The sequence below is a fragment of the Platalea leucorodia genome (genome assembly GCF_965183815.1).
Source record: "Platalea leucorodia genome assembly, chromosome: 1".
Lineage (NCBI taxonomy): Eukaryota > Metazoa > Chordata > Aves > Pelecaniformes > Threskiornithidae > Platalea > Platalea leucorodia.
The window spans coordinates 121,767,417-121,838,391 of NC_138823.1; the positions used below are offsets into that span (position 1 = coordinate 121,767,417).

The 70,975-nt window shown below is 44.5% G+C and overlaps 3 protein-coding genes across 3 annotated transcripts; 2 read left to right on the forward strand and 1 right to left on the reverse strand.

Annotated features, from left to right (window-relative positions):
• Positions 1 to 1,391: 1,391 nt before the first annotated feature.
• METTL6 (methyltransferase 6, tRNA N3-cytidine) lies at positions 1,392 to 10,314 on the reverse strand. The gene is made up of 6 exons (XM_082309290.1): positions 10,222 to 10,314; positions 8,211 to 8,594; positions 7,416 to 7,550; positions 5,975 to 6,145; positions 4,461 to 4,602; positions 1,392 to 1,786 (listed from the first exon to the last, which is right to left on the reverse strand). The coding sequence occupies exons 2-6, from the start codon at positions 8,490 to 8,492 to the stop codon at positions 1,638 to 1,640; spliced, it is 879 nt and encodes a 292-aa protein (XP_082165416.1). The 5' UTR covers positions 8,493 to 8,594; positions 10,222 to 10,314; the 3' UTR covers positions 1,392 to 1,637.
• EAF1 (ELL associated factor 1) lies at positions 10,277 to 31,034 on the forward strand. Its single transcript, XM_082309303.1, has 6 exons — positions 10,277 to 10,455; positions 14,072 to 14,166; positions 17,457 to 17,593; positions 20,202 to 20,368; positions 27,054 to 27,284; positions 29,381 to 31,034. The coding sequence occupies exons 1-6, from the start codon at positions 10,353 to 10,355 to the stop codon at positions 29,425 to 29,427; spliced, it is 780 nt and encodes a 259-aa protein (XP_082165429.1). The 5' UTR covers positions 10,277 to 10,352; the 3' UTR covers positions 29,428 to 31,034.
• Positions 31,035 to 43,658: 12,624 nt separating this feature from the next.
• MTURN (maturin, neural progenitor differentiation regulator homolog) lies at positions 43,659 to 56,238 on the forward strand (the record flags this gene model as incomplete). The annotated part of the gene is made up of 3 exons (XM_082307963.1): positions 43,659 to 43,820; positions 49,720 to 49,842; positions 56,128 to 56,238. The coding sequence occupies 3 exons, from the start codon at positions 43,659 to 43,661 to the stop codon at positions 56,236 to 56,238; spliced, it is 396 nt and encodes a 131-aa protein (XP_082164089.1).
• Positions 56,239 to 70,975: the final 14,737 nt, after the last annotated feature.

Consider the following 70,975-nt stretch of genomic DNA (forward strand, 5'->3'; position numbering starts at 1 on the left):
GTGCCCTGATGCAAAGCAATGATCTGCTGCAAATTTATTTATAAATGTATCAATTGAATAAGACCTCTGGCGGCTCCAATGTGCTCAAAAAATTCTGACTGGTTAGCTTTGTAACATTAGGTTTTATGCTGGAAAAGTTATTACTTCTTTCCCTCCATGCACACACAGCCAGTGTTAAGTGCTGAAAAAAAAAAATCATTATCACATCTTATGGCTAGTTTGTCATAAACAGAGGCAAATACTCACCTCTGGTCCACATCAGATGTGTATGACTGGGTCACCTAGCAACATACACATCCAGTGGAATGACAGCCTGAGTCAGTCAACCACATACTAATATATACTGCAAGAGATGAAATCCCTACTCAGAATATAGGGCCACCCTCAAATAAAGCCACAGGTTGCGCAAGGCCTTGCCCAGTCCATTTCCAAGTATTTCCAAGGACTGAGGTTCCACAACTTCTCTGGACTCTGTCCCAGTGTCTGACCTCCCCTTACACATAAAAAATAAAAAAATCCTAGTATCTCGTTGGAATTTCCCTTGTTGCACCTTGTGTACATTACACAAGGTCAGTACAGCCCATTGCACAAGTCACCAGATACTTCTGAAGCTCAGAGCAGCTGTTCAAAATGCAAGTTAAAGATCCAGGCGTGTTTTTGAGATTGTATCATCCAAGAACAAAGAAGACGTTCTGCATTGCAAAGCGCCAGGGCTGTTGAAGGGAAAGGATGAAGTTCCTTCAAGCAGTCAAGTCTGTGGCTGGCTATAAGCCACAGCATTAATACAGTGGCTTTTGGTGATAGGAACAGCAAAGACCAACACCTTTCCTGAGAGTGATGGAAAAGAATTAAAACCTCTGCTCAGGAAAGAAGCAGCTGACTACACTTGATATAAAAGAAAGTACTTCTGACTCACTGATTTCAGTTCCAAATGGGAAACTGGCTTGCAAAACCTCAACTATTTCTGCTCATCAAACAAAGAATGCCTGAAATTAATTAGGGATAAAGACAACCCGATCCTCAAACAACTTTCTTCAAGCATGAAATCATATAAATTAGGATCTTATTTAGAATATAAACATTTTTTTACATGTCTAAATGCTGAGCACATTAAAAATATACCATTATTAAAATACCAAAGCAGCTTACGTTATACCACTCACTGAGTGTGTTTCATTCCTGTATCTGAGAAATTACACTCAGAAGTCCTACAAGTACTGAAAGCAGATGAAATACTGTAACTTTAACAGGCCACCAAAACCGTAAGTGATAGGAAACACAGGATACTTATTTAAAAATAGTTTTTTAATAAAAATGGAAATAACAATGATGATAATAACTAATGAAAACTAGTGCTTAAAATTAACCGTATTTAGTGTGCTTTACCTGACCCTCCAACAATGCTGCACAGGATTTACTTCAGAAGCATACAGATACTCAACAGGTTGCCTGCATCACTAAATCATCTTAAATTTGAATTAGAAATAGCATTCATATTTCATATCTGAGGATGAAAACCAACAAGAGGTACTTGATGCAGTCATTTCTGGTTTACCAGAAAGATGAGCACACACAAGGAAAAACTATGTGCTAGCTTCCATTTCAAACAAGCAATGTTGTTGCTAATCAGCAAGAACTTATGTCTTACTGAAAGGTTTTTTAAATTTGCTTTGAAGAAAAACTCTTGGAACGCGCAAGTCTTCTTTCCTGTTCACAGTTTCTCGCTGCACATATTCATTGACCACTTGCTCATATCCCTCAGCCTTGAAAAGCTGAGACAAGAACTCTGGAAGAGAATTAAAAAAACTAAGATAAAATATTATGTTTAAGCTATTTTTAAAACACTAGTCAGCATTTATATAAGCATATGTTCTTATGTGTTACAGCATGAAAATCACACAGGCCTTCAGATTTCAAGCAGTTCTACGCAGGCAGGCTGCTGAATAAAAATCAATACAGTTCTCCTTTAGAAACATCAGCCTAAGCAAAACAGCTTGCAAAACTGGGGCTTAAGCTAGTTACTCAGTTTAGTTTCCACAACTTGCCACATCTCTTTTTATTGAGCTTTGTCATTCTCCTTGTAACTGACTCCAGTGCGTTTTCACTTTGTGCAGATGACCTTTGCTAGCTGAATACATCACTTATTTCAAATATTTCAAAGGTAATTCAGCCTTGCAGGCACATCTCTGCTCGAGGAAGAATACCACCCTATGTTACTAGACATTCACATGCCATTGCTCAACAGAAAAATGGACAAAATGCCAAAGTGGATATGGTGGTACCAAGCCTCCACTAAGTCAAACGGCAAGTATTTTCTATAAACAAAAGAATCTTACTCAAAGCATATCTCCCTTAGGGAAGGCAGAAGTACCTCACAAACAGGGTGACCTATGCAGCAGAGAGGGCTGCTCATGCTATTCACTTGTCATGTTAATTAAAAATCATCACTTTTCCTTTCCTGCACCTTGTTTCATTTACTCAGGGGGTAATTTCACAATAAATTTAAGCCATTCTAAACTTGTGGTACTTGATAGAAAACAAAGACATGCCATTTTTTCACTGCTCAGGGGGATCAGCTCAATGAAACAGCTGATTGTGTGGGTGCAGGAACCCCAGCACTAGAAGAGGGGGTGTGTTGGGGAAGGAAGGTGAGACTACCCCCTTTGGTGGTAGTGCAGGCTTATATCAACTTAAGCCCATCATGAAGCCACATGCACTGGTTGTAAACATAGTATGTTCATGTAAAACGGGGGACCCACATCAATGAAATATAAATAAACAGCACTTAATTGTGGACCTATTAATGTCTCATTGTGAGGAAGTTGCACATATTTCATAACACAAAACTACAACCATGCCTTCCTCCACAAATTTAATATTATTTCAAACAGCAGAAGAATGTTTTTTTTTTCCCATGGAAGAAGCTCAGTGTTGTTATCTGAGGCCAGACACATTATAAATAAGCATCATTCAAATCATCCCATGCAGCAATTACTTGGGGTACTAGTGTAGTGCTAAACAAATGAAAAATAGCATGTGTTGCAAACTGTGCGGAAATGATGGGAGTCACGTTTCTAGCAACAAAAGAATTCTCAAGCATTAAGCAATATTTATACCAAAATCAGTGAGATGAATGAGATCATAATGATTAAAAATGGGAGCAGAGGTGGTCCATGAGACAGTCACAGACCAGCCCAAGGCAAAACACTTGCTAGCATGAGCAATATAAGATAAATTCTCTCTTTTCTCCTTCCTTCCTCTTCCTCCCCCCTATCACAATTCTTCCCCTAAAGCAAACATGCATACTAGCAAGGAATTTCTCATTCAGAAACCATTCTAACACACAATAAAAATGGAATTTAAAATTCCACACTTTTATTTGTTCCCTTTAGCATCCATTCTCTTTGTAAGAGCTAATTGTTTAAACAGAACTAAAAATCACTCAATAAATAACAGTTCTAGAAATGCTTCAATGAAGCTGTAGCACAGCCTGCCTTATCTTAGATTTCACCATTGTCCTATAAAGAATAGAGAGCGCTCAGACAAGATTAATGGTTTTTATATATCAGAAGCAATTAGGCAATACATTATGTCATAAAATATGAATAACATTTACTTGGCTCCAAATCGGTCTCTTCAGTGGCTGTATTTTTCTTTAGACTAAGAACAAAGAGCCCCACAGAAATAAACACACAGTTCTTATTATACAATGCCCTGTAATTGATAAGGGGAAGTAATGGTTCACTAAAGTTTAGCATGAGAAATTGGGAGTTCGGAGACAAGCTATAATCCCAACTCACTGTGAGAGTCTAAGCAAATTCCTTCATGTCTCCGCACTTTAATTTCTCCACCAGTAAACTGCAATAATTAACTTCCTTCCTAAAGCATTACGAGCACTAAACGAAAAACTGTTTAAATACTGTATCACATGGAAATGCTTTTTGCATCATCTTTACTGAAAAACAGAAGAGTGACCACAGCTAGTCAGTGCTATCCCAGCATGATCTGTGCACAAGCTTCTCAGTGCTCTAGTCATCGTTCTGCTTTAGAAGTCATTGACTTCTTCGGTAGACCTCATCTTGCACACCAGGAATAGCCTTGCCAAAAGAGTGATGCCAAGACAACCACTTAGTTGCTTCATGAAGATGATCAATTCTTGATCTTTGAACATTGGTCTTTTTTCCTCAGATAACAAATCTGAATTAAATTCAGCAAATTCAGAAACTGCTGCTCTTGGCACATTATAGCACGCAGAAGCAGCTTGTAAACAAGAAAGTGATCCAGAAAGTCCTGCCAGTCTAAATACTCCCTTCCTCCCAAAAAGGATGGCAAATGAAGTACACCACAATTTAACAGTTCATCTGTGTAAAACAAAAATTCCATGGGCAGGTTGGCAATTCCCTGAAGCAAGTTTAAACAGAAGAGTCACAGAAAAGAAAGCACTCTACAGTATGTCTTACCTTGAGTAAAAAAATACGATCTTGTCCCATCTTGTCTAACATAAAAGTTTTCTCCAAGTTTGCTGCCAGATTTAAACCTGAGCATTGCATGATCATACAGTCCATAGTCTCTGAACAAGACACACTTGCCTGGTTTTAATACCTGTCACACAACACATATGTGCTTTAATAAAGTAAATGGATTTAGCCATGTATATATATATTTATTTGTATACACATACAGACACATACACGTAGAACTAAGACAAGGTATCCTACCACATTCAATACAGAAGTGATATATGTATTGAATTCATTCCCTGTCCAACAAAAAAGTTGTATATAAACTGGATTGTCCGCTCTTAAAAATGCTTCCCCATGAACAGTAGACTGCAAATAGTTTCAAGATACCTGTTTGGGCGCTAATCAGCTAAATAAGCTTTTTACAACACTTTCCAAATACAGAGGAAAGAAGAAAATATACAGTTTAACAACAAAAATTAAGTCCTAACAGGGCATTTTCTTTGTTGGGTAGTATAGAGTCTAGCACCTGTTTTTGCTTAATAATTAAGAATAAAATTTAGAATACCATGACATTTCTTTTTTCACGTGAGAAAGAAAAATGTTGCAATATAATAAGAAATAAAAAAAGAACAATTTCAGGAAAACAGGTTGTGGGTTTGGGGTTTTAATTGCTCTTTGGTAAAGAAATCAAGCCATAAAGAGTTTAAAATTTAGAAATAGATGGTCATTGGCCATGCTGACTTTAGACATTTGATGCATGCAACTTCCCTACCTCATTAAATACCAGTTGTGTTTGTTACATGAGAAAGGAGTACTTGTCACTTGCAAATTTGTGCAGAAACCTACAAGCCGAGTTAAATGAGCCAGGCATCTCCAGAGAGAAAACAGTAATTAGCCTTTTCATGTGCATGAGCTAAGAACCATTCCTGACTTTGGAAAACAGCTGGAGACATACCAAAAAAATCTAACATTCCCTTTTCAAACTACTGATGATAAAACAAACAGAATATATGATAATATGTATAATATAAGGGAGATGAGTCTCTCTAGATTAATGTTGATCTCTGAACACCCTACTTCTAAATCACCACAGATCAAGCGTGTTTAGCAATAACAATAACATCCTAACTGCAAGTCACTGTATGTTCTAGAAGTCAGTGCTGGTTCACTGTCATTCACACCTTATTGACACAGACATTTCTGCAATCCATAAACATTATTTGTAGCATACAAACGAGGAGCCCAAGTCACAGGTTCAAAATACCTTTTTGTGATGTTGATGGCATGCATTAGGCCAGAACCCAAACAACTTCACAATACCAAGAGAGAAAAAAAAAACATTGTAAAACATATTTTAGTCTTGTTTACTAGGTGAACTAACTAAATACATCCATGGAATGTAGTATTAAAGATCACCATTACAAGAGGGGTTATTTTCTCAGAAAAAAAATGTACTTTCAAGCTAAAAAGAAGGAAAGTACTTTAAAGGCTGTAAAATCAGCTGGTTTTACCTTGTAAATGTTCTTCAAGACAAGATGCATTTTGTCAGGATGAATGGCAGAAAGCACAAATATAAGTGTGACAACATCGACAGAATCTGCTGGTATATTTTCTAGAAGGTCATCTTTGGTAAGATCACACTGGAACACTTTACATCTTTCAGTACTGTATAAGGCATTTTTCTAGGGAAATGAAAAGAGTATGCTTTCACTGAAAATTACCAACATTTGTTACTGCAAAAAAGTAAAAAACTTGTGAAACTAATCAGTAGAGTGACACAAAACATGGCGGCAAAAGAACATTAACTTCCAACAGGTGACTGATGCAATCAGAAATTCTTTGCTGCATACAACAACAGTGAAACTACAACCACTAGAATAGTCTGTTCTCAGGAATTTCAGAAGGAATGTGCATAAGACAGTTCAGAAAACATACCACTTCTGCTTTACCGCTGCTTCTACTCTTTAAAAATACAGAAATATTATTAAAAGAAATTCTGTATTACAGGGTGATCAAAGTACAGCTCTTGAGCTACAAGTAGACTGTGAACAGTTCGGGTTCATGTCACATAACCTGCAGCTAGGCTGTTCTAGCCCAGAGTTTTGCTGGGTAAAAGGAAAGCTGGTCTTGGCGAGAAAGAAATTCAGCAAGAGTTGTGGAGGCAGACACCACTAAGTCATCCAAAACCCAGGGCAGACACTCAGCCCACCCTCATCTTGCAGCACAGCTGTGGCAGCCCAGGGAGCTGCTGTCCTCTCCTGTTTGCTACACATATTTCTTCCCATCTTTCCCATGAGGTATGCGGTATGTGTGTTGTGGTTCTTGGTCACAAATGTCCCACAAGAGAATGCTTTCAAATAACAGATATATAGAAACTCACCTGTGATTACAAACTTAATAAATCACCAGACTTTTAAAGCCCAAAGCCCCCACCATCCTTGCTGGAAGACTTACTTAACTTTGGACTGCAGTACCACCTACCTATGAATAAGTATAAACATACCTATTTCTAATCAGGCTACAAATTTGCCTAACAATAACTTTCATAGCCCTATTTTCAAGATTCTCCTTAGGACTCCCTCTGCCCCACAAATATCAAGGGCAAGCTTCCATCCCAAACAAATTTTACTTCTACTGCACAGTCAGCAGAGACATAGTAGTGCTCCCAAAAAACCACAGCCTTCACAAATCATTCAAGTAATCAAGTACACATCAAGTAATATCCATATATTACCATAATGCTACAACTTGACACTGAAAAACTAGGTCTTGAGCAATGATTCGGCTTCTTGCATAGGAGGTCCACTGAAATGGATCAGTCTCCATTTTTCGGCAAAAGCTATTCTACCCTTCTTACAAAAAGGAAGGCAAGAGAAGTCTGTCATTCCAGTCATTTGTCATTTCAGAAGCTTCTAAAGACACTCTAAAAGAAGTTCCAAATATCACACTAACCTTCACATACTCCACAGCTCTAGGAGAGAAATCACAGGCATATGCAAAAATATTCAGATCTTCTTCTAAGAGTGGAAACAAGCAGTTCCCAACCCCACAGCCTGCTTCCAGAATGGTCAATTTCTGATCTGCAAACTGAGGAGGAAGAAATCCAAGATAAAGCACATCATTTTTGTTTTCCTCATGGTATGAGCAGAGATATTGTTCAATCAGCATTTTAAAAGCTATAATAAATTTTAATTACCATTGATTCAGAAACCAAAGTAGCCATCCATTGGATAATCTGCCACTACAAAACAGAAATCTTGATTTCTGCAAAATTACAAATCTTCTTAGAATATATTAATATTTCTTTAGTCATCTACCCCTTAAGTAATCAACAGATTGCTGTACCATTTCTGTCTTGTCTTTCATTCAGCTATAATGAACAACAGATGCATCTGGCTATTCCTCTTAACGATGTTTTGCAATTAGCCTGTAATTCTGGATGCTTTTCTTTAAAGGAGTGTTCTGAAGTGCACCAACTTGCATCTGAAAATGTCACATCAGAGACACAAGCTGTCTATTTAGAACACAAAACAAATATTCCAGATTTCGTTCTTAGTATCCAGTAAGGGTCAATTATAAACTGAAACCAAACTGATGCATCTGATACCTGAGGAGGTATCTTTGATATTAAGAGAAACTACACAGGGCACTGCAAACTTAACATGTGACAGCTAATGACCCTAATGGCTTTGTTATAAGCATTATAAAATTATTTGGAAACAATCAGAGGAAGTGTATAGATCTCACCTCCCGACATGCTTTTAACTCTTGAAACTCTCTGGTTGTCCAATGTCTGTCTTTGAAGAAGTTGGTGCTGTTTCTTTTGTAAAATAGATCCCAGTTCTTTTGTGCCTCTTTCTCCAGTTTTAGTTGTTTGAACTCGGACACCAAAACCTGATCTTTTGCCAGTCTCTCGGCTTCTTCTGGGCTAAGGATTCTTGCACTATGGCCTTTTTTTTGGAAAACACCATCTTCAGTAGATGTTGTTATTATATCTAAGCAATCGGCTGATGTGTTTTCTTGGAACATCCTAGATTCTTTCACACAAATATGAGTGCCAAAGACCCAAGGGTAATTTTTTTTCTTTAGTGGATGTTTCCATCACTTAACTTGGGTGAAATAACCGAGGATCTAGAAGCAGAAGAAAAAATGAGAGAGTTACAGTATGCACTTACTGCGATTTTACGGTGAGCTGTCCTACCTGATGGACTGCAAATGCCACCAGATTTCTCTTAATTTCAGAAATCCTCCATCCAAGCTAACAACTGCATATGACATCACACTGCTGTCAAAGAGATACTTAACAGTCTCCTGGTCTTCCCTCTGCATCCTAGAAAGCTAACTTACAAGAGAAAGATGGTGCAGCTCTAAACTTATTTTCACTAAAACCAACTTTAAAAGGAAAGCAAGGGCTTTGTTTCTTGTTAACCCCAGTTAGAACACCTCAGAAAAATCGTAAGTGAAAAATAGGTGACATTTAAAAGTCCCATTAAAGTTGATGAAACAAACTGTATTCATGTGAGCATTTCTCCTTCCTGCTCTCACCTCTGGGAGAAAACACTGGTGAAAACATGAGCATTTATAACACCACGTCACTCGAACAAGAGAGCAAAACCAGTACTGTGGCCAAAATGCCCATAGCTGGCCTGTGTCAGCATTCCTTCCACTACCTCCTCCTGAGGATCCACGCTGGTTTTAACAATCACAAGTTGTTTTACTTTCAGAAGTTAACAAAAATGGAGCAATGAAAAGAGTTCTGCATAGGCTGGGAAGGGATCCAAATCTTTTCCCTGATGTTAAACTAGTTCTGACCTCTGCCTTGCCACAAACATCCAGATCCTGGAAGATGGCACATGTCAGTTAAATCCTGCATGGCTCAATAGCTCCCAGGGAAGCCCAGGCAGCCAAAACGTGCCACTTGTACACCAGTGCCCAGAACCAGGCATTAGTGTCATTTCACCAAAATGGAGATGAGAAAAACCCAACAATGCCCACCCTAAAGCAAAAAAAAGAGTAATACTTCACTTACATATTTTACCTTACATGATACAAATATGAACGTAAATTACAAACGTGTGCAAATGAAATAAAGAACTGTGAAAATTTTGTCCAGCTTCACAGGAGACAGGTGACACTCTCTTTTTCCTTCCAAAACAACAGAAAAGGTTACAAAGAAGAGGCTCCCTTGAAAGAAAGTCTCCTCAAGAAAAGCGTATCCTCAACAAAGAGCTTAATCAGCAAAAATTCTACTATGTGCCTGGCACGCTACAAAAAGATCAACGTTTATATTTCTTCATAGGATAAGCTAGGGGGTAAAAAAAAAAAAATCCAAGCTAGTCCTTTCAGTGACCCATTTGTGCTCAGAAAACGCTGTGGTGGCAAGCTAGCACGATGATAAACACGGTTTTAACAGCCTATGTTTAGGCTAAAGAGCCTTTTAAAAGGTGTTTAATCCAGCCCCAAGACCGCAAACAGGTAATACCTCTGTGCAAGCCCCCGGCCCTCCCACAGGGAAACCGGCTTCCCGCCAACAGCTGCTCCCTCAGAGGGGCCGGGGCCGGGGCCGGGGCCGGGGCCGCCACCGCCGCGCTGAACGACCCGGAGGGAAGGCCCCTCCTGCCCTGCCCTGCCCTCCCGAGGGCGGGGAGCGGCCGGCTCCCACCTCTCCTCTGAGGGACGCCCCTCCGGGGACCCGCTGCCCCTCCGCGGGGACAGCAGCCCTTGCTCGGCCCAGCGCCCCCGCCTCGCCTCGTCGTACCCGCCGCCGCCGGCCCCGGAGCACTTTCCCGGCTGCACTCGGCCCCCGGAAGGGCGCCGGGCGGCAGCGCACGGAGGAGAGGAAGGGACCGGCCGGGCCGGGCGGGGAGGGGACGGGACGGGAGCGGGGCCATGAACGGCTCGGCGAACTCGCTGCTGGACAAGGAGGAGCACCCGCTGCAGCTGGGCGAGAGCTTCGAGCGGCGGCCCAAGGCCTCCTTCCACACCATCCGCTGTGAGCGCCACCCCCTCTCCCTCCCGGCGGGCCCCGCCGCGGCCGCCCCTTCTTCCCCCCCTCTCCTCCCGCTCCCCGCGTCCCGTCCCCCTGCCGCCTGCCCCGGCGGCGCTTCTCCTTCTGCCGCACCCACCCCTCCCGCCGGCGAGCCCCCTGTCCTCCGACCCTTTCCCGCCGGGCGGCCCCGGGGCGGGGGGCAGTACCTGCCCGGCGCCCCGCCATCCTCACCACGGTTTCTTCCCGGGGTCCCGCCGGGGCGCCTTACTCGTTAAGGGCCGTCCTCTCCCCGCCGGCCTGCGGCGGCCTCCGGCCCGCCACGACGAAGCTTTCCTGTCGCCCTGGCCGCCCCTGCTCCTCACCGCCACCCCAGGGCTTCGCCCCCCGCTCGGCGCGCGTCTCCCCCCTGTCCCGCCCCCCCCCAGCGCCCACCTTCCCTCCCACGAGTGTTTTCCCCACAGAGATGAGCACCCCCGGCGGGCAGCCTGAGGGGAGAAGGGGAAGGTGGATGCCGGCCGAGAGCGCTGGCAGGGAGGAGGTTTGAGCGAGGCAGGCCGGGGAGGGCGAACGACTTAGGAAGTTTTTCATAAAGCCTGTGTGAATCGCTTAGGAGCACAAAGCGATCCCCTCCGTGAGGGGGTGGCTTACCATTTCATTTTATTTCATTTTATTTCATTTTATTTCATTTTATTTTTATGGCAGTTGCAGGACAGGTCACCGCAGGCTGCGGCCTGGCGGGAGTGCCTGGAGAGGAGCGCAGCTGATCGGCAGCCCAAGTGCCCTTAGTTTGATTTTTACCTGGTTATTTTTGCGATGAGGCAACGTGTAACCCAGCAGCCCCGTCCCTGGCTGTGCCGCCTCCAGCCAGCAGTCATAAGTCACTTCCCAGGAAAGCCGGCAGAAATGACTCGAACGCATACAGTACTACCTCATAAGTGTAAGACAAAACCTGAGGTAGGGTCTCGAGCAGTTACGAAGTTTTTGAATAGTTGGAAGAATATGTGGGGTTTTTTTAAAGACACTAGATATTATTCCAACTGCTCTATTCTAGCATTAGGTACATTTAATTTCATATTAGAAAATTGTTTTGAAGAGGAGCTCATTGTATCTCTGTATTTGAATTCTGTGGGCAAGAAATTGCTTTTTCATCCCTTAAATGAGTCCAGGATTTAAAATGAGTAGTAAATCACCAACAGTAAATGAAAGTCATACTAAACTTATATTTCAGTAGCTTTGTATTAAGGTGGGGAATTTATACAATTAACAGTAGGATTTTTTTGTTTTATAATGCATAATCGTCATCCAGTCTCATGGCCCATATTCATACACTACAACTAAGTAATTTTGGTGATATTAGTCACCCGAGTGTGACTTGAAAGAACAGCTTTCTAGATTGAGCTGTTACTCAAGCAGATGGGCAATGATTGAGGCAAAGATATTTTGCTCAATAGTAAACTCTGTCTAGTGGATTAACACTTAAATTTTGTGCGTTTCATCCCTCTGGTTATGCATAATTCCACCATGCTAAAAAATACCATACCATATGTTTGGTACATTTAACTGCTTATACATAACACTGAGCAGTTTTATCCAGCACTAACATGCTAGCAAATCTCCATTTATAAATCAAAATTTTAAAATAGCCCAACTATCAAATGAATGAGGTTGTTGTCTGATAGCATATAAATTAAACCCAAGCTCTATCCAGATAGAAATACACTGGGTTTCTAGAATTCAAAGTGCTTCAGTAATCAATTTCTTAAGGGATTGCGAAGCCAAAGCTCTTCAGACTACAACTGGAAGAACGCAGTTTTATTTCAAAAGAGCTTTCTGTGTCCTGTATTTTCCATCCGTGACTTTCAAGTGAGATCTCTTCATTTCCTGGTTATAAATTTTTTTCCTAACTGTTGATCTGGAATGATTTATCTGGGATCCGAGCATTATTTTGTTCCCGTAATCCTCTTCACACAAACTACAATAAGAGGATTTTGTAGGCTAAATTTGTTTTGGCCTTCTTAAAATACTTCATTCCTTTCTCTAATGTTTATGAAATTCTGTACTGAAAAACTGGATTATCCCTGGAAAACACATCTTAAAAACATTTGACTTGGAAAAAGGACTGTGGCTACATTTGGAGGGACATATGTGCACTCCATCTACAGCAAGATTAGCCAAGCACGTACACCTAGTAAGCTAACCAAATGAAAACAACTTGTTCAGTGTTTGTTTAGAGTAACTATATTTTGCTGATACCTAAGAAAGAAGTGTGATAGTGATAGTCCTTTTAATTTAGTGACTGCGCTGTTGAAACTCTTGATCCCTTTTTGGCAAGGACACTAGCTCTTGTACAGCTGGTTTGTTTTATTTAGCAAGCTTGCACATAAAGTAGGTGGGAAACAATAGCTAGAAATAGACTGCTCAGATGAAAATGAAGGATATGATTTGGTCTGGCAGTTAAGTCATGAGGATTAAGTCAAGTGTGCCTGATTCTGCTTGTTGTGCTGTCAAAGTAAAACTCAATTAGACATTAACGTCCTCTTAATGAGAATTTATTACAAGCTGGAGTTTTGGGGTTTTTTTTTTTTCGCTAAATGTGCTTTTCATAGTGGAATTATATTTTAAATTTGTTCTGAGATATTAATTTCTTAACTAATGCAGTAATTAAAAGCCTTGATCGTGAACACGGTTGCACCTCTTCTTATCCAGAGATGCTAGAATTGAATGGAGGCTTATTTTAAAAACAAACAAAACAAAACAACCTATATCTGTCTGATCTTATTTCACTTTGTCTAAATCCTCTGTCAAAATATTACAGGTTCTGATAGGTTTTTTTCTGTTTTTTATGGCTCATCAGCATGACAGAATAATGAGGGGAAAATACTTTCAAGTTAAAATGTTCTTAGTGCAAATAAATACACTAAGCGGACGTGCCTTGTTTGGGAGGCAAAGCATTCTGTACAATGCAGCAAAAATACTTAAAACTAGCGTTAGTTTAAAGCCATTACAGTGTCTCACCTTAGTCATCCTTTCTATCCACAGTGGCTTTGGACTAGCATGGAGCCTGCTGAAGTAAGATCAGCACCTCTTTTTTTCCTCATAAGTGAGATCTGAGGTCTCTTCTACCCTTGAGGAGGTATTGTGGAGGCAAAATGGCTGTTAAATAGCCGGAAATATCAATAAGGCTAAATGAGTTGGTGTCGCTAACTTAGTCTTTGTCACAGAGGGAGTCCTCAGGTTTGGAACTGGCAGCAGCCACGCAGAACCCTGGGTCTTGAAGCTGGTACTGTTTTGAGATGCATGGTACAGTTTTACACTTGCCTGCAACATTAAGTGTCACTCAAAGCCTGGGGTTTGGAGAAGTTTGCTTTTGGTCTTCAAACACAAGGTCTAGAACCTTATTTCCATTTTAAAAAGGAAATTCAGAATCTGGTACCGTCATATGACTGGGGCGCTGAGCATAGACACATTGTGCTGGTGTGTTATTCCATCCCTGCTATAAACACTAGCGTGTACTTTAGCATTCCCTATAATCACAGTAAATGTGCAGTGACTCTTTGCAGGGCAGGATGACACTTCTGAAGAATCTAAGAAATGTAATCGCAATTGTTTTCCTCTTTAGATGATTTTAAGCCAGCATCGATTGATACATCTTGTGAGGGGGACCTCCAAGTGGGTAAAGGAGATGACGTAACAATCACTTTGCCACATATTCCAGTAAGTTTGTGATATGTGTCCTTGTTTACTCTCCAACAAATTTGCAGTACTTAGTCTAATGTAAATGTAATGTAAATTTTCACTTTCATCTTTGTTAATACAACTGGGTTCAATATTTGAGCTGCCAGACTTGTAGTGCGTTACCTTAGGAAAGGACTGTACAATTGAATCTTTGTAAAGGCTTATATCTGTAAGGTTGCAGTCTGTTCTTTACTTTTGGTTCCTTCCTTCCTACTCTTCCTTGAATAACAAGAAGACTTTTACTGTTAGCTGAAGCTCTATGCCTGGTTTCCATCCGTTTTTAGTGCTATGGCTTAAAAGACTTAAAAAGAAAGAAAGTCTTTAAAGACTTAAAAAGAAAGGCAGAGTAATTTGGGCTTTAGTCAGGGTTTGATGTTCAGAAGCCACAGGTAGGCCTGTAAGCGTATTCTTCCCATAACAAAAACATGTACAGGTAGCATAGAGGGTTCCCTGCCTTTAGCTTTATCAGTGGAAGCGAGGGGGGTGGTTCTGGTGAGTGGCAATGAAGTGGTTTCCCATCCCCTTCCTCCTCAAGTTATGCCATAAAGATCTACTGTATGAGGAGGACGGTCAAACAGCAATAAAACAAGTGATCAAACTGTTTATAGGTGCAGCTGTTTTGTAATTGAAGGTTCAGTGGTTTCCTTACCAAAACAAAAGACAGTGCTTGCATGCTGGAACTGGATTTTTTTATTAGCTGAAGCTAGTGCTGTGTGTCAAGCCAATAAACCAGAATTCACAGACATTGATGGGTTTGGTGGTTGCAGGGGAGTACCAGTCAGTTTGGAAGCCGTGTGTCAGATCCTTTTGGTGTTGTTTATTCTAGCGTATTGGTGTTGGTAGGTGATGGTACTGTGATAATTCTCATTGAATGAGGCTTTAGGCTGCTTCCCCCATTCCTGTTTTTTATATGGCTTTGGTCACCTTTAGTGCTGCAGGAGGTCACACGCCGGTTTTTGTCTATAAAAACGATGAGCATGGTAGTGCTATTTGAAAGCAGGTAACAATACGATTAATAGCAGTGGCATTCATCTTGGATTGACTGGGAACAGTGTTGTTCATTCATGTTTTGGGTTGAACAACGTCACTTGTCCTTTTCCAAATCTCTGTACTAATGAGTTTAATTTGATTGTATTCCCATGAGTATGAACAGCTTTGAGTTTATAGTATGCTTTGGGGGCTCAGGCAGCTAACTGCACTGAATGCAGCCACTGTGCTGTTGTTCCAAGGCTGTGCTGCCTGTGTTCCAGACAGAGAGCTGGAAAACACTGAGCATACTGGAAAAGAGTGAGAAGTTTTGAGATCGTTTCATCCTGACAAGATTTACTGAATTTCTTGGATCCTACTCTGGTTCTCAGTTGCCCAACAACTGGATAGGATCCAGGTTCTAAGTTGTTCTTTGAAATTGCCTGGTCCCTGAGGATACCTCTGATAATTTGTTCAATGGAGATATTTTGGTGTCCCTTGCTGCTTGGATAAATTAAAGTACTATTTCTGCATGTGGATTTAGTGGCTTTAATATTTGATAAACAGTCTCGGTTGGGGAAGTGAAGAATTTCTGTTTGTTATAAAACCCTCATGCATGAAAACAAATTGGTTAAATTGATTGTCACCTGTTTCACCTACCTCCTTCTTCTATCCTGTAATCAGCAGAATCTGTAAGCCGGTGTTAATTAGTCACTAACATAAAACCTAAACATTTAATTTTAAGTAGAAGGGTGGGACTGTTAATTTGCTTAAGCAGGGTTCCATTTCTGCTTATTTTTTTAGCCAAAATCACAATCTTTGCTGAGTTAGGAGGCTTCTGAGTAGCAGAATGATAGCCAACAAACTGATCAATTTTCATTACATTTGTGCATTATACATTTACTGACTTAGTTGTCAACAGCGAGCAGGATTTGACTTTCAGCTTGCTTTTTACTCTCTTAAATGTTGCTTTCCTCTCTTAAATGTAGGAATGATAAAAAGGTAACATGCCTTTGAAGACTAGACTTTCTTGAGACACCTTTTCTGAATTGTATCTGTCTCTCTTACTGTATCTTTGTTGGGAATTCAGATTTTTCACCCTTACTCCTCCAAAGCCTTTTTAAATTCAAACATAGTCTATTTATTAGCAATATGGGGAATAAGAATTGCATTCTGAGTGGTTAAAATATGATTGTTCATTTTTGGTACTCAGAATGAAATGTAGAAGAGTGTGTTTTTTCCTTTTCTCCCTGATTTTGATTGCTTTCCTACAGCATGTGCAAAGGTGCACATGAATAAGGTTTCTTGGTTGTTTTTGGTTTTTTTTTTTAATTTCTTTTGTACATAAGCTATACGTTGCATAGAAATCTGAGAAGGTTTCATAGCTGAGAATATACTTCTGTATATCCCCTTTGAGTAGCATGTCCTTTTTTGACATGGCCAGGTGTGTGTCCATGCTGCTATGTGCAGATAAGCCATAGATTCTGCCTCCTGTAACCCCAAAACAAGGTGTATGAGCCAGCCTGTGCATGGATGCAGTACAGCTGAGCATAATCTCAGCAGTGTCAGTTATCCAGTGTGCACAACCACATGAGTTTGTCTTTATTGCTTCTCGGTCTAAGCCATTAGACTTTTATGGCTCTATGCAGCATTGTGTGGACTTGGGGACTTTCTGGAAGGCATCAAAATACCCCATTTGCTTTTGAGAAGACATTTCGGTGTGATTGTGTGGCATCTACATGCTAATCTGACTTTGAAGAAGGCAGCTGTTCTTATATAGTTTGTGACAGTTGCTTGTCATCCACTATGAAAATACAGCCTTTTTTTAGTAGATATTAAATACAAAGCAGTTTAAATTATTTTTCACTTGACCACATATTTCTTTAGGCAACAGTTCTGCTACATGAGTAATTAGAACTTTATTTCTTATAAAAACCCAAGATTTCCAGAGCGGAAATGTCAGGAAGATTTCTGATACTTGTCAGGGCCAGCTATGCAAATTCTGTTGTGTTACCGTTTTGGGAATGAGAACTGTAAATAATGGCAACAATGAAGAAGATGTTTTGTCACTGCAGAGACACTTAAAATGATGAAAGGCATAATATTGCTATGAGGAAACATCTGATCTACTGCATATAACTGTATTTTTCCCTTTTCATGAATGAACATTTTCTGTAGGAACTAAACATTCACTGTTTAGCCTCTTGGTCACAACAATACATATATTTATTTCTCTTAGTGTTTATAAACTTTTGGGTAGGGGAATATAACCAAACGAATGTGTGCTCTTTCTTTGATACCAGGGTTCAACTCCACCAATGACTGTGTTTAAAGGAAATAAAAGGCCATATCAGAAGGACTGTGTGCTTATTATCAATCATGACACTGGGGAATATGTGCTGGAAAAACTTAGTAGCAGCATTCAAGTCAAGAAAACAAGGTAAAACTGGGGACAGGGCTGTTGGTAGGATTCATTCTTAGCTAAAGTTTCTTCTTCAGACTGTCTTTTGAACCAGAACTCGGTTTTCTTTTATTTTGTAGTGATGTTTAATTACTAAGCCTTATGGGCTTCACATGGCCAATTATCTTGCCTAAAAATGCAAATAGGAGTGTGAATCCAAGAGTAAAGAATTTGTAAATTCTCCACTGCTGAAAAGACATAATTACAGTTTACAGTGAAACACCTCTGATGATTTGAAGCTTTGGAAGCTGGTTGAAGGATGGGATGTGTTTCAGGAGTCTCTAGTTAGCTGAAAAAGACCATGGAAATACTAGGCTGTCAAAAGGATTGTTGGACTTTCTAGGTTTGTTCCTTACAGCTTCCTGTGGGAGTCATGATGCTTTAATAATATACTCTTAGGGAACAAGAAACACTCATCCCTGTATTGGATCAGTGATATATAAAGTAGAACACAAGTCCAAAGCCTCCAGCTGCGGGGGAAACTGTGGAAATAACGGTTATGAGAAGAATTGCTGAGGTCAGAAATCCTCTCTGACCCAATGTTCTTACTTAACTGCACAAATGCTACAAAGTGTGCAGTTGGAACGTTTTTAGTAGTCTTGCTGCTCTGCAAGTACCTGAAGTTTCTGGATCAGGTTCTTTCGGCATCACTGGACCTCAGGTTGTTGAGATCTAAAGAGAAAGCAGTTATTCAAATGTCTCGTGAGGAAGCAGCTTGTAAATAATTTGACATGTTTTACATTAAAAAAAAAAAGAAAAAACACTTTATTGTGGTGTAGAACTTTTAGCTGCTGAAACTACTAGAAATGTGGGTTGCAGCTCAGCAGCAGCCAGCTGGACGTTTGCCAAGAACACCTTGAGTTCAAGGGAAATGGACTGTAACACTCCTCTGAATCAGTGATGTGAAAACTCATCCACGTGGAATTCATCTTGTCCAGTGGATATGAGCACATCATAGATGAGATTTGAATTCCCAATTGAAGTTCTGCTGGACTTTGTCCAGGTGAAGCTTAAGTCAGAAAGGAGCAAAGAAGTGCAGGAGGGCTTGGGTTCAGTGGAGTGTTTGGATCCACTGAGTTTTGGCTCCAGTGAGGTGAAAAGTATTTCAGCTTTTCTCAAGCAGAGGCAGGGTGGTAAAAAATTGGGGATCCCTCTTTTGAGGAATAGTGCTTGCAAAGTCATTCAGTTTTCTAGATCAGAAATGTCTCTTTTTTTTTTTTTTTTTTTTCCCCCATGGCTACCTTGATCTTTGATGACCTGTTGACACTCTGTGGGAGCAGAGTTTTTAGTGTTAACCTCCTGATGACATTCACAGGGGAGTAATTGCACTTATTCTACGTAAAACCTTCCGTAGTTCCAAGAGCACAATTAATACTGGAAACAATCTTTTGCTTTTACCTTTCACTTGATACAGTGAGTGTATTCCCAAATCCTCACTTCTATTATAAATGACTGCGTAAGCTGCATTAAGGTGATATCTGATAGCTGCATTTCAGTGGTGAATGAAGAGGTGGTTCTGTGCTTAATTTTTGAGGTAGCATCTACAATTCAATGAGGCACAGAGATACATGAGTATCTCTGATAGTGATACCTGAGCTAAATGTACTAGCTCAGATACCAGAAGCGGTTTAGGTGAAGTCCCAGGAAGTTCTGCATGGGCTGGTTTAACTTGTTTCTCAGTGGGATTAGCTCAAAGGCACAAAGTGTCACACTGCTGAGCTGGGACCCTCCTAGAACCAAAACTGAGCTCTAATATCCACATAAGCTGCTTCTGTGCTACACTACGTAAAGCCATACCCCCAAAGGCTTTGGTGTTATGCGATAAATACACCACCCGCTTTAACCTCATTATGGTGTACCATAGAGGGACCTGAATAGTATTTTGGTTTAGGTGTTTTTTTCTGCCAAGGGTATTGACCGTCCTACAATCTCAATCATATCATTGATTCAGTAAAAGGAAGAAATACCTGATTTGAATTGAACAGCTAGGCACAGCGTTATTCTGGAGACTACTTCCCACTAAGGGAACAGCTTAAACTATTTTTAAGGGATGATAGCAAATGAATGAAAAACAGGAATTAAATGCTTGCGTGCTGTATTTAGCAGTAAGAATGATTGCTCTAGTCAGGTTGACCTCTAAGAGAGTTCAGTTTGAGATTATTTAATTGCAAGTGAGAAAATTGTTTCTTTTGCTGTGATTGTTTTAAGCAGGATTCTGTTATGAGTGGATTTGTTTTATCATGTAGTCACTTTAAATTACTATGATTGTGTATTCTTTTTTAAAAATACAAATACTAATTGCTAAATTAAAGCCTTCATCGTTCTTCAAGTGGAGAATTTGGCACCGGTGAACCACATCTGGATTTGAAAATACATTTTGTAAGGGTGTTGCAGTGGAGTTGTATATGTTTATTTGTTATTGAAAGAAAGTGTTGTGTACAGAAAGCTGTAATTCACTGTTTATCTTTATAAAACAAAGTAGAGATCTGTACAAAAGGAAGTCACAGATGATGCATTAGTGCAAGGATATTGAAAAAGCTGAACATAGTTGCACGGTACCGCTGAATGTCTCTGGTTGTTTTTTCAGAGCAGAGGGCAGCAGTAAGATCCAAGCCCGAATAGAACAACAGTCTGCCCGAGCATCTCAGCCTCCTTCACAGTTCAGAGCCCCAACCAAACCAGCAGTTGGACCTAAAACTTCTCCTTTGAAAGATAATCCTTCTCCTGAGCCCCAGCTGGATGACATTAAGAGAGGTAAAGAAGGGTTTGTAGTTTCCTGAGTTTTGGTTGGTTTTGTCTTCCTTCTTTATAATAAAAACTATGACTGTGCAAGTTATAAAAACATTATAGTGTTCAGGGATTAAAAGATGGTACTTGACAGCTGGTTTGTCACCTTTATATCTCGTTTTAAGGCATCTTAGTGAATTATTTATTCTCTTCTGCCAGCATAGATATTTATACTGCAGTCTCCTCTGGCATGAGAGAACTTCCTCTTTCTGGATAATTTCCTCTCCTCCAAACTATTTCTCTGTTCTGAAAAGAAGATAAAGTAAGTGTGAATTGAGAAACCTGTAGCTGAGTGCTAGATGAGTTGAATGGGTGTCTTAGGCAACGACAACAACAACAACAACAAAAGCTAATGGTCCAAGATCTAGTTATGCAATCAAGTAACTTGGACGAAAGTTACTCTTGCACTGAGTAAGGTTGGAGCCATTTGCCAGTGGGATGGAAGGGCTGGGTGGCTGTGTTCCCATCACAAGACCTGGAGCTTGTGCCATGCCAAGTAGTGCTAGTAGGGGAGGGATGAGAGAGTGAACAACCCTGCAGCTTCCCCTTTATACCACAAACACTCCTCTGCAGCTTTCATCACATCTGCCATATAGTTGCTGTACTTCTCTTAGAGTACTTTGAAGGGACGACTGGCTCAACTCAGTCTCCTGCTCAAGCAACGCTTTGTCTCAGTGTTTCACTGTGGGCAGGGCACACGTACTTTGCCCATGTCCTTCCTTTCATACTGGTGTGATATGTGCTTTTGCTGTGGATAACAGTCAGAATGAGGAAGACTTTAAATTTAAATTTTTATTTGGTTCTCTTGTGTTTCTTGTCTGGCACCAGATGCAATTATTTTATTTTAAGATTGTTCTTTCTGTCTAGTATTTTTTTTCTGGGTCTCTTTTTTCTTTCTTTTTTTTTTTTTTCCCTCTGTCCCATATACCTATTTTTGCCTGTAGACTTAGCCTATGGTAATTGCCCAGACTGTGTTAATTACTTAGCAGGGTATTTTTTCAGTTCATGGTAATCATTAGGTGACATTTTTACTGCTAAGCTATCTGTGTGTTTGCATAGGTGCTGACTGGTCTCACTCTTTCACAGCAGTAGTATTTTCAGTACCTGGACGCTGGTCAGCAGACAGCATCAACGTCTGAGAGTCTGTTAGCTACAGTTCCCTTAGCTGCATTGCCATTTTTATTTTCTGTGTAATAGGTAAGGAGAAAGATAACAGGTGATACATCGATTTAAAAATTGAATCAGTTGTGAATTTTAAATGTATTTTCTTGTAGTGTGTAATAAGTTACTTAACCATTGGGGCAGTCTTTTGTATACATACAGCAATTTGTAAAGGTCATGTTATAGTAAAATAATTACATTTGTCTGGTGTGACATCTATTCTACAAAGACCACTTTCTACTGGTCTAAAGTATAAGTCACATTGTTTAGAACTGTCCTAGTAATTTTTTTGCCACTTGATCATCTTTTCTTGGAAAGTACCTCCAAATAAATAACCTGTAGAGTTTTGTTTCCAAAATCAAGCAAAAGAACACCCAACTTGTCCTAAAAATAGGACTTCAAGTTGGTGTTTTACAGGGAGAGTTGCTCAAGGCCCAAAAAGAGCGGAAATACCTGGGCAGGTGGGTTTTTTTGCTTACAGTATACGCTCTTAATCGATGCTGGAAAAAAGTTATAATCTACAGTGTCAGTTTTACTAAACCATTTATATCATAAGAACCAACTTGGGAAAGGTAGAACTAAAATGACACCATTCTACAATGAGAATAATTAATAAAACTTAACTGTAAAAGCTGTGAGATAGTCTTCAGTCCTGTTATCTTCCTTTAATGTGTCTTGTTATGAACAAAGACTTGTAAGTTCTGAAGAGACTGCATTTAAGCAGTAGTTTTCCTTTTGGGTGAAGTACCTCCTTTGTACAAAAAAAAAAGATAAACATAAAGCTGAAATTCTGTGTTTTTTCTTGAATGGACACAGCACAGAACTTACAGTCCCCAGAGGAGCTGGATGAAAGAATTTCTGGTGCTATGACAGTCTCTTGCTCCCAGTGTGCCCTACTTAAGGGTGTGGTAAGACACACAGCCCTTGTGATGTTTAACAATAGTTTTAAGGTAACCTCAGTGCAGGTTTCTTCTTTCCCCTGGTACCCTCAGCTGCGCATTCCCATAGCTCCCCTTACAGATGAGCCGGGAAACAAACGTTTGCTTCAGGTAGGTCAGTTCTCTTGTCCCATTACACAGCTATCCAAACAACAGTGCCTGAGGACGGAGTCAGGGCATGTGGGAGTTGAACCAGTCCTTTCCTTATGCAGAGAGGCCTTTGGGAGGCTGTGTCTAGCATCCTGCACCAGAGGAATCTTTTCCCCTGATAGCTTTTTATATTGTCCTCCTGCCTGAAGGGAGCAAAAGAGAGGGTAAGAGTTTGTTCTTTTGAATACTTGGCTACATATGATAACATTTCATTAAGCGGTGAACATTTGCACACATATACCACAATACAGCCATTTATGTGCATGAAATAATTGGCGTTTATCAGACATACTTGACCACAAAATAAATGTTTTCAATAACACTGACATAATTACAGCACGCCGTACTTGGAAAAAAAAACCACAGAAACATATTTCTGTTTTGGAGACTGTAAATTCAATGCTTAAAGATCTGAGCAGATCTCGTTTACCTAAAATGCAGCTGTAGTGTGTAAGGATTATGCCATAGCACTGTGTTTGTCTCTCAAGAACACCTCAGTCGAATTTTTTGCACTTCAATGTAAAATACTGCCTCTTCTAGCTGCCATCTCCGCATGCTCAAAGTGCCGGTATCAAGTTGATTTCTCTCCACCTTGCATATCATTATTAACAGTAAGCATTCTGCTAAAGGCTTACAACCTTATCCTCCCTAAAGCTGAATGACTTTATTTCCAAAAGTCCTTGGTGTTCTTGCAGCCCAGTGTTAGGGCTTTAGTTAAAAATTCTGCATAGACTATTGGAATTTAGAGAAGAGGTAAGAACCCTTAGACATGATTATGGAAAGAAATTAGGGCATTTGATATTGAATATATACAGAAGAGAGCTGTACTGAGAAAGGCTGTTCTGTTTGTATAATGATTTCTGACCTTGAATTTTTTTTACTCTAAAAACTGCATTGACTGCCAGTGTAAAACAGTAAGCCGTTTTGTTTTCTTGAAAGAAAGCCTACAGTTGTAACATGAAATGTGCAAAAGCACATTGTTCCCCTAGCAATGTCAGCCTTTTCAGATGATGCAGACTCAATTAAGGCAAGTGTTCAAAACTATACTATATGGAAAGCTTTTTTAAAAGTAACTGCTGCATGTCCTAACTCTTGTCATCTTTTAAACCTTAAAGGCGCATCAACATGAGGTGTTTGATCTTACAGCACAAAAAGATCTAGGAAAGGTCTGACTCTTGCATTGTTCAGCTTAGCATATATGTAGACATATACAGGCACAACTATTTTAATTGGAGGCACTGCAAGAGAGTGTTTAGCCAAGGCTTCAGTACCTATAACTGCACTAAGCATAACAGGCAAATAGGAAAATGCAAAATCAGACAATTTTAAAGCAGATGTGTTTTTTCTACAAGGCTTTGGCGTCATCATTGGCTTAGCCACCATCTTTGACAGTGTGACACGAGGGTTTTGAATAGGCTTCCTTCGTGGTTCTGCTGGAGTTCTGCCTGACAGACTTTTAGGAATGCAGCAGCCACCATAACATTAGTGAAAACAATTACTTTTTTCTCATCTGCACAGATGAGATGTTTAGAATTCTGAGCTCAAGGAATTAAGAGACAAGAGAGACCTGAGGGGAAGCTGACAGCCTGTGTGGCAAAAGTTGACTAGAAGATGGGCTCAGACCAAGTTTCCACCAGTGACCACTGCCACTGATAACACCCTTCACTTCCCAGTCCTTGAAGCTTGTGATATTGGTGCTGTTTTGCTCTCCTGCCTGTATTCAGCATAGTGGGCCTTACCAGTTCTTCCAAGGCACTTTCCCTTTCCCTCCTCATAACCAAACCGCTTTTATGGGCTCTTAATTTTCTGCTTCCCCAGCAGAAACCCCTCACTTTTCAATCTGACACTAATCTCTAATTCTGTTTAAAATTAGCCAAGCTAATCTTCCTTTCCCATTCATCAGACTGCATCACTTCCTTCCTTCAGTTACCTCCTCACCTACTGTACCAAGTTCAAACGTCTTGTTTAGATTTTTTTTTTTTTCCTAGTTCTCTGGAGTGTATTTCTTGTTGCGTCTTTTCCCTTTCACCACCAATGCCTCTTAGACTGCTTCACCTCCTTCACACTATTTTATATGCTGCTTTCTGGGCTGCTGTGTTCTTCTCAGCCCGTGTGCCAACACTCCTCCATTTCAGCCATAGACTCTCTACCTCTGTAAGCATATGTGTGTAATTCTGGGACATTTGTCCTTTATTAGACTTGTTTGTTGAATCTTTTTGCAATATGGACTGTGGTCTATAGGTGATTGTGCTCGCTACAATCCAGGATATTCTAACAATGTATTATTATCATCACTATAACTTAAAACTAAACTCCATCACTAGAAGTATGTAGAAATTTTACATCATTAAGCTAGGGAAAAAAAAAATTAAATCTGGGTATTTTAAAGGGAAAGAACCCTTATTCCTGTCTACCTTTCCTTTAGCTTTCCCCTATGAATTTCTTAGCCTTGAACACAGGGAACATTTACAATATGGGTAGGCCAAGAACAGTGACTTAAAAGTGTTCATTTGTCTGTGTATCAGACTCCAGGCATGAAATGGATTTTTAAAGCCTGCAAGACTGTGTTGGGAGGGAATAAAGGAGAAAGACATTACAGTACAAAGTCATAATCTTCTGTTGGCCTAATCATATATTCTTCCTCCCTCTTCCAGTGGTGTCTTTTGCTATGTCTTCAAGATAAAAGAGTAAGTTTTACCTGGCATACTAAGAAAGTACAGAGAATAGAGGCAGTCTAGTCAGAGATCTAGATTTAGGAAGTAAGTTGGAGGAACACCACCACTATGCTTAAACACCCAGCTGGAGTTAGTCATATGGTTGTACCCTTTCAATACACCTTCCTTGCCTCTGATTCAATATAACTATAGCATTTGAATTTGAGCTCTGAACTTTGAAGTCGAAAAATAGCAGTTTTAAAACCGGCAAAAGAAAACTTAATTTTTCAAACCAATACATGCTGAGCTAGAGGAACTCTCTCCAGCAAATATTGTGGAGGCTGAAAACTTAGCTGTTACTCTGTAGTGGTAAGCAGCCCGAGGAAAATGGGCCCTATTAAAAAAGGGAAGAGTTCCAGTTGCTCAGACTTACTCCTGCGGGGGCTGAAGATAAGAAGCATTAAAATTGTGCCATTTTTACATAAAGGAAAGACTCGTTTTACATAATCTGGCTATGCCATACACAAGAAGGATGTCCCCAGCTGAGGAGCTGGGGTTCATCTCACTCTGACACACATCTGACCTAAGGTGAACTACTCCTGGCATCTGTTCTCCATTTGTCAGGTAGAGATGATAATGCCTCATCTCTCCCTTCTTTCATTCTTGTCTCTTTAGCCTGTGACTTCTCCAGGGCAAGCACTGAGTTCTAACCCTGTGGGTATAGAACTGCTAGCACAATAAAAGCCTAAATTTTGAGGGTTTCACATCCTTTGCTTAACATATGTGTGAATTCTGTTCTCTCATGGAAACCTGCCTAGGTGAACCAAGTCATTAGATACTCGACTTTGTGGGTGGATACAAAAGAACTGTCCTTTAATGGCCACTTATAATTATGATAAATTTAACAATATGGTATGATTTGGGGTGACTTACCTTAATAGCTGTTTAGTAACCAGTCATTCAGCCAACGTTAGCTGTTGCTGATGCAGCTGTTGTGGTGCTGTCATGGTGTTCCAGTGTTTCTTTGCACTGGAAACCCTGAAGCGGGGTGTGTCTGACTTGAATAACTTCCCAGTTTCAGAGCAGTCTCTCTATTTTCCTGGCTACTTGTAAGCTCTATGGCAGATTAAGGTATTATTACCACTCCCCAACATGTGAATATTCTCATCTGCCCCACTGCAAAGTTATCTGATGTCATCCATCTGCTTCTGAAGTTTGTTTAAAATGAGTTGTGTGACTTTGCACTGGAGCAGTTTCATACATTATCTGAAATCAAAGCAGTTTCTGTTGTGATCGTGTGCCTATCCCCGCCCCGCCCCCCGTTTTTGTGTTTTCCGAAAGCCATTGACATCTAACAATTTAGATTCCTCCACGTTAAGATGCTGTTTAAAAATTGGCTGGCTGTTGGCCTGTAAAACTCAATTAGGAAATGTACTTACTTTGTATGTAGAGCATATAACCCGTTGAAAATAATGAAGCAGGAAGTGCTTTCAGGAGGGTGAAGTATATAAATAATAATAGTGGAAGTGAGGGGTTTATGATACTAACCTGTGCTGTTGCTTCTTTAAATTTAGCTACAACAACTAAATAAAAAAGTTTTTGTTTTTCCTTCCTGTCTCTCTCTTTCATGTGAGATGTTTTGATGTGATAAATTATACTTCACAAAACTATTGCATTTTCACATTCTACTCCAAAATTCCATGGGGCCCTGTTTACGGTTTCAACCAGAGGAATGTCCTTTTATTTCAGAGCTGAGAGCAGAGGTTGAAATTATTGAGCAGATGAGCAGCAGCAGTGGAAGCAGCTCATCGGATTCAGAAAGCTCATCTGGGAGCGAAGATGAAAGCTCCAGCAGTGAGGGGGAAGAGGCAGCACATGTTTCCCCTTCCCAGCCACCGCACCAGCAGTATAACAACAGGAATGCTGTTGCTAACGGCACCAGCAGGCCACAAGGAAGCAATCAGCTCATGAACACGCTCCGTAAGTAAAGGCTTGTGTCTTATCGCTGTGGGAAGCTGCTTGAGACCACTAGTTTTCTTAGCATGTTAAGCTAACTCCGTGAAGTGCAGTTTGCCAAACAGTAATCCCAGGGAGTCGCACTGGCTGAAATATGTGGGCAGTTTTTTTCAACAGAGGGCTGAGACCTGTCTGAAGGTGTGGAGGTTGCTTCAGTTTGGTCTAGAGCCTGTGGGCATCAGTGCAATGGCCCCCATTGACCGTGCTGAGCCTTGATTCACGGCCTCCAGGTGGAATGAGAGGGTAGGAAAGCATCAGTGCGGGAGGATCTGGTGGACCAGAGGATGAGAATTATTTTAATGTGAAAACATAGATTAGACATAAATAGCGGGGTTGTCACGTGTGTCAGTTAAAGGTCTGTAAAGAATTGTGGATGGCACAAGGCTGTCCTGTGGTCATAAATGCACAGTCTCTGTGGTCTTCGTTATTAGCTGTATTGCTTTGTCAGAGTATTTACTCTATACTGTGTTGGTCTCAGCTGCATTTTCACAAATATCACATTTTGAAGGGAAATTTGAAGTGCCATGTATTTGGTTAAAATATCATAGCTATGGTGTTTGCAAGCATTGAATCAGTACAAACTCACTCCACCCTTTAAAAAGTGTAAAAACCATTTTTAAAGCATAGTTTTGTCCCATGAGACTCTCTCTGGGGAGGTGGTGTACATTTGTGTTGTTCTTTCCTTATGCTAGATCAGGTATATTCTAACTCAGTGGTGTTAAAATATTGCATTTACAAGAAACTAGAACTTAGTTATCATAAATTGTTCTTAATTCCTCCTGAGGCATGTTTGCCTACCTCTCTTGGCACCCACACGTAGGGAACTAGTGGAGTTTAAATACTGATAAATGTAGGGTTTCCAGCTTTGAGAAGACAAGTGTATTATACAGCCAATACTGCAAAGGCCTGCTAGAAAACTGGAGAGGCCTGTCAGTCTTCCTGTCAGTAATGAATGTCTAAGTGAAATCCAAAGTTCAACAAAATCAGTCGGACTTTTTCTGGTTCCCTGTTTCTGGTTGTGAGCTGCCTGTTCCCTGCTTCTCCTGGGCCACGACAACAATACTGCATAGGTCATTGAATGTCAAGAAGCCTGTGACTCCAGGAGAATTTGGGAACTGGTAGGGTAGCTCCTTTTTCAGGCAATGATTTTTGCCTTTGGACTTAAAATCCTTTTGCCAAGGATTAATATGTCCTTGAGCATTCAAGCCACCGGTGACCATCTACATAGGGAGAATCACCCCTAACCCAAGTTCTCGTTTCATAAAAGGGGAGAGGAGATGAAGAAGTCCAGGGCATAGTCGTTGCATAGCTGCTCTGCAGCTGTTTGGGGCAGGGCCGTGGGAGAATGCTGGAAGAGCTAGGTTCAGTTACCAGAACACAAGCATGATTCTTGTCCCCTTTTATCCCCTCCAAATCTTAACCAAATCACAAGTCCTCTGCAAAACAGGGTCTGAGACTGTAGGTTTGATCCACATCCTGGCCTCCTTTTGTCTGATCTCTTTGCACTTTGGAGGGGGGCTTTCACCATCACAGCACATGTCAGCGTAGTTCAGCTGATAGCCTTGAGCTGTGCGATGGCTTTAACATTCCTTTTGGTTTAGTGACATGTGGAGGCCTTGCCTTGGCTACCCAAATGGCCTTAAAACAGACAAAAAAAAAAAAATCTATTTTAAAAGGGCCGAGAAAGCCGGGGAATTCCCCAATGCCTTGTTGCAGAGCCATGTACGGGAGCTTGTCTGGGTGGAGGCTGTGGAATGCCTTCCACAGCTGCTAGCACGGGGAGTGCTGTTCTCCCACCAGGGAGCAGCTTTGGTGGCTGTGGGGCCAAGGACGCTCGGTTTGGCCTGGATCCGACCGTGTATTAGCGCCATGCAGCTCTTAACGTTCTTGGGCATGGGGAGCAGTTCCATTAAATGACAGATGATGTTTGCATTCATTTCTTGTGTTATTCTTACTTAAATCTTCCAGTGTAAATGTGACTGTTCTTTGGTTTGATTGCCATGAAATGTGAATTAACGCCTACCCACTTGTTGTGTTTTGTTGTTTTTTGTTTTCTATAGGAAATGACTTGCAGTTGAGTGAGTCTGGGAGCGACAGTGATGACTAGAGGCTGAGCTTTTGCTATTTCTGTTACATATACATGAAGAACTAATTTACCTTGAAGTCATCCTGTTGCTTACGAAGAGGAGCTGGCACAGAGATAGTTCCATGTGTGGAATTTTAATAGAAGAAATGCGTAGCCCTATAAAATAGCAGATGTTGAGGGCTGTTTTACTTTGTGAATTAAGTGTATATTTTGTGTATATTCTTATTCTTTTAAAGCTTTAAATAGATATGTACAGTGGGTAAGCCAATATATGTTCCTATGTTCCTGTCTATCATCTGTAAGTTTAATGTGTAACTTTATGATGTCGTCTAAAAATTTCTTGTTTGTGGAAGATATTCACCCCATCATGACTTTGCAGGGGGGACTTTTGTATATAGGGTGAACATGGGCCAATAATGAGTTTAAAAAAACATGCAGGAGCTAGTGTGCACACTGAAGTGGGACTGTCATAAATTAAGTTTCAATGCTAAGTTGATTTCTTTGGTTTGGGACTTTTCTAATGTCTTTTTATTGCTATTTATGGTTGATTTAATGGACTTACTTTTAAACAGTTGGAAAAGAGAAATCATAAAACCATGTTCGTCAGAAACCTTGCTGCACCAGTGCCTTATAAGCAGGTTTTTTTAAACAGAGCTTCAGTTCCTGCCGCCTCTCCTACAGGGAGCAATACTGAAACTTCTTCAGGTTGCTTTTGCAAACGAGAGCTGTATTTCACATCCAGCCAACTGTGCTCTGAGGGTAGTTACTCTACCAAGATAAAAGATGTACATCAGTCACCTGAACACGTCCAAATAAGAACCAGATCAGCATTTTCTTGTGCAACTGAAGTGTCTCATTTAACTCAGACATTCAGACCTGGTCTTCAGAAATATTTAGGAGCTCGATTACTAGCATAATTGCAACGTCACAAATACAAGATATTGGACGTACTGAAATTGTAAGACCAAAGCCCTGTTTGCAGTTTCTTAGAGAATGCAGAAAGAAGAGATGACTAAACAATTGTGAAACAGTAGAAGTCTCTCTCCCGCTACAGTTGTCCAGGTAGACTTTAGTTCATATTGTTTGTTGGACGGGATCTCTGTGCTTGGCGGGATTATGCAGAACATGAAATATTTGCCTAGGGTGAAATTCACCCCTGTTTAAGGGGGTTTAAAGGGTGCTTAGTTGGATGATCATTAACTTTTTTTGCTCAGATGGGAAATGAGTGCCACAGGCAGCCTCTTATAGCTTGAACACCAGGTTGACTTTTTAAAACCAAAATTCAACTGGCACAGGACAAGTGGCGCTGTAGTTGTGGTGTCATCTGGGGGAATGGGAAGCTGAATTGGATGCCTCTCCATTCTTAAGTGTCTGCTTTGCACCGCTTTTTTCTGTCAGTTTCTGTTTTAACTCCTGTTTGTTTACTGAGCTCTTTCCTTTTTTTTTTTTTTTAAGGTGTTGAAGAACAAGGGGACATTTGAAGGGAGATTTTATTAAATGGTTTATTTTTTTGCATTAGATACATATTTAGGCATATTTTTGCATTATTGTATATACATTTAAAAATACTTGTTTTTTTTAAAAGTGTTTTATGATGTGGGTACATATTTTAACAGACAATTATGAAATATACTTGATGTAAAGCCACAATTGCTCTCCTTTTTTTCTCTTTTTTTTTTTTTTTTTTTTTCCTTTTTCCCTGTTCTTCCTCTGACGGTAAAAGTGCTCTGTTCTAACAAGCTTGTATCAATTTGGGATTTTACACTTTGGTGCTGGAGATCTGCATGGCAGTTGGCAGTCTAATTAATGCTAATACTGCTCCTGACTTTTCCCCAGCTTAAGATTTGAGTAAGCAGGGAGACGTTTCTCTGATGCCATTTCCCCATTACCGGAGCTTATTCCTGAGTTCTGTTGACATTATTTGTGCTTAACTGGAAAAGCAGCAGTGCAGCATTTTCATTGCTTATCATTCACTGGCTGCTCATGCATTCTAAAATCCAGGACATGTCATAGGAAGTTTACTAATTATGTGTAAATAAAATACATGAAACTTAAGAGGATAAGACAACACCAGGCTACATTGATTTGAATTGCCAATTTAATTATGGGTTAGATCAGCAAGTGGGAAAGCTTCATTCAGTTAATCAATTTCTGCCTTGTTTTGTATTTGTACTCTAGGTCACATTTCTCTGCTATCCCTCCCTAAAAGATTTCTTCCCCTCTCTGTTGGTAACGAAACTGACATTTTTTCACACAATTACATACAACTTTTAAACTACATTTGGCCATTCTTCGTGCCCCCTGGAGATGTGTCCTATCAAGGGTGGCCAGCCTGTTGCTCACGAGCTGTTTAGCTGCACCTCCCGCACCCAGACTACAGCATCTGGCTGTCCACGGGGCCGGTGAGTAACGCGGTGGCCCGCAGCCCGCTCGCGGGCGTAAGCAGGACAGTCCCTACGGCTGTGTGACCAGCCCGTCCCCTCCCTGCCACTGTGTCCTGAGCAGCTCCCGGCATCTCCTGCCGGAGCAGCTTTCTGGGATCTCCACCTTTCCCACAGCTCTCACGGGTACGTAGCACACGTTCCATGAAGGTGAACCACGTGGAGGCTTCAGTAGGCAACTTGTAAGATCAGAAAGGGTGGCTGCCGCTTTTTTCCTCTTTCTAAATACATATGAGTGTGTTTTAAAGCCATCGCCAGCCTGACATTTTGATTAGGGCTCTTAAAATTTTATGTTTCGTATATTAAGAAATAGTAAAAGTTGTCTATCCGTTCCTATTAGACAGTTGTTCATTTGTTCATGATTTGCGGCAAGTTTTATTCAGATGGAAATTGGAATTCAAATTACTTGCAGAAAAGCAGTTATTTAGAATCCTTTTAATTAGTTGGCAATATCTTTAACATGCTGGAGAAATAAATTGACTAAAATATGTTTTGATTAAACCTGCTAATGAAACAAAGTATTCCTGATTATTCCTGGTAGGTTCTAATCCTGCCGGAGTTTAGCACTAGCGGATCTTACCACTTTACGCTACTTTTCCCACATAAAGTAGGAACGTTTTTTATATGCCAATTAGTTTAAATGTGAATTAACAGTGCATATGGAATGCGATTATGTGAATAAACTGAAACTATGTAAATATTTCTTTGCATTCATGGGAAAGCTGCCTGCTGGCTATGGCGAGGTTAGCAGTCCAAGACAGCTTTGGTTTCTGGTGTTTTTTTCTGTTCAATGACTTCATCTATTTCAGTGGTTTGACTTTGCTTAAAACTTCAGCAGCAAACATGGCCTGCTTATGACTTTTCCCATAATTAGTATTGCTCTAGGAGTAATAGTCAATAATGGTTTAAATTGATTCGATTAGATTGTCATCATTTCAACTATAGTTACTAATTTTTTTTAAATAAAAAGGTTTTGTTTCAAAAAGGACAGATTCAGTCACCTGCTTGTCCATCTTGGACACCTTAAAATAAGATCACGGCAATGTCCAAACCGGTGTTTCAAATTCCAGTCATGTGCAGAAAAGCTTCCACGGCTTGAGTCGCTCCAGCTAAACCGCAAACCACGGGCACCGTCACCTCCAGGCAAGACGTGGCCCAGTCCCCTGAGGAGAGTCGGATGTTTGTAAGAGCGTGCAGCACGACCCTCTTTCGTTCCACCAAAGCATCCCCCTCCTGTTGTAAGTCTTGGCCGAACCAATTTTGTTGAGAAGGCAGGCTGATAGGAAAATGTTTGTTTTCTTCAGCATTGCTTGGTTAAGTTCCGAGTTAAGCTCGGAGCTTAACTGTGGGTAGTACAGCCATTTTGAAGAATCTGTGCCTAAATTGATTTGCACGGCTTGCTTTATTATAGACTAGCTATATGCCTGTTTCTAGCTATGGATAGAAACAGTTTTCTGTGCAAAGGTTTAGAGTCTTTTTTTCCTCCTTCAAAGTCCATTTATTTGAATAAAAGAATGAAGTTCAACAATCCATGCATCTCTTCCCCCCCTTTTGTTTTTTGTTTTTTTGTTTTTTTTGTTTTTATTTGGAAATTAAGAGAAATGTAGCCTGGAATTACTTGTAATGGCGAACACTTATTTTCAGTAATTGCCCGTGCTTCATTGTTCAGCGTGCCATGCGTTGCCTGCTGGCCGCTGAGTCAGAGAGATCCCATGGAAAACACAGCTGCCCAGCAGTGGGCATCTCGGTGGGATGAAGGCTTCTGCTGGGAACTGAGGGTCCTAACGATGAATGTTGAATCTACCTCGTTATTTACAGTTTTGTATACACACACAAATACATGTAATATCAAAGGAAAAAAAAGCATTGCTGATGCTTGCCTTAAAAGCAAAAGCTGCGACGTTGGGGAAATCATTGGGACAGACATGAACTTAAAGTAGTTGATTGTTATGTATATCATACACCCAAGCCCTGTTCTCAGAAGATAAGCTGATTAACGAACTAATAGTTAGTTAGTTAGCTGCTAACTACCTCTGGTTTCTGTCAGAAGGGTGTGTATGTAAATTAAAAGGTATCTGTTTAGCTATTTCTTCCTATTCCCACTGCTTACACTCCCTTCCTTTCTTTCTTTTGTAATTCCATTACTTCTAGCACATGAATGCTTTCTGCCGCCAAGGTCCTGCAGGAATTTACAGGAAAAGGGAGTGGGTGGTGAAATGTTACAAATGGATTAGCTGTATTCACCCTTGCTCTAAATTTATTGTAAATGACAAAGACCTGGTGAATGGACCCATCTTCCTCCCCCTCCTTGGCTTTGCCTTTACTGGGCCTAAACATTGTTCCTTTGGGCAGCAAACAAACAAGCGGTGAGATGCAAGAGGGTGAAATACCTCAAGCTGCCGCTGCGTACATTGAGGATGCTCTCTCGTGAAGCCATGGCCTGAGCTAGCCTGACTTGATCTCGCAGCGTCGTCGTAAATAAAACACAAAATTCATTGCCACCATTGCCCTGTGGCTGGGAGAAGTAGAGTTTGGAGAAAAAGTGGGTTAAAAATATCTTGCTAAAGGCATTTGCGCAAGAGTTTTGGTGGGATGTTTGGCCCTGCTAAGTTTCATTTAGCTCTGCCAGTGAGTTTTTGTGTGCTGTGCGTAGTGGGGGCACCCACGTCTCCCTGGCTTTTTGGGCAGATGCTGGTGGAAGCAGGAGCTGGAGCGAGGCTGACGTGCTTTTTTTTTTTTCCCCTATGTGCTGTTGGATTTAGTGTGTTTTAAAAATGGCACTGACAAGGTAAATGAGACAACTGATGGGATATCTTGGAAGGAATTGTATGAATTTGACTTGCAATCCCACAGAATCCGTAGGTTCTGGTACATCTGCCAGTGATTTTAATTCTCCCAAACTTTTGTAACAACAGGGTTTCTGAAGGGCAGAGTGTGAAAATGCACTAAATATCATGCTGAAGGTTTTGCATGAAAATTTTGCCCTGTGTTTCTTCCCAGACCAGCTCGCTTTCTTGTAGGACCCTGTGCAAAAAAACTTTGAGGTACACTTGTACAGGGCCTGGTCTGAAGGAAAACGTTCCCTGCGTGTTGCAAGTAAGATATAATTGTCCACTTCTTTGCAACCCCAGCCAGCCCGTAAATTCTGCCATCACCCCTTCATAACTTGGGAGTTGGCTTTTTCCTCCATAGCCTTGATACCTCCTTAGCATTTTCCTACTGCCAGGCGTTATAATGGCTAACAAAAATAAACAAGCATCTGCTCAGGAAAACAGCGATCAAATACTTCAGTGAGCAGCATGGGTTTTACTCCACTGCTTCAAATAAGTCTCAGGATTGTGATAGTCTGCTAGGAACGCAGGGCCTGTGATACGAGACCTGGACGCTCATCACACGTAACAAAGGTGGCCAAAACTTTGTAAGCGTACGGGACGAGTACCAAAATTTTCAATTACGCCAGAGCCACAGGCTGTGCCCCCTGTGCGTTGGGAAGCTGAATGGGAGGAGAGGTTTGGGAGTGGTTTGCACAGAGGAGATGAGAGCAGGGCCATTGATGGGACTGAGGTGGAGGGGACACAAAGCTGAGTGTCCATCCAGTGATGCCAGCCACAGGGTCCCATCAGCCGGGTCACACCATAGCCCCATAGCAGCCCAGCACAACCAACGTGAGAGGTCACCAGCACGGGGAAGAGGCTTTGAATGTCCTGAGAGATGCTGGTGGTTGTCACCCTCTCCTTCATGATGTAAGAAGTATATTTAGGTACACAGTCATTGCATAATTAGGGGAGAGAGCCGGTTGCTTGGGTCTGCATGGTGGAGAGCGAAGGTGGAAGGGAAGGGTAGGGATGGGGTCCACTCAGCAGCAGCAGGCTCTGGTGGTTCCCTGCTCTTTTCAAAGGGGAGCCAGTGGGTTTTACGACAAGGGAGATCACCAGTTCCCACTGGGAGAAAAGGTACTGATTGAACCTGACCCCCAGAAGTGAACGGGCACTCCCAAAAACCAGCTCTGAGGTAACCCTGTCTTCTCCAAATTAATTCTTTCAGGTTTATGCAGAAGACTAAGGTGCTTAACCTCAGGAACAGAGCCAGATTCTTCTTCCATGCTATGGAGGCTGGACTCAGCATCATAAACGAACTGGTGTAAACAAGAAAATAAAGCCCCTGATTAAACATTAGCCAGTCAAGATGCCAGGTTTGGTGGTTAGTTAATCCAGCCAGTGAACTCGCTTCCCAAATGCCATCAAGAGATTTTAAGGTGCAATAAACATGCTGTAGCTGTGTCTACACTAGCAAGTAGTACAGCCCGGGAGCAGATCCATAATGCAGAAGAGTGCTGAGATTGCAATGTGTGCACCGTCCACCTTTCATCTGAGAGGAGTCCACCTCGTGTGTCCTCTCCGTGATGCAAACCAAAGCCGGGTAAGTGGGGATGATTGGGACATGCACTTTGCAAGTGCTTTCCTGACCTGAGCTAACCACTAACATATAGGCACCTTGTGTGAACTGGCCCCCTTCCAGCTTCTCTGCAAAAATACTGGGATAAGAAACACATTAAGAAATATTGCTTAATCCCAGAAGCATAATATTAGGCTTTATAGAGACATTCTCAGTATGGTATTAGTATATGAATCATGCTGAATAATAACACATGATCACATAGCTGAGACTTAACCATTAAAAAAAAAAAAAAAAATCTTTTTTCCACAGAAGAAACTCATATTTTCACAACCTTTAAGGCACAAACAGCATTCCTGTGTAATACATACAAATCTCCATCTTATAAGGTGCTAAGTGACTATGCCAAATCAAAAAGGCAGCTGTCAGCAGCAGAGCTAGGACCAGGCTGCAGATTTCCTCATCTAATAGCAGCCTCGTGCCCTCAACATCAACACAGGGCTTGCCCATGCAGGAAGGTATCCCAACAGACTGAAGCTGGGAACCAGTCTGACTTTCAGAGAAGAGCTCTTAATTGCAGATGAATGATCAATGCTTTTTGCTTTTAGAAGCTTAGGCTGAACTGGGGGGGGGGGAGGGGAGGGCTCCCTTTGCCATGGGGTGTTGTCCTGACCAATGTCATTGCCATCACTGCCTGTGCTCGGTTTTTCATCGCTCTTCCCCTAAAGCAAGTGACTGTAACAGAAATAAGTGATGCTTCTAACACCAGCGTGGACCTACTGCCAGAGCAATTGCAACAGAAGTTAGGGCAAGGTCTGGGCCAGTGTCCATGCTTGGGAGAAGACCCTCAGGGTACGATGTGCCAGATACTGCTGTATCTGTGTCAGTTCACACCAGTGCTTGTACCAGTATCTTTTTTTTTTTCTCTGTAGACAATACAGCCAATTTTCCTCTGCTTCTCCCCGCCTTTAGAAGGAAAATAAATCACTGTAGTTAAAATCACAAGTCCTCGTAAAAACCTGCTTGTGCCCAGAAAGCTAAGTATCAGAGCTTGCCTGAAGCTTAGGAAGAAGTGGCATCTTTTTCAATAAATTTACATCTCTAAATAGATGATAAGTGTTGAATCAATTTCCATATGTTTAAAATAGCAGAGCATTAAGGATTCTGGCACTTCAAGCAATCAACTAATTTGGGACTATTATGAGAATATCTGTTATACTAGTGGAGCAATTCATCTGAAAATCAGGGACAGTCTGCAGCTCTGTGCCCTTTCAATACCATAAAGGATCACAAATTGATAAAAAATCCTGTTTGTTTGCCTGAAGAGATTATGGTGCCTTACGACATTGAGGTCTTTGCAAAATCACCTTTCAGCTCTTAATAAGCCAATTCATAATATACCCCCCCACTTGGGCCACACGGCCTGCTCATGGCTACACAGATCCAACGATAAACTGGAGTGTTGGCAGATACTTCCCGGTGAAAAAGGCAGGAACTGTGATGTACCAACCTCTATGTCCAAAAAAGATGCAAGGGCAGAAGCTGTCCAGCGCTCTCCTCCCGATTTCTCCCATCCCTGTATCCAGCCTGGGCTCGCTAAGCCTCATCTCTGGCCACGTCTGGCTGGCTGCTTGCTGCCCCTCAGCTGGCCGGCCCTAAACGAAGTTCACGACTCTTCATTCCTACCATCGCGTCTATATTTGAGATGAGTCATACCATTTTCAAAAGGGCACTGAATATTAAATGTGTACGCAGCCTGTGCTTCAGAAAGTTTCAAGGAAAATCAACTTCTTTCAAAAGCAGCTGGTGGTGTTTTTACCTGCATGCAGTAGGATGAAGGCTTCGTGCGGGGCTTTGAGGGTCAGAATAAAGGGAGGATGGATGAAAATATTTACAGACCTTCAGGTGAAGTGATCCGCGGTGAATCCAGCCTCTTGTGTTACCCTCAGTCTGCTGAGTCATCAAATATTTCCACTGTATTTCAGTACACTGCTCACAAAGGTAATGTGCCATTGCTTTAGTAAATACATAGCACTATCGAGACACTCCACTGTTACTGCACAGCACCCAGCAATGTGGTGTGATACTCTTGGTCTGACTGTCAAGAGCAATAGAGACTTCAAAACTGCCTGCCCGCAGGACCAGGAAGATGACAGGACATCAGTATATTCTCCCTCACATTTAGCACATGATCTTCCTAGTCCTAAAAAGCAGGGACTTGGAGGAGGACAGATTTGGGGGTTCTCTGATGACTTTTTAAAATTTAAGTTCATATTTTGGAGCAGGCAATGCCACCAGGGAAAGCTGCTAATTAGCAAGTGGATTTTGCATAGCCCAGCTCTTCATCGCTATTTAGGTGCTTGATTTCTTACTGCCAAAGCAATAGGATGTTCAGCCATCGACTTCAAAAGGAGGATATCAGGATTTGTGGGAGCAGTAGGATCTTCATTCTGTACAGATTTTTAACTAACATTTTTTGATAGTTTAAAACTTAATTGAGAAACCGTGCACTTCTAATTAACCTTCTTTCGACAACATCTTGGCTTGGATCATTCTTCACAGTTTTCTTGCTCTTTCCTCAACTCCATTTACCACGGCAATGGCTAAAAAAAACCCAACCCAAAGCAAAGACCACAGCCACAGCTGCATTCCTCATTAAAGACAAGAAAAACACAAATTGCTGTCTAGACCCTCTGGAAAGCTGAGTATCCTCAGGAGCGGGGAAGTCAGGTGGGGAACAATTTGCAAGATACCAGCGTGCTGGTTGCTGGATGATATGGTTGGGGTTGTGTGCTCAGGGAGGATGCAGCACCCGATGGGTGGGTTGGAAATACTGTAGCAGCCAGGAATTGTTCACCTTTTACTAACTTCAATGTAGATGCTCAGCAGTTAAAAACTGATCTGCTGGGCGACAGTCACTCAGCTTGAGTGCCTGGAAGAACCTGCCACTACTGTGCTGCAGTAGGATGTTTAATCCTGTTACAGGCTCAGTGAAAATGTGTGTAGAGCTGTGATGGTGCAGCCACCATTGAAAGCCCTGCATAGACCAGGCTTTTGCAGGGACAGCTGTGTCTGCACCTCTCTCAAGCAAGCGCAATAGTCAAGGCTCTGGACATGTGAAATGCACGTTGCAAATGAGCCGGTACTGATAACAGTAAGAAATATTTTCTTTTTCAAGGTCCATCATGTAAAGAAGGTCTATGAGGGATTGGCCATGAGGGGCTCAGCCTCCCCTCACCCATTTCCCCCCCCCCCCCAGGATTTCTTGATTCTTTTCTCTTCTGGAGCAAGGGAACCAGTCTTTCCTTAGGAGACCAAACTGCAGAGACAGCGTGGAGACGCAAGAGAACAAGCCGACACAGCACAGCAATTAAGGGTGTATCTCTAATAATTTACTGGAGTTCACTCTCCTGACCTTTCTGTATTTAGATCAGCAGGAAGGGTGCGTAATGAGGGCTGCGGGAGGGCAATCGGGTTCTTACAGCTGGTCAGGCGAATTAATGCGAATTGCTTGGCAGCTCACCAAAAGCAGACCAATGAGGGCTCTTCATAAGAAAAAAAGAAGAAAAAAAAAATCTTGAAGGTGGCCATGGGCTGGATTTGTCAGATTTCAAACCCGCTGCAGAGGAGAACAGTGGTTCAGTGCTTCAGAGAGACACCACAGCTGCAGGCAAGTTGCCTTTGTCTGACACATTTCAGAAACCCTTCTGCTCCTCCACCTTCCGCAGCTTCTCGCTCCCCCTCCCCTGTGTCCCTTTTCCCCACGTCATTTCATGTCACTGTGTCCTGGGGGAGTCGGGGAATAGTGGACACCTAGCGAGGTGATCTTCCCTTCCTCCCTGGAGCACGGGGTTGTCGAGTTTCCAGCCTCCTAGACCACGCTCACCACCAGGCGTCTTGGAGGCAAGGGCTTTTGTAAAGATAACTCCTGGGAGCCAGGTACCTGATACTTTAAAAACTTGCCCTTCTGTACCTCCTCCAACCCATACAAATGGCAGAAAATTGGTTTCTCTGCTCAACACTCATGCTGTAATTCACCTTTGACCTGACAGTTTCATTTCTGGGAAAGTGGAGAACCTGCATAAAACCAGAAGCCACCTGTAAAATGCCAATATTTATATTTCTGATTCAATTAGCAGGGCTATGGCAGTGCACGTGCTCTCCCTTCCTAATACTCTCCGTACACTCTTTGAAGTGAAATGCCGTTTCCAGTAGGCGACAGTTACTGGCTAGTTTCATCCCTCTGAAATGATCTAGCAACATTTCCCTGACCTCGCGATGGCCTGAACTGGGGTGATGGAAAGCACTGGAGCTGCTGTGTCCTGGAGGATCATGGAAATGAAAGTGCATCCCTGCAGGGCAAGGGGAAATACCTTCCTTCTGGTGCGGTTTCCCGCTGCAAGCCCTCCTTGCCACAGCAGACAGCTTCTTGACCTCTCCCAAGAAGACAGCTGCTCTCCTTATGCGGCCATCCTTCGGGGCATGGATGCTCGTGGGTATCTGGAGGAAGTCGGAAGCAAAACCATGCGCATGATTTATACAGTATTTTGGAAAAGCTGAGGCATAGTACAGCGCTGCTAGCCATCTACCCGTCTACTCAAACGAGCCGTGAGTGCTTCTGCTTTTGACATGCAGAGAGACGGAAGCATGTCACGGGCACTGCATCTGCCTCACGTCCGCGTTGCCATCCCTTCTCCCCTGGCATCGGCACGATGGCCAGGGCCACCGAGCCCGGCTTGCTCTGCAAGCAGCGCTTCTGCAGGTTGCTTTCTATCATTGCCAAAATCACCATCCCATCCTTATTTTTATAATCTGCTTTTGGGGTACAGGTGTAAGGGCAAAGAGACTTCGTCACATGTAAATAAACAAATAAGCACGGCTGTCTGGTTTGAATGGCTATGCTGTCAGACGTGACAAAGGATTTTGCAGTGCATGCTGCAATAAGATATTTAAAATCTCATTCAAAACCTGTCAGCTTCCCTACCCCACAGAAGGGAGATAACAAACAGCACATACTTCAAAGCGACATTTTAAGGACTAAAAAGACGTTCACGTGGGGCTTTGAAAATGCACATAAATCATAGGTGTTAACACCGAGACCTCGTTTATTTGAAATTGTGGCTGCTTGCAATGCACCCTTGACCTCCCCTTGCTGCTATGGGCCAGGGCGCTGCCAGCTGGGGCGGCCCCAAACCCAGGGGCCAAACCCCACGCATGGCCCCGCTGGTGAGAGGGAAGACCAAGGCTTCGCTCCCACCACCGCGTCCTTACCCAACACCAACACTGTCTTTGGGGAGGATGGAAAACAAGGTTGGATCTTGGGGAAGTCCGAAGATCGGGACTAGGGTTGACCTTGGCAGCTGAGTGCTGTGGCGGGGGAGATGTCTGCCCGGGTGGTGGCACCCTGCCCACTGGTTGCAGGCAAGGCGACAATGTCACCTTTTAGGAGAAAGGGCTGTATTTTTCCATGTCCTATTGTCATGCTAATTATGTAAATACATTTGGGGAAAAAAAAAAAAAACCACCAAACACCCAACAGTGAAAGAGTGCTGAAGTTGCAAAGCCGCTGCACAGGACTCACAGCCTTGCCAGCCCCCGGAGCCCCGACAGCCTGTGGTCACATTTGGGTTTCTGCATGACCCCTGCCTCCTTCGGGAAACGACAAGTGGTTTAGGATTTCCTTTCTAGCTGTTCAGGACTCACCACTCCCACCCCAGGCTGCCTGCAAAACCACTGATCTTCCACGGGTGCCCCCGTGGAGCTCCCCTACCACCACCGATGATTGCTTTGCAGGTTTTACTGCACCCACCTCCCCCAGGCCTGGGCGGTAGGTAGGAGACTGATGTTACCAGCCTCATCTTCCCCTGGCGAAGGGAGGTGCGGTGGGACCAGGGTTAAGTACCTGCAAGAGCACCCCTCGGGTTCTGGGATTTGAGGCACCTGGGCAAGAAGTTTTGGAACATTTGTCATTTTTATCATGCTTTGCTCAGTCAGAGCACAGCTCCAAGTGCAGTGAGGGGTGCTCAGCACTTGCCACTCTAATAGCACCCCAGGAACAAGAGTGATATCCAGAATATCTGCATGGAATAAATGAAACATCTTTTGGTGGAAAAACCAGCAGGCAATCGCATCACACATGCACAGAGGGGCTGAGTTACAGTTGCGTGAGCACTCATGTTGCTGGTATTTCCCGATACCTCAGTGCTCGGCTGCAACGCCAGTGGAGGTTTTTCTCTGTGGCATCATTAGTACCAAGCCGCGCTGCACCTGTGCCCACAGCGGGGCGAAGCCGGGGGGCAGGAGCCGATGACGGTGGGGCTGAGCGCAGCAGCGTGGGTGCTCGGAGCATGCCCCGTGCCAGGCGGAGGCCGGGTGGGTGCCTCCTTGCCGCAGCCTTGCTGGTGTTGCCCCACTCAGCCTCATCCCCTTCTCAGCTTGTGACCTCATTGGTTACCTCATCAGTGCTTGAATGATTCATACGCCAACTAATATATATGATGGGAGCGTATGACGTGTAATACAGACCCCATCGGCTGGGCATTTGGTAATAATTATGGTGGAAGCGCAGCTAAACACTGCTCCGGAGACACGTAACAGCCGCTGGGCATTATTTGGAAGTCGGTGTTGCCTTTGTCTGTGCAAACTCTTCTACCCGCTGCCACGTATGGGCTCTGTGCTACCTGCTCACCTCCATGAGATCCTGGGCTTCCAGCCAAAAACCCACTCAGGTCTGTGGGGATTTGTTTTCCTTTGTGGCGCAGCAGACACCGATGCAAATCTAAGGCCCTTTATAAACGCAGATCAGCTCCCGTATCTCATATGCCTTGCTAGACATACAGATGACCACTTGGGATGTGCTAGGAAGAGGTAATATGAACCTAACTGCAAATCCATCGGTCCCCAGCGTCGTTGACAGAAAATGTAAAGCTTTCCAACGTCACGGGGTGAATCCGACTGCGTGTGGACAGCCCAACGTCTCGCATTTGGGCAAGAAACTTGGCGCAAGGGGTACCGGTTCGGTCAGCGTAAAAGGCCATGCCTAGGCGGGCTTTCTCGTCAGCAGAAGATGGAATTCTGGATGGGTTCTGGAAAGAGAGAAGCAAAGCCAAGCACGTTGCTGCCGACCGGTCCCCGGGCGAGCTTTCCCCCCCCCCAAGTTGCCAGAAGGCGTCAAGTCCCTTGCCCGCGGCAGATCCCCCCCGGGGCGGCGGCGGCCCCAGCCCTGACGCCCCTTTCCCTCCCTCCCCGCCTCCACCCGCCGCGGGGCCCGGAGCCGGGAACCGGGCGCGGGGCGCGAGGCGCGGGGCGGCGCGCGCGCGGCGGGGGGGCGGCGCGCGGGGCGGGCGCGGGGCGGTGCGCGCGGGGCGGGCGCGGATCGCGGCGGCGGCGGCGGCGGAGGCGGCGGCGGCGGCGGCGATGGCTTTCGAGGCGCTGGCGGAGGCGGCGGAGCGGTGGTGCGCCCGCACGCCCTTCCAGCTCATCGCCGCCGAGGAGACGGAGCGGCGCATGGACTTCTACGCCGAGCCCGGCGTCTCCTTCTACGTGCTCTGCCCGGAGGCCGCCTGCGGCGACAATTTCGTGAGTGCCCCGGGAGGGGACCGGAGCTGGGGGCCGGGGGGGGGGGGGTTGGTGCGGTCACGGGCGTGCGTGGGTATCCGTGCGTCTGCATGCATGGGCGGGCAGCGCCTTGCACCGCTTTGGGACATCCCCCCGCCTCTCCCTCCGTGCAGGTCCCCGGTGCTTGGGGGAGCACCCGAGGGGGAGCGCCGGGGGGGGGCGGCGGAGGACGGGGCCGTGCCCCCGAGGGGTGCGGGGATGGAGGGCGGCGGTGCCGGGGACAGGGCGGGGGACCGGGGGGATCCTCCCCAGCGCGCACCACAATCTGCAAAATGGAGTCCGCTACCGGTGGGGGGCGGCCCCGCGGGCAGGGCTGCGGGCAGGGACACCCCCCCCCCGCCTTCCCCATCACCCCGGCCCGGGGAGGCTGCGGGCTCCGGGGGGAAAGCAGGGGTGCGACCCCCCCCCCGCTCCTCCTGCGCCCCGCGGGGGCTGCAGCCGCTGCTTCCCCCGCGGCCCCCTCCGTCCTCCCGGGGGGCCGGGGCACGGCGCAGGGACGGGCGGACTGGCAGGGCTGTCACGGCAAATGGAGAATGGGCAGGAGGAATAAAATGGAGTCAGGATGACAGGAGGGCCGCGCCCCCCCCCCCCCGCCGCTCCCCCGGGCCCGCCGGGGCTGGGGGACCCGGGCAGGTGCCGGCTTGGCGCCGCCGCCTCCCCTCGCCGCCCCTCGCCGAGTTCAGCGGCAAGTTTGTGCAGAAATGGCACCGGCAAAACAACCCGTGGCTTTGGGATGGGGGGTGGTGGTGTTCCCCTCCCCCCCAGCCCTCCCGGTGGCGAGCAGAAGTGCAAGAAGAGTTACCGAAAAGCGGCACCGCTCCACGGGGTTTGTAACCTGCAAAGCTCCAGTTAGCTGCAATGGAAGGATTTTATTTTATTTTTTTACAAAACAGCTCCTAGCAGAGACCATTATTATAAGAATGTTGTAGGTCCTTCCCTTGCCGGAGCAACTTTCATCCCTTCACCTGCTTGACAAATGTTCATTAATTCCCTTTCCAACAGGTAAGTGCAGTATGAACCCATTTGACAGATGGGTTCATGGAAACAAAGAGCAGTGAAGTGACTTCTCCCAGACCACAAATCTCAGCGAGCAGGACATTTATTCACTGTGTCGGGCAGATGGTCGTGCTGAATTATGAAAGAAGTTATCTGGAGTTTAGTTATGCATCTGTCCAGGGATACAAGAGACCTTCAGCCACAGTCCCGGCCGTGGCAGTGGAGCATCTCTGGGTATGGATTCTCCTGGTCCACGGTGGGTCTAGCCCTGCACACCCATCTTCCCAGCACCTATGAGCTGTCAAACCCCGGCGCTCATTCCCTTCCAGAGATGCCTGTGCCCAGAAAGGGCCGTACCTGCTGGACTCCTGTTCAGGGACACGTATGCATTCAATGCAGGACTAGGCTAAAGCTGTGATTGGATACTAACGATACCGTAAACTGCAAAGGAAGGTCATTATTTTTCTTAGATGTATATTGTTTCTTTATACGCTGCTCAATAATTGAGCAAACTCTTTCAAAACATAATCTAGTCAACTTTAAAAAAAATCTTAAGCAGTTTCAGACCCTATTCCCATGCTTCCAACACTGGCCAATTTTTGTGGGTTTGCAGCCACATTTTCCCTTTTTTTTTGGCGAATATTTTCATTCCAGGGTTGCTGTGGGAAGGACTGCCCGCCCAGAGCCGCCAATAGTAAAACTGAGCAGAAAGGCCAAGTCCTGTCAAATGCAGAATGTAAACAGTGGAAAACTAGAAGCAGTGTTTTCTTCTGTCTTTTTTTGGCATTATTACTTGAGGCACTTTTTGCAGTAATAATACTTTTAAGACAAGCAGATAGGTGTCATTCTTAATTCTTTTCCTGTTGATGGTGTCTCTTTAATGCGATTAAGAACCACTAATGAGCTGATTCACCAGGATCGTGTTTTCTGCTCTTAGTGCACTGTAGTACTTTATTTCTGCTCCCAGCTTGGCTATCTTGGTTTTTTTGCAGTAATTTTCTTTTTTTATGTTCCAGAAGATAAGTTTCCTTTCTATGTGCAATTACAGGCTAAAGTTTATTTTAAGGAGACTTAATGCAAGCCAGGGGACTGATTCTCATTTGCACTTGAGCCTTGTTGCATGGCTCCAGTAACACAATGGAGTGTGAAAGTGAGTAAATATAAACAGAATTCACAGTGGCACAATTTACAGCCTTTTTGCACCCCGTGACTCTTATAAAGGAGCCTCACATTTAATAAGCATCTGGTGCCTGGTATTCTTGTTCTCTTCCTTTATGTCTTCATTTCATAATAATGCGGCTTAAAAAGCTATGTAGGAGGTGCCAGAGAAGGCCATGATAACCCACTTGTAAGGAGGAAATGATGAGCATGATGAACTTAAAAGGGAGGAGGAGAAAAACATGGAAAGGTTGCCAAGATGCAATCCGGGGGAGAATAACTCTGAATTTTGTATAAAATCAGAGATTTCAGATCACAGCAATCATACATTTTTAATTTCCTGTAAAGGTATCTTTCGGCTAGGTTTTTAACATGCTAGGGGTGCAGAAGACCGATCTAGATTCCTATTGGCATTTTCAGTACCACCTGGCCACTAAAACTCCCTGAATCAGCATTTTAGATAGCTGAACTATGTATAATTTAGCTCCTGAGGCTCGTGGTGTTCTCAGAAAATTAATTTGACTTCTATAGCCACAACCAATGAGGGTAAGGGTTACGATGCTATTCTTTATAGTCCGTCATTTGTTTTGTCACCATGTTATTGCTGGTATTCAAAGTAACTGATAAAGCAAATAAAAATATGATCCCACCTTGATGCAAGATTTCCTGTACAATATTTTAGAACAGAGTCAGTGAGTCTGAATATTTTCTGGAAGTTGAATTATCCCCACAAAGACAAAGTTTTGCTGCCACGTTCAGCGGGTGAGCTGGTTAGAAAAAGGTGGTCCAGCAAGTGACTGTCATCCAGCAACACTGAATCACGTAAAGGCGTGAGGAAAAGCAAACCCCTCCAGATGCAACCCTATGAATTGCCTCAGCTATGTGCTGTGTGTAGATGCTGGACTAAGTAATTCAACCATGATCGTAGGTCAGCTGAGGTGGAAATCAGTGGCTGTGTGCTTTTGTAGTGACACAGAGCAACCCTGAGCAAAACTGGGCAAGCTTGGAAAACACATACTCAGATGGTGAGGTTAATATTTTCTTTAATTGCGCAGCCACGGCCAAGCACTGTGGTCCACTGGTTTGCCAACAGCCCACTTCTCCCACTGCAAAGAGGTTCTCAGGCATCAGGGTTTTTCCAGGAAAAGCATCTCCGTATGTGCAGCCTCACTGACTGCTCTAACTTTCTAAGCAAGAGCTGAGTCCTCAAATTACATTTGTTTTTATTTTGAGAGGCCAAAATTCCTTTCGCAGGTTCCTCTGGAGATGCGTGAGTCAGTGGTGAGACTCAATTCCAGCACTGCCTCGGTGCAGAGCTGAACGTTCACAGAGAACTGCAGATGCAGCTGAATATACAGGTGTTATAACCCTGGTCTTTGTTACAGTTAAGGATTTTTCTTGGGAGGGAGGGTGAAATCAAGCCATTTCCAAAAGAGATGCATGCACTAATGAGAGATTAATGTAGCGTGTTTGTTGCTACAGCCAAAGTTTTAAATCTTCTGCAGACGTGGAAATTGTTGGAAGCCTTACTTGCTTATTGCCGTATGATGCTATGCAAAAAAGTCTCTTCAAAGGCTCAGTGCTCAAGTTACTGACTTAGATTTTCCCCTCATGCTAGATCATCTTATTCTGTGCTACTGCTGACAAATTCACACTGGAGTCTAAAATGTGGTGCAGCTTGAAAAGAAACTGTAAAAACATGGTAGGACAACATGGGGTTAACTTTCCCTGGGGAACAAACTAGCTATTATTTATAGGGCCTGATTTTCATTTATGTGGAAGCTCCTGTGTATAGCTCTGGTAGTCAAAAGAAGCCACAATTTAAACAAGAATGAGGATGTTAGCAGTCATAATCGTTTTATACATATAAACAATTACAACTAGTTTAGCGCGAGCCGTGAACTGCCAAGCTGCAACATCCAGCTCTTAAGTTTGACGCAAAGATTGTAAGTAACCAAATGGTTATTGCTAACCCCAAGTATTAAGAAATCGTGGGCCAGACCTCCAAAATCTCGAGGCTGTTCTTAAAATGTTGTGATTTGGAAGTGTTCATTTGATATTTTAAAGAGGGTTCATTTGAGTTCACTTCATGTACCTTCTGCCTTTTTAGGCCATAGAAGTCACAAAGTGTGGACTTTTTTTTTTTTTTTTTTTTTTTTGTAAACAGAAGCTGAGATTTGGTTGTATATTTATAGGACTACAAGGCCCATGACTCTTAAGATGGCATGAAGTATCGTGAGACTTGTGGTATGTGCCTTTGAGAGTTGGCAAGACTGTAAAGAACTTATTTTTATTGCCAGGCTGGTTAAGAGATGACTCTGGTTATATGGAAAGAGCAGAACCTACTCAGTAAGGCAGGGCTCTTTGCATAACAAAACATTTCACTATGTTTATGCTTGTAAAATGCAACAAGCAGCAAAGAAAATGTAGGTCAAGTGAGGTTCAGAGCAAGGCAGTTACAGTTTTCATCTTAAAGATGCAGCTTAGGTGATGTTAAGTAGTGTTTTCGTTCAGAGAGTGTAAAACTGCATCCCTGGGAGGTATTCACCACTGAACAGCAAGGCGACATGCAAGCCTTATGTTAGGGACTGAAACATCTGCCGTTCTGACTCTTTCCCTGAATGTTAGTTAAGCTTCAGAGAGACCCTCCTGTTTCCTTGTTTAAGCGTAACCTACTGTTTATAGCACAGTAAAAATCTGCACGGCACTTTGGGGAAAAGAGCTGCTGTGCAAAAACAGAGGTATAAGAATCTCAAACCAATTTTGCAGTATTACGCTTCTCTGTGAAGCGGACTGCCTAAGACAGTCCCGTGCACAAAGTCTTCAAAAAGAAGGTCTTTTACAAGTATGCGTTAGCTTGTGCTGCGTGCTGCCCTTGTGTGCAAGAAGCATTGTTGCCGGAGTGCTTCCACCATCGCTCACCAGCGCTGTTTCAAACAAGCCCATAGCAGCAGAATAAGCATCAATTTTGAGAGAGGCTTCACAGAGCCAGGCTGGAAACCAGCATCTCTGAAGCAAGAGCAAGTTGAGAAGAATATCCCAAATGGGTTTAAATGTGCCTGCCTGGGAAGAGAAGATTTGGGTCTAGGAGGAGTAAACCTCAAAACAGGGAGGGAGGCATGAAGTGTCAGGAAGTTGTGAGTGCCCAAATGTCTCTCCTTGGCTCTGTGTTTAACCTGTGGGTATATTTTGCATCTTTTCTTCTGTGTCGTTAAGAGAATTACACATTGAGTTTCACCTCCAGAGTCATGGTCACGTCACACTTGCACTAACGCCAGGAAGACGAAGAGATGCTTTAGCTCCTCCTGAGGGCTTCATTGCAGCGGATGATGCAGAAGAAGAGAAAACCCAATGTGAATTCAAGGTCTGAGCAGGGCTGATGTCAAATGAAAACACCTTTACTCATAAAACGCGCATGCGCAAGGTGTGCGTACACTTCATTGCTGGTGCAGTCATAAGGCGTTTTCTCTTCTGGATGGATTTCCCTGCTTTCCGATGCATCATGTTAATAAAATCAAGGTTCCTCGTCAGAAGTGTGGCTTCTGAAACAGCCTGTAGTGCCTGTCCCCAGTGCGGGTCTGAACTGCAGGAGGCCCAGTGTACTTTGGCAGATGTTTACAACATGTCACCTTATAAAATCACGTGGAAAGGCTGGTCTGAATTCCTGTTAATGCCTTTTCTTTCTTGTGTTGCTGTTGGCTTTCAGCATGTGTGGAGCGAAAGTGAGGACTGCTTGCCTTTTCTGCAGCTCGCACAGGATTACATCTCCTCCTGCGGGAAAAAGACACTCCATGAAATATTGGAAAAAGTCTTCAAATCCTTCAGACCCGTAAGTGCCTCTTTTTTACTTCTAAACATTGACAGTTACCTGTGACTTTTAATAGGATAGCGCTGGATGGAGCAAAGTGGTTTTTCTTCTGCAGGGACTTACATCTCCAGTCAGCTGCCTGGGTGCAGGGGTGTTAGCACGTAAGCTACTATCAGGCAATTGGAAATTGTTTCTTGGAAGCCAGCTGCCTTTTTATTTCCATCTCTGCGTTTGAGAGGATGAGATTCCCACGCGGGGTGGGAGGCCAACTGGTGTGGCAGCCGGTGGCACTGGCTCCCCAGCTGTGCAGGGGCTCCCATCCTGCTGATGCGGTGCTGACTCCGAGGAACGGGATGCGAGTCAGCGCTGCGGGACTTTGTGGCAGTTATTTCCTGGCACTGGAATTGAGGAATTCTGCAAGGATGTGAGTAGGGAGAGTAAACCTCTGAGAAGCTGTAAATACAGTTTCTCCTCAGAGTGGCTTGTTTTATTTTAGGGTTGTTTTTTTTTTCCCCCAAGTGGTCCAGATTTTGCTGTTTGGATGGTTGCCACTTGGTATTTGCAAACGCCAGTTTGGTCACTGCTTGAGAAAGAGGTTGGAGCAGAAGCTGGGTTTTATGGGGAGGAGGTGTGTCTTTTTCTGGTTTGCTGCTACTCAGCTTTCTCTGTCCTTGGGTAACACTAAGATTTTGGTCAAAGCCTGGGTTGCATGAGGGTGAGGTGACAGGCTGGCTGTTGTCCTTCATTTTTGCCAAATCCTCCCGTTGCACAGCCTCTCCTTTTGAGAGCCTTGGGCTGGGTAAGGGGCTGGTGCAAAGCAGAGCAGAGGTTCGTTGCCAGAGCCATGCTCCCATGATGTCCATGGGAAAGCTGACCGATGGACGTTTTTAAACTCAACTGAAAATGTAGATGTTTTTCCCTCCTCTCTTTTTCTGGCTGACTAATCGAGAAGACTGAAAATGTATCCCAAGTATTTAGAGCAAAAGGGAGGGCCTGGAGCGACGATATGAAAACACCGGCCCTCCCTGTGTTACACCCTTGCATTGCCTTGCCGTGGACCGCCGCAGCTGGTCGACATAAAAGAGCATCGTTTTAAAGAATCCTTTGAGAGACTGGAAATAAATAGAACAGATGCACACTTTTCTTAGAAAGGACTGGAAATCTGATCCATCAGTACAGCTGCTTGTAATTGTGAAAACATAGAAAAATATAAATATGTTTCCTAGAACAGCATTCCACTCTTGGATCTTCATAGCTGTTTTCTCCTGCTCAGAAAAGCTGTGTCTTTGAGGAGAAGCTTCCATTGGTTTAACTAAAGAGGACTTCAGAAAGACTTAAACTGGTACAGATCAGTTATTTCCTTTAAACCACATTTATTTCAGCATAGGTTAAGTTGCTGAGAAATTGGCTTCAGTCAAAGCAAGTTAAGCTACTCTTCAGAATAAAAAGGTTCAAAGTGAGAGGAACCATTATGCTCATTTAGTTGGGGCCCTTCGTTAATACATCACATTTCACCCCATGATTCCTACCACTGAGCACATAAATTGTGGTTGAGCTGGAGCATATCTTTTCTGAAGACACCCAGTCTTGATGTAAAGTCTGCAGATGACTTAAAGGCTACAACACTACTAGGCTCTTTTTCTCATCATTAGTTACGCTCCTTTGAAAAGCTTTTATTTACAGTCTGCATTTTTCTAGTTTTGCCTCCTAACTGTTGTATTTCATTATGCTTTTGTCTGCTCAAGAATGGTGTCCTCAATTGTCAGAGACCTCTTGCAGACTGTAGTCAAGTACCTCTTAATTTTCTCTTGGATGTACCATGAAGATTAAGTTTCTCAGATTCTCCTTTGACCTAGTATTGAGTGATTTGCATCAGTGTAACAAAACCAGTTTTATCATTCAAGGTATGGTTGTGTGTAGACAAGTCTAATAAGGAATGTATTGACATTTTCCCCTTACTGTAATTATTAAAAATAGGACATGCATGGTAGGATAGATTTTAAAAAGTGAAGGGTGTTACAGTAGATGTATGGAAACAGTTATTTTACACCCTCAGGCCTTTGCCAAAACAAAATCACTTTTCTTCAGTATGGGGAAATTATTTCCATGGCATTACTTTGCGCTGTTCCCCATCCTTTCTCTGCTGGACCTGTTTTGCTACTGACACCACCTTGCTGTGAGCGTGGAGGTAACAGTGCATTTCCAAGACATTTCTTCTCCACTATCCCAACCAAATCTGCTGTCAGAGACTGGTCTGGCAAATTTCAGTGTGAAAACTGGTGTTGAAGGTCAGACCGGGCTCTTCTGAGTTGTCTGATGGTCTTGGCTACTCAATCTGAGACACTGAGGAGGGGCAAGGGTTTTAGCATGTGCTTGGTAAGTACCTTCTGAAAGTCTTTTCCATTTCGATATTTCCAGCCAGACATCCGAGATTATGAGGCAGTTTTGAAAGTCTTTGTTGGGGTCCTTCAAAGGGAAATGTTGAGGAGGAGATGGTGCATCTGCAGCTCTCCATGCCCGCATGCACTGCACAAGCACCTGCCCTCCCTTAACCAAAGGCTCCCAGACTGATTTTTGCCTGGTAACTCATCTCAGCCCTGCTCTGCACATTCATGACAACAGCCCAGCTGTGTCTCTGCAGGCTTACCCTGGGGCTGCGGCGTGGGAAGGGACTGGCTGCTCACGCTTCTGGGCCCCATGTTTCAGAGGCGGTGAGATGCCCAGCAGTTAGCATCCCTCTCAGTGAGAGAGAGAGAGATTTCCCTCCGCTCGCCACTCTTCCCTGCCTGCAGGAGGCAATGAGGGCTGTCTGGGGGCTGCTCACCAGCCCTTGCTGCTCTTGGGCATCTCTCCCTTATGTTTTATGGACATAAACACAGTGCCAGGGCAGGATATTTATTTAGATGAGGCTTTTAAAAAGTGTTAGGTAACCTGCGACAGCTAAACCGCACCTCTAAACCCTGCTGAAGTCAAGGTCAAGCTATTTCTTTACTGAAGGTGGGGGGGGCATGTTGTCTCTGCCCATTACTACCTTCCTGGGTCAGTTTCCACAAAACTCTGTGATTTGCCTTATTATCCTCTTAATTCAGGGAGCATCCGAAAGTGACAGACACCATACAGGTACATGAAGTGGTACCAATAGCACTGGGCTCAAATACCACTATTTCCCTCCGAGTATCCCATCTCCTCCGACGCCCTTGTCTCTCTGGTGCCAGAAGTGTCCATGCTGGTGCTTGTAAGCACATCTGCTTGGAGACTAAGCCCCTCATGCTGAGATTCGACAGAACCACGTTATCTCTAGTGTAGCATCGTGTGGACCGCTAAAACGCGGTCTTGTACTTGGTTTATTTTTCAGCATGCTTGTATGTCAGCTTTTGGTAGGAGGCAATGTCAGTCTGCTTTTGTGACTTAAAAACTACTAGGTTATTTGTATAAAATCAGGGCACTTTGAAAGAGTTAAGAAAGAAAGACAAATAAAAAATGCCTGAGGGACATCACACCAACTGGCAGAGTTTGCAGAGAACCAAAACGTGAGTCGTACAATTTAGCAGCAAATTCCAGGGCTCCCACATTGAGCTCACCTTCAGCCTAAAAAGCCTACATCTGAACTGGGGAGTCTGCAGTGTAAAAGCCATTTATCCCACATTCATTGAATTCCTACACGTCCCAGTGACCTCTCCTTTACCTCCAGATGGGTCGTTTGGCCAGCAGGAATAAATGGATGTAGTTCGGGTGGTGCTGCTGCTGGTTGTTGTCCTCCCACCCTCCTCACCACCCTCCTGCCCTCTTTCTCCCCACGCATCCCCACCTGGCAGTTTTGTTCCCCTTGGCTGTTTGGCTGATGGATCAGCTCTCTTTTTTCTACACCCTTTCCTGTTTTACCTCTTTCCTCCTCGTTTTTGCTCTCCATTAAAGTCCTTTCAAGTCTGCCACATAGCTGATACTTTAGTATATGAATTAGATATGGACTAGAAGCAGAAACTAGTGTGTTTGAAAGGAGACGAGGTGGGAGTCGGTCTAGGGTCAACTCAGGCCACCTTCATCGTCTTATTTTGTCTTCATCTTTTACACACCCTCCTTGTGCTTTGACCCAATGTTTGTAGAGCTCCCTGCACTTTGGACCCTGATCCTCCCTCCTTGGGGTCAAGGTGTGGGCTGATTTGTCACTGCAGTCCAGAGAGCAGTAAGGGGTTAACAGTGGTGATGGACTATAGTCCTGTGGAAGGCGAGGAGATGTGACCCCTAAAAGCAGGACCTGCATGGTCAAGGTCCTCGGTGCCTTGGAAGATCCTAAAATGTCTGTGAGAGAACAAAACTGCACCTTTCTTGGAGGAACATCCCATCCCATCCCATCCCATCCCATCCCATCCCATCCCATCCCATCCCATCCCATCCCCATCCTTCCTGTGCTCCGTAAAACCACTAACGTTAGTGGCATCACTCTCTGATCTATGCTGCACGAGGGAGAGAAGATTTGGATTTCCCGAGGGCAAAGGGAGAGGGGATGTATGAAAAGCAGGACGTGCTCCCCATCCTTTGGGATCGTGCGCGTCTTTGCAGTTCTCGTGGTGTGTGTTGTGTTTTCCGTGCTAATTTTGCACGAGAAGGGCTTACAGTATCCCATGAAATGAAGACTCATGTGGCTCATTTCCCTGCAAATCAAGGAGGAATTCTAACCAGAGCTGGGCAAAAAAAAAGGTGATCAAAGCTCTTTCTGCCGGGTGATATAAACGGAGCAATACCACGCTCACATTTAATTTGAATACACTGAATCAGTTTAGCAAAAATAATACTGGTGGGTAAGAAAGTCTGTAGACCTTGCTTTTGCATTTTAAGAACTGAGTATTTTAATTTTGGCTTCAACATGAAACAAAACCCCCGCATCCTGAAAATGAACCCAGTAGTTTCACGTTCAGTTAAGCATTTGATTTGAAAAATACGTATGCATACGAATATTTACTTTTTGTTCTGCTCAGAAACCAAGAACATTTTCAGCTTGGGGTCTCTCTGTAAGTATTTTTAAAATGCGAAGGGCGGGGGGTAGTCAGCAAATTCTCCTTCCATTTCCCTGCCGAAGAAACCCTGCAACTAAAAAGCTGTTTTTTCTCCCAGTGGCAGTGAGGAATACAAGCTTTATTGGACCCAGAGGCTAATTCTGTGCGTTGTCTTTGTACCCACTGAATAATTTTGAATGTTGATCACAGACTAAATTAGTTTAGGTCCCTAAAAATCTGCCTCGTCACAGCCTTCTCATTTTCATGCTACCACCTAGCGAGTGTCACTCTCCTCCTGATTTTTTTTTCTGGGTTTTGCCTCTTTTGAGAGCTAACAGCTGCGTCACTCTCCAAACAGAGTGTTGCATGCATCTGTGCTGCTCTTCCAGCCCTGGCAAGCTAAATACATGGTATTCCAAATAATGCCTGGCGTGTGATTTTGCTTTGTGGATATTAATAGCTGCTAGTGTAGGATCTAATATGAGATTTCCACAACAGATGCATTATTTTGACTATTATTTGGTTTATGTGTCTTCCTGACTTCTGTTGGCTTGGCAACCTTTTGGAGGAGAGGGGAAAAGTTCAAACGTCGCTGTTTTCTCCTTTTCCTGTAGAGAACAAGTGCCTTTGCAGTGATGGGAGCCATCAGGTGGAGGCATGCAGACATTGTACAAGGAAGATGGGCTGGCCATTCTTCACAAGCCCAAGTCTAATTTGCAGAAATTTAAAGGGAGTCAGACAATTTTAAGTTGAATACACAGTATTTCTCACTGCGAGGGCTTCACCCAGCGTGCAAGGCTTTGTCTGGTGTGATGGAATGAAGGGTAAAAGAGAAGCACTTAACATGGTGGGATCTTTAGGTTTTTAGGGACTCGTTGCCTACCCCATACTAGCCAGTCCTGCATGAGGATGCTTTCTTCTTTGGCTTTTGTAGGGTTGCTGAACACAATCTTACACCAAGGTAACTACTGCTACAGTATGATCACAGTTCTTTCTGAAGTTAAACCACTGCCAAGTCTAAACACTCAATTTGTGATATGACCTTAGGGAAGAACGTGAAGCTTTTTGCAAGTGCTTTGCTTTGGTTTTATTTATCTTCCGGTCTCTGAGCCCTTAATTTGGTGTGAGGATGCATTTTCAAATCTTTATCTATCACAGGAGGGAGAGAAAGAGAGTCGAGATTGTTATGTGGTACTATTATTCCAGGGTTTGAGGTTTTCAAGAAGTGGCACCTAGGTATTGTGTGAAGATTTGCAGTGAAGTTGCACGAGCGGGTAATTCGCTATTACACAGTATTTTCTCTTCTTTGTAGTTACTTGGGCTTCCAGATGTTGATGATGATGCATTTGAAGAATATAACGCAGATGTGGAAGAAGAGGAACCAGAAGCCGATCACCAACAGATGGGTGTCAGTCAGCAGTGATTTTCTGAGAAGCTAAAATATTCGGAAGCCTTTGGTACCAGGTGGGGTCAGGTGGTCCCACGTTAGTCTGTTCGAATTAGCGCATCACATGGGGATATCTGGCTCCCAGGATAAAAGTTTTACAAAAAGGTTTAAAAAAAAAATATTTAATAATAATAATCTGTGATGAGCTTTGCTAAGAAGTGACCTGAATTTTGCTCCTGCTTCAGTGGGTTTTCTATGGAGTTGTCTTGGTAGCATTCTGCCGTTATCAGTCTAGAAGTAGTTTTGTCGCTGACTTGTCTCTTCGATTTGTGTTTGAGAGTAGCATTCATTGACATGAATGTAGAGTACCATGAATGTAGGAAGCGTGTGGTGAGAGTGCCAAGTCCTCACCGGTGACCTTTCCGAGGAAACCAGCGCAGAGAGCAAACGTGACCTGCGCTTTTTGTTTTAGTTCAACAGCTATGGTTTTTGACAAAGTACCAAACTTGGAGAGATTTCTCCTGAAAAGCACTAGTTTAATAGTGGTCGGTACTGCAGAAGTGCCCATGAAGGCTTAACGAAAATAATGACAAGCAGGAAATCCAGGGGAGTGTTGGCGTCAGGCATATTCATGTCGTTTTACTGACGCCTGCGTTTACAAGTGCTGGATTAATAACTGGGAGTAATTAGTATCACGTTATAACCAACCCTGGTACTCCGACACCGTTTGATCCAAAGCCAAGTGCTGCTTTCGTACAAATCAATTAAAAAATAGCCATCGCCTATCCCACTTCTGCATGACAACCAACTTTAAGCTTTGCTGTTTTTAATACACTGATAAATTATTACTCAAACCTCACGGCATTGTGAATTGAAGTGCAACTTAACTTTGAAGCCATAAGGGTATAAACCAGCACCACCTGGCTCTTAATATTATGCTGGACCTGTTCCTCTCCCTGGGCCTTTGAGCTGGTCTGGGCATTTACACCTTGTTGGAAGGGAGCTAAAATACTACTACTTTGGCTGATATGAAAACTAGTGAGCTTTTACTTACCTGGGGACTTACTCCCCAGAGGGGTTTGGCAGGGTCTTTGTATAAAGGAGAAGATGACCCCTCGTATTTTCTACCTATTTTGCATAGATTTAAGTAACTAACTCGGGTGAGTGCCAGACTGTGAAGGTGCAGGGTCTCTTTATCTACTTACCTTTTGTACTGAAAACGTAAGAAGCAAAGGGGATTCTGTTGTAATACAGCTGTTTTCCACAATCAAGCAAAATGTTTCTAAATTTACTCCTTTTTTCCAATTTTTTAAAAATCATTAAATGAAGGTCACATGCTTCAAAAGCCCTTTTATACAGAATTAGCTTTATAAAAACAAAAAGTGAGTGAAGAGAAAATGCTTGGACAACTCCTAGAAACAACTCGCACCATTTTGAAAACCCTGTTGTTAGCGATGTCTCCTTTTCAGTAGATTTTTTAAAGACTTTTTTTTCAAGGTTACTTAAGAGAGCAAGTTTTCTTGGTGGTTTACATTTCTGATGATGGCTTGAGAGATGCATAGCACTTGATTTTTCCAATCTGGGGCAAAGACCTTCCATAACCGGGATGGTGTGTGGTACCTGAGTATGCACAGAAGTGTCTGCAACACTGTAAAAGTCAGAGTTTAAGAATATAAAAAAAAAAAATGGAAGAGAAACAGAGCTTAATGCAACTTTGTACATTCTTTCGGCATGCAGGCATAAACATGGTAGTCGCAGCACATTTTCTATGGACTAGTGACGTGAGAACCGTGGCAGTTCATTGTATAACACTGTACAGCAGCAATAGGCTTTTTGCTTACTAAAATAAAGTGTAAGACCAGTGGTTTCCATCCCTGCTTTAAGTCCCTAAGTTTTTCTTTCCTCTCCAGCTAAAGCAGATGCCATAACCTTAAACAGAATCTTGCTTCGGGGAACCTTTCTCTTTGCAGCATCCAATCCTTTGGTTGCAGCTCATACAAGTAGATCTTTTGGGGCTGACTTTCCTCTGCTGTAACGTAATGCAAGACATGATTTACAGTAGCGCAAGCTGGAGGCAAAGTCCTGCCGTTCAGGTTTGCCAGCCACTTGCACCCGTTTTGCTTAGGTGCAGGCGGCTGGCACCGACACACACATGCACGCCGCCACACACACAGCCGCACAAGCCCCAGGCATGGCTGCATCGTGAGCTGGGCTGCAGGGTCGATCTGGCTGGAAAATAACCCTCTGCCTTTTTACGGACAGGCAGTTTTCCAGCTGGATCAGTCCCACCATCTGGTTCAGCGCATGGCTGCACAGACGAGTGCCGGCACAACAGAGGGGAGGGTGCAGGGGTGGACATGGGTGGTAGCTGAGGACGCGCAGCCGAAGGCGCCTTGCACCCCTTGCACGGTGTTAGGGGCCCGTGGCGGAGGTGCAGACACAATCTGAACCGGCCTAAGTGCTGTGAAGGATTGACTCCACAAGGCTCAATGGAGAATTGGCTCTGGGTGGCAGCAGGATGGGCAGGAATTCATTAAATGAGGAAAGACTGTAAGATCCAGTGCTTGTGATTGCATACAGGAGGTTGTGATATGTACTGCACTCTGCTACCTTTCCCTGCGTATTGATTGAATTGTTAATGAGCAGTTGAGCATTAATACGGCTGCAAGCAAACATAACGCTGTAAATTATGTAGATATATTATTTTCTGTATTCACTAACTCACTTTTTTTTTGGAATGCAATATGCCACTTGGGTGACTTCTACACCAGACTGCAAGTGCTGGACAGCCGGGGGGCCCTTCTGCAGCGCTCACCCCTGCAAAATTCCCACTGAAGCCAGCGAGATTTTGTTCAAACAGGACCTGCAGGACCGGGCGCTCCAGGGGATGCGTGAGGCTTGGTCCTGCAGAGAGCTGAACACTCTTGTCCCCCCTCACTTTGCTGGGAGCCGAATGTGTTGATCCCTGCTGCTGAACTGAAGCATGACCAGGCAGCACTGAGAATAAACTGGAATTTTATACATAGAAAATTTAATTTACATGTGTATTAAATGTGAATGAGCATTAATATAGAATGTATTTTATCAAAAAATATTGCTTACTTTGACCAAATACATTTCTGTATTACCGTGTTACTTGTTCCATACTTACCAAACGATGCAAAAGATGCGGAACTGGTTTAGTTGTATTACAAAGTATTTTTGTATTTTATTTGTATTTTATTTTTCCCTCACTCCCACTACATATTGAGGTTAGTAGCCATTCAGTAATTAACCAGGGGTAGCATGACCCAGTGGCTAGGCTGCCGGACTGAGACACAAGATTTGCGAACACGTGCGCAGATGCTTGCAAGCCTGGGGACTCGGTGAGAAGATGTGGGTTCAGAGCTCTGCCATTGCCTCGCCCTGAGCTTTGGGTGGATCTCAGCGGCTAGGAATTCAAGGCAGGCCTCCAGTTATGCATCGAGGCCTCCATGAAATTCAGTGGGAGCAGGGTAACTCCTTTGAATGTTCCACCTTAAGCCTTTTGTAAAAGGGGCCATTAGTATTATTTGCCCACCAGTGTATAAAGTGCTTTTAGATCTGTGGGTGAAGAGAGGTATGCATTATCATTGCCTATCTGCAAAGCAGACCATTAGTGAAAGGACACAGAAGAGTCTCCCTTTTCCCTCTCCCTTCTTTCATAGGCATTTCATGGTCTAGCTAAATATAAACATACTAGAGCAGAGCCTCTTGCAGAGCTGGCGCTTCTGAATGTGAGTTGCATGAATGCAATGAGCAGAGTGCTGCTTGGAGGATGAGAAATACATGGGATGCCAGAGGGAAGAGCAGATTTCAGAAATGTAACAACTGGTTTGGGTAGCAGGGGCCAGAGTGAGAAAGGCCCCTTTCAGAGAGATGCCGGGATTTCTGAGACAGCCCAAACCATCCTGCCAAGTATCTGCTTATTGAACCTATGCAGTTCATAAGAAAAGCTGCTCTGGATGTTACTGGGTCCTTGAGCTTGGTCATGTTTTTCCGTTAGTGTCCTGCCTGATGAATGCATTGAGATGGTTGAGAGAGGAAGGGGTGGAGAAAAGGCAAACTAAAAAGCCTTCTCCTCTCTTCCCCAACATTATTATTTATAATATGGTGTGAGTAGGTAGGAGCAGCAGTCAGGGAGCAGGAAGGTGCACAGTAACATCTCTTAAAAGGACTTGCTCATGAGAGAAAAAATTGGCAGACTGTTTCCTTGCAGAAACGGGGGGAGTAGCACACCCCTGATTGCGATGACCTGAACCCTACCAGGCTTCAGCTCCACCTCCTGCCCTGCTCTGGGCTGTTTTCCAGGCAGTTTCTCTCTGTGCATAGTGCTGTGCCTTTGAAAGTCGCATGCTTGTAAGAATGCCACTTTTGATGGGAATAGCCAGAGTTAGTTTTCCTGCATCAGTGACCTGCACGCTAGCTGCCGCGTCTTGGAGCTGTGTCCCATGTAAGGTGTGCTGTGTGAGATGGTGGATGGGGGCAGCAGGCAGCGGGGAGGAGTTTCTGCAACTCCATTGCTTAGTAGGTAACTGCCCTTTCCCCCTCTGCGAGCTGGGACATGAGACTGTGACAGTAAAAGTGATTGCAATAACTTTATGGATGTTGCTCTGGAAAGTGCCATACAGAACAGATTCCCAGCCTTTTTCAACGTGTTTCCTGATCTTTCACTGAAGTCCATGGCTATTTCACTCAGTCAGCTTTAGCTGTGGCAGGAGGCAAGGCTACCACTTCATCCATCCTTGCCTTGTGTCCATCCTTACCCTGTGTCCATCCTTCCCTTGTGTCCATCCTTCCCACTCTGTTCTTTTCAGAAATTCCCACTCCCAGAAGAGGGGAAGCAGAGGAAGGGGGAGAGAAACACCTCTTCTCTCCCGCAGCTTGCAGCCAGGTGCATCAGCGAGAGGCGCAGTTCAGGGCAGTGTGTGTCTTACTGAGTCCCTTCTGCACAGGCAGCACCTTCTCACAGGGGGATGAGGTGGCGTGGGAGATGTGTTATCCCGTGAAGACCCTTGAGTGGTCCATGCCAGAAAGGGGTTATGCAGAAGAGAGCAGTCATTTTAGGTGTCAAACCCAAGATCTTTTCACAAGGAGCGATGCCTAGCTAAATAATCCACTCTCTGAAAATCATGACCCACTGAGGCTTTCCAGGCTGGGCATCCAGAAAATGAGACCTCTCTGGCCGCTGGTCGCTGGGAAGCCTGACCCAGCCTGCAGGTCTCTTTCTCAGCGCTGGCTGGTTTTGGTCTGGCCACAGGACATGGGAAATTGGGAAGGATCCCTTCAGGGGCTCTAGCTGGATGCCCCTTTCCATAAATCACTGAGCGGAGGGAAATGCTTTGTTTTATCTGTTTAATTCTGGCAGGACCTCCCCGGCAGCCTGTCTCTGCAGCCAGCTGCAGCTGGGAAGCCTTCGTGTGACAGCCAGGCAGGAGTGACTCAGGGCAGCGGCTCTTAGACCCTGTAACAGGCTGGGCTTGAGGTGGGCCCTGCAGAGTCACCACGGAGCTGAAGGCTCAGGGACGTCACTTCCAAGGCAGATACTAAAATAAAGAGATTCCTTAAATTTGGTCCTGACCTCTGATAGGAAAGACTCTGAGGGCAAACCCTGTCACCTCGGGTTTTTATCGGACTTCTGAGACTTACTTAGTTGCATTGTTGGTATCTGGTGTCTGTGGCAGGTCTACGAAGGAAACCTCTTCACTTACCCACAATCACCCGTTCAGTGAGCCAAATTATCATTTACATGTTCTATGTTTGATGTTTTTCTCATTGCCGATTTTTTTTTTAAAGAAAGACAGTCCCTAAAGGCACATCTGCATTATCGCAAACCCCAGTTTCTACGGAGCTGCGTAGCACTGCACTGTCAGTATGTGCTTGGTCATAAACAAATATACAGATTAACCAAAAGGGCGTTCATTTGTCTGCAGAAAAAAACTTCTTTGAACTAGTTACTGCTGACTACAGTAAAGCTCAATGGTTTCATGTAAAATACATTGAACTTTGAAATTCCCTTTCTGTACCGACATGCTGTTGCTCATGTAGGCAAAGATCTGCGGTAACACTGCATGTAAAGGATGTCTGCTTTCATCTTCGGGGGGGGGGGGTGGTGGAAACGTCAGCTCTGGATTCCAGTCAATGCAATTTTTTGTTGTTGTTGTCAAGTTTTCCTTTGCTAATGCAGGGACCAGTCAGACCTCAACATGTCAAGCAGAAATCATGTTGCGCCCTGCCGTGCAAAGGCTGTCTTTGGTGTGCTTTCCACCATTTTTCTGGCTGGAAGATCTCTCTGTCTTTGGGACTACAAAGCTGTGAAACGGGTTGCCAAAAGATGTTGCCCTTTTGTTCAATGCTTTAAAAGGTGTAAGCCTTCAGTGGAGCCCTGCCTTTCTTCTGATCCTCCTTCCTCCACAAAGGCATCAAATCCAGCAGTGTTGTTCCACCATGAGCTTGCCATTAAAGAGCTTACCAAACTTTCATGACTGATGGAGTCTTTTATCTGTGAGCAACATCAACTAAATGGGGATTTTGAGGGGTTAACTTGTAGCTACAATGCATGTGGCACAGGGAATGAGAAACCTGCATTTCCTGGGCGCTGTTGGTGCGTGGTGGGATTAACACGGTGTTTGCACGTGTAAAGAGAAAATGATTTCGTCTGAGCTTTGGGCACTGCAGAGTATGCCCTGCTTTGCAGGACAGGACTCAGAACTGCTGGGTGGTTTGGTTCGGCACAGTCTGAGGCACTGGATTTGCTGTCAGAAGATGGGAATTGGTGGTAATATTTGAGGATGAGCCAGTATCTCAGGCCTCCCAGGTCCTCTTCTGTTTTGTACAGATTAGGGAGACATCTGTTCTAATTAAGAGACATGTAACGATGATGAAATGAAAATTGGTGGTTCTGTTCAACTCATTTGTCTCTTTTCTTTGAACACTGCACTTTTAATTGCTGCTTTGACGTCTTCTCACCCTGATTTAGTTGAAGGAACGCTGTCAGTCATTACCTTTTGTCATAAGCCTGTCTGTGGGTTGAAGAACATCTTCCAGCCCATGGAAGAGCAAGTGCTTTAACTTAGCACTTGCCTTGTATTTTTGACACTTCTCAGGGCATGAGCACTGAGTAGGAGCGTGCCAATTACGTGCCCTGTGGTGTGTCCAGAGCCCCCAGTGTTGTCTATAAAGCCATTCCTGCGGCTGGTGGAGTGCCTGCCAGGACTGACTCCCTCGTGTTGGTGCATGGTCCTGGCAACACAAGCCCTGCAGCCTCTTGAGAGACTTTTGCGTATGGTGGAAGCCACTGTGACAATTAGTCTCTGGCTACAGATACAGCTGCTTTTGTGGAAGAGCTGATGGTCCCAGCGTAGGTTCAGCTACTTGAAACCCACTGCCTGCTCAGGTCTGCTGGATGGATTTCTTCCTGCGTCAGAAGGTCGAGTGAACTTAAACAGTTTAGACAGATAGATAGCAGCTCTCCGCTAATACGGACCTCAGTCCAGGGACAGCGAGCTGCCCTGCTGCGGTTGCGGTGGGGAGCTCCCACACAAGGTGGTGGCTGCAGCTGGGGGCACTCTGCCATGCACATAGCTTCTGCCCCAGTCTGGGTCTGTCCACACTCCAGCTCTCCAGAGTTACATCATGCCTTCCCCAAGTCAGGAAATCGGGATATTTCAGGGCTACGGTAACTTTTGGCTTTGTATCGAGGGGAACAGATCCATTAGAGGTGTGCAGTTTGTGTTGGCTCTGTAGGCTCCTGCCTAATGCTTTGTCTCCATCACAGCTGTCCTCAAGCAGAGTCAGCTGGGAAACGCAGAGTTACCCCCCTCATCAGCTCCATGTGCTGTTTTAAGGAGCACATCAGATTTTACACTTTCTTTCTACAAGTCTTTGCTTCTCTGTGACAAGGTTCTGGCTTCCACCACTTGTTTAGTGAGTGATGAAATGCCATCAAAAAGCACATTTAACTTTACTTCCAATGCCTAGGTGTATGCATCCATGCCTTTCACCGAGTAGTGCTGTAGTTGTGACACCAAGGCAAGGTTTTTATACCTTTTATTAGACAAACTTGATACAGAAGGGGGTGAAAGCCACAAGCTCCCAAGCTCCCAAGTGCTTCTCTACACTGAAATAAAAGCAGCAATTATATGGGGCAGTCTGATAGCAGGTAATATCTCTCCACAACAACCTTACTTTGCTTGTACACTTTTCTTAAGGTATTGCTGCTACAATGGTGTGATGGAAGAGGTGGTGTTAGAGCCAGGTTTTTATTTACAGCCTCTAGTAGTGCTAAAGGGCCCAGAAGTGGGTGTCAGCTGTGTTATACCCACCACAGGGCTCCTTAAGAGCGTGTGAAGGGCTGTAGCATGCCATGAGCTTTGAAGACTTTATGCTTTTGGGTTTGTAGCAGTCCCCTAGAGGTCAGCAGAGCTTAAATTTTGAATCAACTCGAGCCGATGGTAGCACTGCTGGGATGATAAAAGCAGGTTTGCTGCTGGCCTGCAAGACCCTGCTTTTGCTCTGTTGCAACTTGAGCTGTTGCTGGAGAAGGAGTCAGGCTGGGAAAAAAGGAATCAGCTCATGAAACAAAAAGTCCTGCTTTGGAGACAGATGGGCTGAGAGATTGCCATGGAGAAAGACCATGGTGAGGAGGGGGCAGAAGCAGCCTGAAGATGGGTGTCGGCATTGTCAAAGTTGCATAGGGCAGTGGGAGCTGGTGCCTACAGCTTTTGGCCCTGGTGGTACTCATTCCTCCTGGGACTGCGGCTGGACTGCACTGCATCAGGAGCAACGTCACGTCAGCGTAAGCTCCACTGCAGCCATGCTTTGTGCGCGTGCATCCATGCGCCGGTGTTGCAGTGGCATAGCTGCTGGTCACACCGGTCTGCTCCCAGCCCTGAACTGCCTCCCCGGTGCCGTGCTGGCTTCAGCCACGCTGCAGCCGCTGACCAGATGACACCTCTCTGCATGCCCAGGCCCTTGCAATCCCAACCTACCTTGCACAGGCACTCGTTTTACCTGCCACCCCTGCCCAGGACTGGAGGTGGAGCTGGTTTTCCCTGGACCAGCTTTCCTTTTCTCAGCTTCTGGGGTTGGAGTGGCTGTGTAAGGGAGCCAAGCTGTGCCACATTCAGATGACTTGAGGCTGACAAGCCGGTCACAGACAGCCACTCCATGTTGAGTCAGCTTTCCACAGTACCAGGAGAGGGACAAGAGTTTTGGCACAAGGCACAGGCACAGATGTAGGCTAAAGGGTGCTGAGGAGATGACGAGTAGTGAGACCTACCCTGCATGTACCAGCAATCCAGGAGTTGGGCCAGACCCCAAACCAAGACCTTAATTCTTGCTGCCAGCCCCTGGAAACACGGGCTTCCAGCAAGCAGCCCCTGAAGGGGAGACCTGAAACCAGTGCTGCATTTGCCTGCGGGGCACTGTCAGTGCATGCATTACATTTCTCAGTAATGAGAAAATGAGTTACCTTGAGTGGATGTGAGCTTGCATTCGCCCTACATACTGCTCACCCTCTGCCCAGCTGCAGCTGCAGGCTAAATAACTGGGAGTGCAGTTGGCAAAATATGCCTTTCTCCCCGGTTTTTCTCCTACTCAGTGTGCCCAGGACTGTGGCTGCCTTTTTGCCTGTTGTTTAGCTGGCCACCCTCCAAGCACAGCTCTCCGTTTTTCTCTGCATCCTTAAGGACCATACGCTCAGCTCCAGCAAAGGCATTTGATGAGAACTGAGACTTGCCGGCTTTGTTCAGGAGGACACGTTGTACTGGAAACACAGCGATTCACACAGAAAAACAGTGCCAGTTTTTACCCCATCACACTGTCCCTTTTGGTTAATGGAAGTTAGGAAATTTTTTATATTGGCTCTTCTTGAAGGTTTTTTTCTTGTTTGCTGTATTTCTTCTTGTTTCTGCAAAACCTTTATCAGGGAAGGTTTTGAACTGCCTGTGAGTCATGCAGCAGCAATGGGGAGTGGCAGCGCAGAGCCGTGGGAGCCAAGCATGTGAGTTTGTGCCCCGCTTGCGTCTCATGACAAAGGCTGTTGGTGGGTCACCCAGCTATCGCTGGAATTCCAGGCTGCAGTGCCTCGGGTGGCCAGCCACGATGCCGGTCACATCTGTCCTCCATGTGCTGCTGGTTAGAGAAAGTGTATGCCTTAACCTTGATGAGTCCAGCTCTGGTTTTGAGCTTTCTTGAGCCTTCTGAAGTCAGTGTAGCAGACCACAACAAAATTTTTTATGCAAAGCCTAAATTATGAAGCACAGACCTGTGGACCTTTTCTCACCTCTGTGAAATGTCTGAGCTTGAGGGCAAGACAGCTTTTATGGATGCAACAAGCCGTGAGCTGGAGATGTAAAGTGGGATGATTCAGTGCTTGCTGAAGCCCCTCAAATTGTGTGGCAGGACTTCCTTCCCCCTAGTCCCAACGCATGGGTGCATGTTTTTCCAGCTCTGCGGGCCAGCAGGAGGCACCTTTCTGGGAACCACCACGCCAAGGCTCTTGCTAAATTCCTTTAGGCTTTGTCAATGTGCAGTTTCTTTGTCGTGTCGTCCAAAAAAGGGAGGGAGGGGACTACCTGCAGAACCAGTAATGCGATGGCTAGCCGGGCTGCATCAGCGCTCCCTGGACCCTCCCAAGCACACCCGAGCAGTTAATTAGGTAACTGGCCCCATGCAGCATCCCTTGTACAAGATAGATCGCAGCCAGCAGCAGATCGGCAAAAGCGCACACCACTAGCCCCAGGAGCCTGCTTTCACTCATCAGCGTACAGAAGAGCTCAAGAGGGAAATTAGGGATAGGCTTACCATCTCTGGGATCTTCAGAAATGCATAAGAGGTAGTGGACATGATAGCAGCTCAAAACTGGGGCAGGGGGGATGTTTTTTGGTGGGGGAAAAAAAGCCATCTTTGTTACTGTGGAAACCAAGCAATGAACAGCAGCTTGTTACTTCTCTTGCTTCACAGGGGGGATGCTGACACAGTCAGCCCTGGAGGAACAGTGGCATTGACCTCGGGCCAGCAGACTGCAGCTCAAGGCAAAGGGAAAGAGCCCCGGAGGAGGCGTCTGGGAGGTCACAGACCCCACCTCAAAGTGGACTGTGGTTCAGGAGCTGGCGGCGTACCTGAGACGAGGAAAGGGAATGGTAAAGAGGAGATACGAGAGGACCAAGACCAGGAAGAGGGCATCATAGCAAGGGACTGGTGAAGAAGAGGTTTGGTTTGACCTGCGATGGGACTGGAGAAGGCCTTGTGACAGCTGAGTGCAGCCTGGCTCAGCCAGAGCAGGCAACAGAAATGGATGTGGAGATGTAGCAGCATCTGATGGAAAAACATGCAGGGAAACATGGCTATAGCAAGTACCTGTGAGCAGCAATCAATCACTGCACCTCTTCTTCCTCCTCACCATCCTGCAGCGAGGTGCTCTGTGCCTGGTCCTGCACCAGCCATCGTGGGCTCTGGGAGTTGCAGCCCACCCTTGGCCCCCTCCCCGTCAGTCAGCTGCTTCTGCCTTTGCAAAAAGAGCATTGGCAGGACCCAAAATCCTTGTGACTAAGCACCAGCCTGCTGCCACGGTGCTCCGCACCCAGCCAGCCAGCACGCCAAACAGAAAGGGCTATTTGCTGCTGTCTGAGGCACTTCGGCAGCTCTGTGGCTAAAGTCCGCCCTTGGCACAGCTTGTCACCACGTCTGTTTGCGCAGTTCACAAACTTGTACGTGTTATCACACCGTTGGCGCTTTCACCCCCAACTGTTCTTTCAGAACAATAAAAATCATATTTTCCTTCCTAATAAAGTTTCGTTCCTCCCACTGGCCCTGCGGCAGGGTTGTTTGTACAACGTATGGCAAGCCTTGCCCATAGACAAGGGACCTGCAGGCCTGCGCACCCAGGCCAAGGCCTGAGAATTAATGGGACAACGATGCTGAGAGTTAATACAACCAAGGCAAAGTGACCAAATGCTGCCATTCAGTCACCTGCAGTGGCCTGACACATGATCTTGTATCAGACATTTAGACATGCAAGCAAATTACACAGAAGACATGAATAACATGTTTCTGACTGCTGCCACTGAAGCCAGCATGTCCGGTGGGCAGCTCATGTGGTCTTGCAGGTCCCTGAAGCTCTGCTCTCCTCTGCCTTTGCAGCTGCTGCTCACAGAGTAAAGCTTCTAGTCAGTGCCCGTCACCTACCCTTCATTTCTCAAAATGCATGCACTACTCTTATTCAGCAGCAGTACTTAAATAGTGTCAATCTGCAATCCCAATATCCCATAAAATGGTTCGTTAGCCATGATAACACAGGAGAAGAGCTTCCAAGGAGAAGGGGGAGACTGCTGATATCACCAATGTCCGTATTAGCTATTCCGGTAAATGAGCTTTTTAGATTAAAGAAAACAGATGAGAATTCCTGAAAAATTTCAAGCAGCCTGAATGTCTCCAGAACAAGCTCATTTTACCTTGTTAAACTTAGGCTAGAGCACAATGAAAAAATGGCTGTTTCTGTAGGTGACCACTGAGGGACAGTGTGGAGTGCAGTGGAATGGGGATGCCCTGTGGTGCTCTCATGCAGTCCTAACCATCAGTAACCACTACTGCTGATGACCGGTGAGTCTTACAACATGTGGTAGCAGCAGAGTACACAACCATTACTCACCTGTCCAGCAGTCAGCCTGCACAGATGAAGTTGGCCAGCATTGGCCATTCGTAGCTGGACCTGTGGGTTTCATGGCAGTGGTGGCCACATGCTTCTGAAGGGACAACCACGCTCTCAGTTACGTCCTGTATTGTCACCTCCACTGTCAACCCCAAGAACTGGTCACAGTTCACAGTCTCCCTGACGAACAGCACACCCCTCCTAGCTAAGGTGGGCATTTCTCCATGAAGTCTCCTTTGAAAGGTCCTCTGTCCTCTTCCCCTCTCTCAGCTGCAGTTGCTGCTACTGCTACAGCAAGCTGTAGCCAACACAGGCTAGCAGAGCAGGCATGTGGCTCACCAAGCCACAGCCAGACAGAAGAGCAGGGCAAACACATCGGCAGGAGCCAGTGCCTGCAACCAGCGAGCAAAAACGTTGCGTGTGGAGCTGTCTTGGCCACAGCAGCACATCAGGAATTTGCAAAGTCCCTGGCAGTCCCTGAGAAGCAGGAGAACATGGGAAGCCAAACGGGGCTTGCAGAGTTTGACCTGCCAGATGTGCAATGTGGACCCTCCTGGCTATTTTCTCTTTCATATCCTATTGGTACCATATGAGAGACTCCATGTGAATTAGGCCTGACTCACCCATGGAAGAAAATCCTACGTGGGGAGGAAACAACTTGATCCAGTGACTGGTTCTATGTGGAAGCAGCAAAACCCTGGTTTAATTTCCCTCCTCTGCTGTGACTGCATTCCTTCAACGCCACATGGTTACCTCAGAAATGCAAGTACCTTCTTTATTTCTTGAAGAAATACATGTTTGGTGGCAAAGTGCCGGGAGTGGAAGTATCCCAGGTCTGCAGGTGGGCTGTTACTGGGGACACCCACTGGGTCTGCATCCCCTGGGAATACGCTGGGCAAGACAAGCTTAGTTCCTCTGCAGGGGCTCTGACCCCCGGCAAGTTAGCACTTCAGGTATTAAGTAGTGCCACTGGGTTTGTTTACTGATAAACTTGCTGAGATCTGTGTGAAAAGACAGCACATGAGTAAAGCTGATTTTACTGACATAGCTCAGCAGTTACAAGAGCCTCACAAAAGAGCAAAATCCCAGTCTCCTCTTCAGCTTAATCAGTGAATCTGAGAGCTGATTTTCATCCAGCTTCTGCTCTTTTTGTCCATCTAACCAACTGCTTTACGGCTGCAGAGAACTAAAGATGTTCTGGCAAAGCCTTTTCCTTCTGTCTTCAGGATTTGCTGGGTCACGGAGTCCCCTGTCATGCTGCCCTGGCATGTGTACGTGACCGCCAGAGGTGCCTCGGAGGGCAGACGACAGGAATGCACCTTGAATGACCTGGCTCTGATCCAGGAGGACTGGACAGCCCGCCTCAGAGCCTGGGCAAAGGCTCTGGCGAGAAGCCACGTGCTGACCGAACCCTGTCGGAGCCAGAAGCTGGGCAAGCCACTGTGGAGGCAGAGCTCACCCGCAGCTCTGTGAGCCGGTGGCACTGTGCGGAGGTGGCACAGACATGCACTGTGAGCCAAGGCAGGCACCCTGGCATGACTCCACATCCTCTGGCTCGCCTGCTCCCTCCTACGCCAGCGTAGGAAGTTTTCTCCCCAGCCCTGCCCTAATTGCTCGTTCCTGGCCTCTGGCCACGGCTTGCTGCTCCCAGTGCCTCTGGTACAAGTATCTGCAGAACTGCACTGTGAAATGAGCTGGATTAAAAAACAACGAGGGCAACCAGGTTTCTGGTTTCTTCTGACCAGCTGTTTTAAACCTCAGTCATGTTAGCAGCTCATTTACAGTTGCTTCAACTCACAAGGGGACAGGGATGGGGACAGGATGGGTGGGAACGTCTTGGGTTGGCTTTGCTGCCAAAGCTGGCAAAGCAACATCCCTACATCTCAGCCTCGCTAGAAGCTCTCTCCACTCTTCCCGGGCTCCCATCACTTTGCTGGCAGATTCCTACACTGCTTGAAGGAGTTGCATTTCCCCTTAGGGAGTAAATGGTTCATGTAGTTTGGCATTTATTCTGTCACAGCATATGTGGGACTATCACTAACATTAACAGGAATGACACATCCATCCAGCAGAGAATAATCTGCTTAATGGCTAAACAGGAAA

Excerpts from the sequence above, each read along its gene's own strand:
- METTL6 (XM_082309290.1), bottom strand. The coding sequence starts at position 8,492 with ATGTTCCAAGAAAACACATCAGCCGATTGCTTAGATATAATAACAACA. Across the intron at positions 4,603-5,974 it reads TCTTGAAGAACATTTACAAG|GTATTAAAACCAGGCAAGTG; the intron begins GTAAAACCAGCT and ends GTTGTGTGACAG. Across the intron at positions 1,787-4,460 it reads ATCGTATTTTTTTACTCAAG|AGTTCTTGTCTCAGCTTTTC; the intron begins GTAAGACATACT and ends ATTCTCTTCCAG.
- EAF1 (XM_082309303.1), top strand. The coding sequence starts at position 10,353 with ATGAACGGCTCGGCGAACTCGCTGCTGGACAAGGAGGAGCACCCGCTG. Across the intron at positions 10,456-14,071 it reads CTCCTTCCACACCATCCGCT|ATGATTTTAAGCCAGCATCG; the intron begins GTGAGCGCCACC and ends TTTCCTCTTTAG. Across the intron at positions 20,369-27,053 it reads GCTGGATGACATTAAGAGAG|AGCTGAGAGCAGAGGTTGAA; the intron begins GTAAAGAAGGGT and ends CTTTTATTTCAG.